Here is a 60,948-nt window from a genome sequence, read left to right as displayed (position 1 = left end):
TCTGATGGAAAAATCTCCAGTCCTACCAAGGTCCTGCAACCCAGTATTTGAACCTCTGCCTCCACAACTCGTAGAACTTGAGCAAATAAATCTTATGCTCCAATTTTCTTATCTACAAAATGGGGGATGTAGTATTAATACTCACAGGATTGCTCTGAACATTACATTAGATTATATAGCAAAGTACTGACCTCAGAGCTGGGCAGGTAGAGGTTCTTGAAAGGAATTGGTTACCTCCCTTCCCCTTGCCTGATGCCAGTAGTTCTCAAAACTGACTGCATTTTAGAATCATTTGGGAAGCTTTTTAAAAACAAAAAACGGTGCCTGAATGTCATCATAAACCAAATAAATCAGAATCTTCAGTGGGTAGAGCTGGGGCATAGATTTTTTTTCTTTCTTTGAATAAACCAATAAAAAATAGATGTTTTTAGAAAACACCAGGTGATTCTATTGTCTAGCTGAAAACCATTGCTTTCAGCAATGTGTAAACAAATATCTACTTGATTAAACCTAAGATAAACTCACCATAATATAAAAAGCCTTCAAAAAGTATCCCGTCTGACCAACCTTTTCATAGACTTGGAACTTTAAACAATTACAGACCATAGAGAGTCCATAAGTAGTTACTGAATATTCTTAGGTACTGAAAGACGTTCCCATATGGAGCACTATAGATAAGCTCAGGAAAGAACAGGCTAAGATACTACTTACATTTTGTAGTTTATAGTGATAACTGTTTTCCTCTTGCTGTGGGCTGAACTGTGACTCCCTCAGAATTCCTATGCTAAAGTTCGAACCCCCAGTACCTTAGAAGGTGACCAAGGTTGGAGATATAAGGTCTTTGCAGAGGTAATTTAAAATGAGGTGAGGGTAGATCCTAATCCTTACAAGGTGTACTTATAAGAAGAGCAAATCGGCTGGGCGCAGTTGTTCACGCCTGTAATCCCAGCACTTTGGGAGGCCGAGGTGGGTGGATCACCTGAAGTCAGGAGTTCCAAGACCAGCCTGACCAACATGGAGAAACCCTGTCTCTACTTAAAATACAAAATTAGCCAGGCGTGGTGGCAGGCACCTGTAATCCCAGCTACTCAGGAGGCTGAGGCAGGCGAATCACTTCAACCCAGGAGGTGGAGGTTGTGGTGAGCCGAGATTACACCATTGCACTCTAGCCTGGGCAACAAGAGCGAAAACTCTGTCTCAACAACAACAAAAAAGCAAATTGAACACCAACATATACAGAGGGAAGACGATGCGGAGACACAGGGAGAAGATGGCCATCTGCAAGTCAAGAAGAGAGGCATGGAAAAGATCCTTCCCTCACAGCCCTCAGAAGGAACCCCAACCGTGGCTGGGCGCAGTGGCTCCTGCCTGTATTCTCAGAACTTTGGGAGGCCAAGCAGGAGGACCGCTTGAGACCAGGAGTTGGAGACCAACCTGGGCAACAGAGCGAGACCTCTGTAACTACAAAAACTAAAAAAAAAAAAAAACAAAAACAAAAGAAAAGGAACCAACCCTGCCAACACATTGATTTCAGATATTTAGTGTCCAGAACTGTGAGAAAAATACATTTCTGTTGTTTAAGCCACGCAGTCTGTGGTACTTTTTGACAGCACAGTCCTAGCATAATATGCCAATGTTAGAGCTAAAGCGTGACGTATGCATTTGGTGAGTGGGTGGGAGAAATAGGCCTCTGCGTCCACTTTATTAAGAAATGCACTGGAGGAGATAGATTTTCTTTTCTTTTCTTTTTTTGAGATGAAGTTTTGCTCTTGTTGCCCAGGCCGGACTGCAATGGCACGATCTCGGCTCACCACAACCTCTGCCTCGCAGGATCAAGCGATTCTCCTGCCTCAGCCTCCAGAGTAGCTGGGATTATAGGCACGCACCACCATGCCCAGCTAATGTATTTGTAGTAGAGATGGGGTTTTTCCATGTTAGTCAGGCTGGTCTCGAACTCCCCACCTCTGATGATCCAGCGGCCTTGGCCTCCCAAAGTGCTGGGATTACACTCGTGAGCCACTGCACACGGCCTCTTCACTCCTTTCAAGTCTCCAGGAGAACATGACCTGGCCAAGTAGCCTCAGCCAAGGAGTCCAATAAGACTGTTGATCTCTGTTCATTAGAGCCAATGCTCCAATTCCAAAATCTAAAGAGAGAACCTAACTGGTCCAGCACATTTCTTCTTAAAAGGTCAGCTACTCTACTGGAAGATGCAACATGTCGCCCATTTCCCTTGTAGTCGACAGCCATCCATCCACAGAAGGTGTGGCTGAGGCTGTCCTGCATAAGCCAGCCCCAGGGCACATGAATGCAGCTGTCCTAGACCAGACAGCCCACCTGCTGACCACAGATACCTGAGCAAGTCCAGCTGAGATCAGCCAAACCTGCTCCAGTTCAGAACCATCTAGGTGAGCAGACCCACCCAGCTGACCCACAGACCTCTGAAGTAAAGAATTGCTTCACTTTTTAAGCCACTAAATTTTGGTGGGTGTGTACTTCTTGATACAGTTAGCAAGTGGCAGAGAATCTGCGATTTGACAGTGACCATCTGACTTCAATGACAGTGAATGCTCTCAAATCCAGTGCACACTGTAGCTTGGCTAATGCAATGCATTCTTTCTTAGAAGGCATGTATGTAACATCTTTATTAGAATTTGGGACTGGTCAGAATGGATTAAAAACCCAGCTTACTTATTCTGGGTAGGTTAATCTCTCCAAACCTTAGCTTCCTCTTATGTTAACTGCAAACAATACCCACTACCTCACAGACAGACCAGGAGGGTATAATGGGATAACATATCTAATGGTCAGAGTTTAATGAGCTGTGACCTTTCCTAGACTATGGAAAGTCTGCAATGGGTCTGAGAGTTCTTAAGGACCAAAGGCATTTCCTTCCCAGTGTTGATGTCCATGTAACTGACAACTTTAGGAATGGTATCTCTTCTCAGAGACATTGAGTTTTTGTAGCTTGTAACCCTTAGTTAATTCTACACGAAATTTTTCCTTAATTATAAGCATTTGTTTAGACCAGTATTTCTCAGTCTGCAGCTGCATGTCAAATGCAGACTCATGGCCTCATCCCAGACCCACTGAATTAGACTCTCTCAGGAGTGGGGAAGAATCTTTTTTTTTTTTTAATAGAGACGGGATTTCTCCATGTTGGTCAGGCTTGTCTCGAACTCCTGACCTCAGATGATCCATCCACCTCCGCCTCCCAAAGTGCTGGGGTTACAGGCGTGAGCCATCACGCCCGGCCAAAGAGCTAAGGATGAATCCAGTTCACGTAGATCTGGCAAATTATGCTACCCTGAGAATCTATTTTTAAAGAAAGTTTTCCATAATTTTCAAGATCATTGAAGTTTAAGGACTGCTACTTAGACTTCTCTGCTGAGACTGAAACACAGTGAATCACTGCATTTTCGTATTCTAGCATTGTTTCCTAGCGGGGTGTTCCCTAGGGTGATTTGTATCCTAAGGTTTTTTTTTTTTTTTTTTTTTTTTTTGAGACAAGAGTTTCGCTCTTGTTGCCCAGGCTGGAGTGCAATCGTGTGATTTTGGCTCACCGCAACCTTTGCCTCCCGGGTTCAAGCTATTCTCCTGCCTCAGCCTCCCAAGTAGCTGGGATTACAGGCATGCACCACCAGGCCTGGCTAATTTTGTATTTTTAGTAGAGACAGGGTTTCTCCATGTTGGTCGGGCTGGTCTCCAACTCCTGGCCTCAGGTGATCTGCCCACCTCAGCCTCCCAAAGTGCTAGGATTACAGGTGTGAGCCACGGCGCCCAGCCATAGTATCCTAAGGTTTTAAGTCAAAAAATATATACTGCCACTTTTTCCTCAGAAGTCGTGCTGTTATAGCCACTACGTTTGCTGGAAATAGAGTTACACACCAATGAATGAATCTGGTTGAATGAATCAACCCAGATGATACTATGATTAAAATATAAAGTGTATCGATGTGTTACTCTTTGAATAAATACTGGAAAATCAGTTTCCTCTCTGTTTTCCTTGTTTTGCATCTATAGTCCTGTAGTCCTATGCTAGAAGTAGGAAGAGGTAAACAGTGGAATGGGAAGGAATTTTACAAGTACCAAGAAATATTGACTTGTTTTTTACTGTTATTATCAATAACATTATTTTCACAGAGTAAGCGCTAAGAGAAACAGGAAATGCCTTGACCCCAAACTGACTCTGAAAGTTTGTTCAGCCTGAACTAGTTTTAGTAGGAACATTTTTGTTCACCTTCTGAAGTAGCCATTAGAGAAAACTGTGGGAACACTTCACTAGGGCTAAATTCTTAAGTTCACCTAACTATAGTCAAAAGTTTAAAGTGTCTTAGTTTGATGTCTTTTTGGCTGGTCTGTTTCATGGTATCATGTTTTTAAAAAGACTTTTTCACAAAAAAGTAGAAAAAGGAAAAATAATAACAGAAAGGAACTACTACAAAAGTGCTGTTGGAAGCCTGTTCCTCTTCAGATGCCACCAGTGCTTAGAACTTTTTATCCAAAGCTCTTCATTTCCTACCAATATATATTTTTTTACTGTTCCAAAGGTAGAAGAGGCTCTGACTAGCAAAAGTGCTGTGCTTTTTAAAACCTGCTGAACAACTTCTAAGAGTACTGAAGTTTTGCCATACCAGTTTGAGTATGACAAACTGCAAAACATGCATAAAAAATCTAGACTCTTCTAATTGTGCCAATCCATGGTTTAAAAAAAAAAAAACTTACTTCTGGAGCCACGCAGCTGTTAAAATCCATCATATTTACAATTTTTATAAATGAATTTATTTAAATAAAAACAAGTTACTCTGTGAGCTTGATCTCTAAGCAGATTTATGTGGGCTGGCACAATCTGCTCTGCTAAACATATATTCATATTGCTTAAGTCTGCAACCAGGTTTTTTTTTTTTTTTTTGAGTGGTGATGATAACAGTCTTACTTTGTACAAGGATACCAAGTAATTCGAAGCAATTCAGCAAAGGACATTGTTCTCAGCACTGTGTTTTCTTGGACAGAATTGCCCTGTGGGCATGACTCTAAACTGGGAGAATTCTGGGCTGCTGGCATTGGGCAGTGAACCAGGGAGACAGCTCATAGAGAGGAGGAGGTGACTCTAAACTAGTGCTTAAAGAAGAGGAGGAGGAAGAGGAAGAAAGCAAGGGAGGAAATGGGGGTAGAATGTGGAGTTACAGTCAACAGCTCCATGTCCCTAAAGGGGTCTCTTCTCACCTTTCACTTTGAGACTTCTTTTTATTTTTATTTTTTTGAGACAGAGTCTCACTCTGTCACCTGGGCTGGAGTCCAGTGATGCGATCTCAGCTCACTGCAACCTCTTCCTCTGGGTTTAAGCAATTTTCCTGCCTCAGCCTTCCAGAGCAGCTGGGACTACAGGTGCATGCGGCTATGCCTGGCTGATTTTTTCTTTTTTTTTTTTTTTTGCATTTTGGTAGAGATGGGGTTTCACTGTGTTGCCCAGGCTGGTCTCGAGATCCTGAGCTCAGGCAATTCGCCCGCCTCGGATTGCAGGCATGAGCCACCACGCCCGGCCCACTTTGAGACATTTTTATGCTCCTGTTTTTTGCTTGGCTAGTAGACTATAAGTTCCTGGAAGACAGGAATGTTGCCTAACTCAGCTGTACATCCCCCACAGTGCCTGGTATATACCGGCACACACAAAAACTAGTCATTAAATGTGTAGACAAAAGAATGAATTTCTCTATTTGAAGCATTTCCAGACCTCTTCCTCCATCTGAAGAGGTTCCCAGTGAGGGCAGTACTGCCCCTTGGGGGCGTATTGAAATTTTGTGGGGGTAGTTTTTGTTTTGCAATTCTATTGTTGAGTATTTGCATTGTGAAAACTGTTATTTTAAAATTTTTCTTGATATTAGTGCATACAGTATTTTATTATAAACGACTTTCTCTTTTTTCACCTTTATTAGAACGTCACATTAGTTTCTTAAAATTATTTGTAGAGGTATTTGCATTAGGAATTTAGCTCCAGAAGAGTAAAGCAGTGTTATATGTTTTCTTGTCAATACAGGGCATTGAATGTGGCAGGGTTGAACACCTTTACTTACAAGATTATTAAGCCTCATCATGCATACGTTTTAGGATTCTAAGATGAAACCTACAAATAAAAATAACATTATAGAACACTGATTTTTACAATTGGATTACATGGCAAGGGCGAGGTGGCTCACGCCTATAATCCCAGCACTTTGGGAAGCCGAGGCCGGCAGATCACTTGAGGTCAGGAGTTCGAGACCAGCCTGGTCAACATAGTGAAACATTCTCTCTACTAAAAATACAAGAAATAGCCCCGCGTGGTGGCGGGCGCCTATAATCCCAGCTACTTGGGAGGCTGAGGCAGGAGAATGGCTTGAACACGGGAGGCGGAGGTTGCAGTGAGCCGAGATCACGCCTCCATTGCACTCCAGCCTGGGCGACAGCGTGAGACTCCGTCTCAAAAAAAAAAACAAAAAAAAAAATCAGACTTCCACTTGAAGCAACTCCATCTTTTAGGATTAATGTGGCTCAGCGGAGCTCTGCTGTCAAAGCACAAAGCGTCCCCGACTGGGATGGGGGCGGGGAGTGAAAGTCAAGGCGCCCAGGAGCGCTCGAGCGTCCAGGGACCGGCGTGTGGAGCAGCTGGAGGGTGGGTCGCTGCTCTCCGCTTTGGTTCTGTTCCTCCGCGTTCTGACGGCGGTGTGGGCTGAAAGGAAAGGGAGGTGGGGAGGGGCGGCTACGCCAGGCGGTGTTCCCGAAAGCCCGGGCCCTCGCTAGCCCCGCTGAGGGGCTGGTTCCCTGGAAGCCGTCGGGATGTGAAGCCCTCGACTCGGAAAGAAACCTCCGGAAGACGGAGTAGCTGTTCGCGGGGAGGAGGGCGTCTGAGGGGCAGAGTGGCTCCGCCTAGCTCAGCGGTTCCGAGTGCAGTTGAACTGAACTTTTGGTGTCTGCGGGTGGAGCTGCGGCCCGCGGAGGAGAGGCGTACAAAGCGAGAAGAGGTGGAGTTACCGCTGACACGGGGCGCGGCGACTTCTGACGAGGCGCGCGGCTCGGGGCTGGACTTGTAACTGCCTGAGGGCGGGGCTTCCACCCAAAGGGGCGGGGCCTGGGTCGTGTAGCCCTAGGGGATGGGCGTGTGATGACAAGGAGGGTTTCAGTGGAAGGCAACATGCTTACCTCTCACAATCCAGCAGTGACATTAGGAAGGCGGAGCGCAAGGAAGGCGGTCTGCCTTCTGTGCAGACCTGAGAGAAGACCAGGCTTCCGTCGACAGCGGGCGGAGCGGTAGCCGGCAAGGGGCGGGGCCATTTAGAGCCCTGGGAAGGCGGAGCTTCTCCTGACAGGGGGCGGAGCTTCTGCAGCCCGGGGCGGGGCCTCGTTGACAAGGGGGCGGGGCGGCTCCTACCTCCCGCGGTGCGCCAATCCCCGGGGTAGGGGTCGGGGTCGGACCCCAGTGGAACAGCAGGGTCTGGGACTGGGGAGGCTGGCGCCGCACGGGGTGGGGGCGCGCGGAGGACGCGCGCGCGGGAGGGCCCTGCCTCGACCGGCTTTCTTCCCTCCCCCTCCGCGCCCGGACGGCCGCTGGGGCGCGCGCCTCTCCTCGCACCCCCACCCTGGGTCCCTACGCTCCGCGGGCCACAGAGCTGCTGAGGCCCCTTTGCGGGTCCGCCGAGCGGTTCCGGGTTTAGGGTTCACAGGTCAGAGTTGACTCCCTGAAAAGTGCAGCCGGTTTGAAATGCAAGATGGCGGCGGCGTGGCGCTGAGAGGCGCGGCGGCCCCTGCAGGTAGTGGCGCGAGCCGGCTCCGCGACCAGCGGGCCCGGAGACTCCGGGCTGCGGGTGGGAACCGGAGTTCAGAGTCCGCGGCCGGCACGGGAAAGGCGAGTGGCGCGGGGCCTGGCGGGGGGAGGGCGGCCTCAAAGCAGAGACCCCCGGGGCTGAGCCCGCTCACGGCGGCGGGTGGCGGGGCGGACCCGGCGCGGGGCGTCTGAGGGGGAGGGACGGGGCCTGCCTCGCGGCTAGGCAGTCGCCGCAGAGGGACTGACCGACAGCTTCCCTCACTCTTTCTGAATGTCTCCGCCGCCGAAAGATCTTGGGGGCGGGGGTTTCTCTGGAGGGAAAATTTTAGCCCTCTGCCTTGGTGAGGACTGAGGAACTTGGGATTGTTGAGGGGAGTGAAGACTGCGTATTCCCAGCGGAGGGCGCCGCCGGAGGGAGCACCCCAGTGATGTTGGGAGTCCTAGGGGAGGTCAGGAGCGCTGTCCTCCGGGGGCGTGTGGCGGCCTCGTGGGGACTCAGTCTCCCTGAGAGTAAGGAGAGATTGTCTTGCTGGAGCTGAGCGCACTGACTGAGGTTGGAGCCCCAGCAAACCCTTGGGGGAAGTCTGTACCTCCAGTTCAAGGAAGACTGTGCTCACCCCTTTCGGGGCCAGGCCGTGCCCCAACTTTGGGAAAGGCTGGGAGTTGAGCCCTTAAGAACCCAATTACGATTGTGAGGAAGCCCTGGGATTTAGGGAGAAGTTAATTAAAGAGGATGGTAGGGGCGTGGGGGTGTGGGGAGGCTGACCCAGGGGAATCCTCCAAGCCTTAGGGCTCACAGTGAACGATCTACTAATTCCTCAAGAGAAATAAAGGGCTGGGCAGGAGGTGTGAGAGGAACGAGGTCTAAGGGCAGGAAAGAAGAGCGCTGGCAGATGCCTTTTCCTTATGTTTTTACACCAAAGTTGGAGGTAAAGGGACTTGGCAATTCTTTGAGTACCTTTCCTGTCTTTCTTTTCCCTCTGTGGGTAACTGTAAGGAAAGAGCATAGCCTCTGAGAAGGAAAATATTCCATTTGATATCCTAAAGTTAGGTTAGTGAAGGATCCAGCAGCTGAGAAGGCGTCAATGAGACAGCAGGCAGGGAAATTAGTACAGGGACTAGAGATGAGAAAAGAGGATACAGGGAAGATATCGGACAGAGCAGCAATTCCACAGCTCTTTTCTGTCAACTCAGCCCAGCTATTAAAAAAAATTCGAAGAGCTAATTTTTGAGAGAAAAATGTAAGAAAAGGCTGAGAGAGTTGTGATGTGATTAGGCTGGGATTCCATGTAACTTAAAAGAAGCAATTCTCTTGGAGGTCAATGTGATAGCAGAGAAAGGAAAAATCACAAAACTGGAAAATATACAGCGGTTCACGGTTAGGGAAGAAGAAGCAGTTTCCCCCCAGGGAACAGTGAATATTTGGTTTGGGGTGTGTGTGTGTATTCATATGTAAGAGCTCTTTAGGTTTGTTAGTATTGGTCGTTTTGTCTCAATCTTTGTCTGAAAGCTTTAATTTGTGTTATATGGTGCTACATTAATTATCTTTGTTTCTGAAAAATTATTCTGAAAAAATCATTTGTTTTTCTGTCGGGAGTGAAGATGAGCAGGAGTTGGTTTTAACAGGGAAATTGGCCCTAGGATACCCATCGATTATTTTAATTTCTAAAGTAGCAATTCTGACCCCTGATTTTAAGCGAAAGAAATGTGAGTACTGACAATGACAATAATGCAGTAACAGGACATAAAAGAAAAAAGGCTTTCATGAATTTTTTTTCGCTTTTAGTTTTTCTCTCCTTTCCCAAAGTAGTTTAGGGCTAAGCAGACTAATTTTATACAAAGTAAAAGTACAATCGTGGCCCTTTTCGATATAAAAGGATAGCATTTCAGTTATCAATGAATCTTTTTTGTTGAAGTACCTCTTCAGATGCCTTATTTAACTGTCAGGATTAAAATGAGAATTAAAGAGTAATACTTGGGTAACTGATGACAGTGATGATTCATAGAGATTTATTAAACTATTCTTGTATTTTCAAAAGAGCTTTAACATCTTCAGTGGAAATGTTTTAAAGACACAGTTCAAGTATAAACTAGTTTAGAACTTCACATTTGGAACATTTTATGCATGTGTGCTGTTCTTTGGTTTCCTCAGTGTGCATGTAGCTCTAGTTTTATATTCAATTCTGAACAGATTAGGCTGGGTGAACCAGAGAGGCATTAATGCCAGATGGTTTGAAAATATGCTAAAACCGAAAACATAAATGTGTCTGTGCGAGTGAACACTCATTAGTAGATTTCTTTCCTTTATAGCTAAGCTTATTATTTCACTGGATTTGGGGGGTAGTTCATGCATGATGTAGCAATTATTTCACCTTTAATGATAATTGTATTGTAAGTTCTTTTTCTTTTCAATAAATGGGGACAAAGTTTTGCAGTTATTTTATTAATGAAATTAATAGTATAGGAGAGGTAGTTCATTTTGAAGATTTTTCTCCCTTTTGTATTATTATATTTTACATTAAGATGGAAAGGTTATATTATGATGTATTACATTTCTTTCTCATGCTAATTGAGCATAAAATGTGATATTTGAGACGTAGTTTGCTGTTAAAGTAATACTTAAATAAAAATGCTTTTAAAATTATTAAAATGATCACAAATGTAGCTGATGAAATAACCCTTTTATTTGTTTTGCAGCATTGTGGATTTGGGCTCAAAATACTCTACTTAAATTAACAATGTTGAAAGTTCAGTACCTAGTTTTTAATCTAATATCAGTCAATGCAATTATTCAGGGAGATTTTTCGAATGATCTATTGTACTGGCCAGTAATACACATTTTTAAACCATTGTAAACATTTATTTATGTTGTGATAAGCACATTTACTGTTAAGGCTAAATTTTTTGAATTAAAAATCCTTTTAAATAATCCTACCTAATTTCAAAAGTAAATTATATTTCTGTTTTTAAAACTATGATACTATCTTTAGAATAAGAGCCAATATTTCTATACTACTACTGATAAATTTTATTGTATCCTTGTTGCTTTGATACATTTGTAGTCATAAATAACTAGATTTGCATGACTGAAGTTGCTGACTTAGATTATTAATCAGAATATACATTTGAGTTTACATTTTGGAGATCCACATTTTATACAGGATCTTCTTAAATATTAATATTTAAATTTTTATGTAGTTGCCAGGTTTCGCTCTTAAAAGATACTTAATCTTGGCATGTTATGCTATCAGTTTCCAATTTAAAAGGTAAAACTGTATACCTTTGGTCTAAAAAAATGTGATAACATACTTTGGAAAAGAAGTATATATGAGCAGTTTAAGAATGATGTTTATTCTACGGTTATATTTCTAGTTTAAAAAAAAAAGAATGATGTTTATTCAATTGAATAAATCCTTTTTTTTTTTTTTTTTTTTAAGACAAGGTCTCATTCTGTTGCCAAGGCTGGAGTGCAGTGGCATGATCATGGCTCACTGTACCCTTAAACTCCGGGGTTCAAGCGATCCTCTCTCCTCAGCTTCTTGAGTAACTAGGACTACAGTCATGTGTCACCCACACCTGGCTAATTTTTAAATTTTTTTCTAGAGATGGGGTCTTGCTATGTTGGCCTACCTGGTCTCAAACTCCTGGCCTTAAGCTGTCCTCCTGCCTTGGCCTCCCAAAATGCTGGGATTACAGGCGTGAGCCACTGCACTCAGCCAAATAAATCATTTTTAATGCAGGATTTTAATTTTCAGTTCTTAGTTTTAGATTAAAAAAAGATAATATTATCAGAATTTATCTTAACAAAATTAAAATATTAAAGTCATAGCCATATCATTAATTATTTTAAATAAAATAACTCTTTGATCACATTTTGGTGATTTCCTATTTCTCAAGATTTCTAACTTCATTTTTCCCCTTCCTAAAAATCTTTCTTTTCCTTTTTTGTTTTTTAGTGAGAAATGAAAGAAGATAGGAGGTTCTGATATTTCTAAGCACTTAACTCATAATTGTGTTTTTCTTCTACGTTTATTCTCTTTTACCATCCAATATTGTTAAAAAGAAGTTTATTAAAACTTTGCTAGACCTGGCTATACTGGGGAGGACGAGAAGGGGGGAGATCATGAGAAGAGAACAATTTCTCCTTGTTACTATGATAAAATTGTTTATATCACGTTTGCTAGTTCTGTGAAGTAACCCTTAAATATGTCATACGATAATGATTCGTTTTGGAGCTAAGGTCAGAAAAAGCGTGTGGGGGAGAGGTTAAATTTGATTGATTAATATCTGCCTGTTGAGGCCAACTTGTTCCAGCATGATTTAACATGCTCAAAGGTATAAAATGGCAAATAAATTTTATTGGTTGGTTGGTACCCAGCTTCTTAAAGTATTTTATCATTTGTCAACAGTTAGCAAATTTTAAACAAAGATTTCTTTGCTAACATTCATTGTGTTCTAAGTACCAAGAAATACTCCAAAAACTTTACGTGTGTTACCTATTTCAGTCCTCACAACAACCCTGTTAAGTAAATAGTATCCTATTAATATTACTAGCACCATTTATAGATGACAGGGCTGAGGCACAGATAGGCTAAGCCATTTGTCTAAAGCCATGCAGCTAGTAAGTGGCAGTGCTGGATTTGAACCAGTCTGTTTCAAAGCCCAAACTCTTGGTCTTTTTTTATAATCCGTCTACTACCAGAACAACTTGTTCTGTTTTATTATATAATGTTCATAGCTGAGATGAGCTCTTTAATTTTTGAAATTCACTCATACTAAATTAAGAAAAATACTTTGAATTAGATAGAAATGTTCTAAAGTAATCCCAGTATCAGAACTTAAATAACATCAGGCAACTAGGATTTTCATTCAAAAGCACTGATGAGCTCATTTTTGCTCCTCTGGTATCCTTGTGCCTTTACATGTCTTGGCAGCTCTTCTCAAGAGACTCATTCGGTAAAGCATCTTGCAATTACTGTTATGATTTTAAGAATGGATTGAAATAGGTTACCAGTTTCCTACGGTATTAATAATTCATTTTGGAAAATAACTTTCCCTCTTCGGCAGCTGCTTCCTATCTTCTCTTCTAGTCCACATCCTGTAGATTGATGACTAATGGGTGGCCGAACAACGAGATACCAGGAAATGAAATTGTAGAGTCCCAGGCTACAGAGATAACAAGATGCTCCACTGGGCCTACCAGGAAAATGCTCTTTTGTTTTTCATGAAAATAATGTACTTATTCAGCCTAAGTTTTAACTTAACCTAGAGGTATTTTACTAGAGGACTGGTGTATTTATTTCTTGATGTGAGAAGTTTCTTCATAAACTTGTATGTAATAGTAGCAGGAATAAAAAAGTAAGGTATTTGGGAAAATAATCTTCTTTAATATTCATTCATTATGGTTTACAGAGTATATTGCTTAAAGAATACAAAAAAAGGCCAGGCACTGTGGCTCATGCCTGTAATCCCAGCACTTTGGGAAGTCAAGCTGGGCAGATCACCTGAGGTCAGGAGATCGAGACCATCTTGGCCAACATGGTGAAACCCTGTCTCTTCTAAAAATACAAAAATTAGCTGGACATGGTGGCACATGCCTGTAATTCCAGCTACTTGGGAGGTTGAGGCAGGAGAATTGCTTGAACCAGGGAGTTGGAGGTTGCAGTGAGCTGAGATTGCACTGCACTCCAGCCTGGTGACAGAGCAAGATTCCATTTCAATAATAATAATAATAATACAATAAAAATGTTTCAACCCTTCAAAAGTATTATTTATGTATATGCTGGTAAGATAAGCAATTGTAGCTTTATTAAAGTTTTCTGATTCGTTTAATTGCTCTAGGTTATATACTACAACATACTTGGACAATAATTGAATTTTCAGAGAATTATTTTCTATTTATTTGATTGCACAATATCAATGCTTCACAGTGCACTGACTGTAAAGCCATTTGGTAGTTCAGGCAAAACGACATAGGTAAACACCAGTCATTCTGTTAGATAACCCCATGTTTAGGGATTGAGTACTACTAGTTTATTTTTAACTTGTTATTGGCTTGTGTTGTCAGCATGAATAATCCTCTCCATTCCAATTAATTAACATAATGAATTAGGATACAAATATCACTAGGTTTATGTACAAACACATAAACATATACAACTATTCTGATATTGTAGTTTAAATTGTCTTCATAATCTTTGTGTACTCATTTAAAAGAACTCCCAATTTCTACATCTCAATTTTCACATTACAGACTGCATATATTCATATTTTGAAATCTTATTGAAAATGGTCTAACAGTTATTTGGTTGTTCTGTATAATATAAATATTTATTTCTTTCTTTATTTTAGAGACGGAGTTTCACCATGATAGCCAGACTGGTCTTGAACTCCTGACCTCAGGTCATCTCCACTGGCCTCCCAAAGTGCTGGGATTACAGGCGTGAGCCACCGCGCCTGGCCGAATGTAATTTTTTAATGTATAGTTTTTGTGTTTCCTACCAATATCAGGATTGGCATTTAGATGGTTCTTTTAAAGTTTTGATAAAGGAATAAACTTTTTTTTTCAAAATTACATTTATTTATTGAAAGCTAAGGCATAAATTTAAAAAATTTCCTGACTAAGGCTAAATTATATCTAGAATAATAAAATCTTACTTTTTTGTAGGAGAAGACAGACAGCTGCTTTGGACCTATTGGTAATGATGGCCTGAGCTAAACATCTAACTAGAAGGGATACCCTTCCATTTCAAAGAACAGAATGCTAAGGAAGCTGTGGCAAGTATGTGTTTCATTGTTTTGGTATGGTAAAACTCAGATACTGAATGTACTCACTTTAGATCCCATGATACTATATTTGGCTAAAGTTTTTAAAAGCTTTCCTTAAAAAGCAGCAGACATATGCTTAACACTTTTTTAAATGTACTTTCAAATTTTAAGAGCTATAACTATAGGACTGCTTTAATTTCAAAGGAGACAGTATCACACTTCATAATAAATCTTATATGGTATATTTATAATTGATTTTAAAATTAATATTTGATGAAATCTATTGTGTGTCAGGCACTATACTGGGTGCTATGATAACAGAGGTAAACAAGACAAATGCACCTTTCCTATGGGAAAGTTGATTTAGAAATTTTGCTATATTTTTGCCTATATCCAGAAAAATGCTTCAAAACATACAAGAACAAATCCTGAAACTATGTTTTCAGTATGTAGGCTACTAATAATAGTTAATTATAAAAGTTAGGATATTAATTATTAGTTAAATACTCTTACTTATATTAACCATACCAAAACTTAAATATTTGAATATAGATCCTTTTGTAGTTCATAAGTGTGATGATTGGGTTTTCATGCTCATGTGTGAAATGTGCCTTTCTCAAACCTTGTTATGACACTGGCACATTACCTATCTGATGTAAAAAAAGGAAATAAATATTTGAATATATTTGTATATAATTGCTTTTATATTTTTATCTGATTAATTAATTGGCTTTTGTAAGAAGCATTTATCCAATTATTACTTTAAATGATTACAGAAAATACTAAGAAAGATTTCATAAACATTAATGTGCTGGTTCACTTTCATTTTTAAAAAATTGATAAAAGTTCTTGTAAGTTGATGTTACCAATAGTGATTGCTATTATCTTTCAAAGTATTTTGGAAAATCAAATCATTATATCCTCAGTGAAGTAGGTAACAGTTACCTTACCTTTATAAATAGGGAGGATAATGACCAGATGAATGGTTTTTCAGTCTTCAAAGATAATCTCACTTGGAACTGAGAATCACATTCTTGTGTTAGACTGGCTGTAAAAGACTTAACACACCTTCTTGAGAAAAGTAGGGAAAAACTATTTGCAGCAGAAAATTACCTTTGGATCACATTTACAAACTATTCACAAGAGATTTCATGATAGTGCTAGTTTATTTTTATTTATTTATTTTTTGAGACACTGTCTCGCTCTGTCACCCAAGCTGGAGTACAGTGGCACGATCTCGGCTCACTGCAACCTGTGCCTCCAGGTTTCAAGCAATTCTCCTGCCTCAGCCTCCCGAGTAGCTGGGACTATATGCACATACAACTACATCCAGCTAATATTTGTATTTTGAGTAGAGATGGGGTTTCACCATGTTGGCCAGGCTGGTCTTGAACTCCTGACCTCGTGATCCACCTCCCTCCGACTCCCAAAGTGTTGGAATTTCAGGTGTGAGCCACTGCACCCAGCTCATAGTGCTAGTTTATATATCAGTTTCAAAGTGTTATGTACCTACCTACCTAGCTGCCAGCTGTGGGGAGAAATCTAGGATGTTAGTGTCTTAGGGAGAGTCCTTTCTAAAAGACACTTCACTCCTCAAATCTGTGGTCAGAGCTTGCCAGAAGAAATCTGTCTAGCTTGGATTCTTCTTTTAATCTTTAGTGTCATTAAGGTCTGCTTTCTCAGATGGAAAAAAAAACAGGTAGAGAGGATAGGGTTTCTTACCTTTCAGCCTTAATTAGCATTAGCAAAGGTATCCTCTGAAATTTGATTATCTTTGACCACAATGTCTTAGATGCTTTCACTTTTATCCTTTTCATTCCTGTCTGTATATTCACTTTAATATCTGATTTTCAATTGTCTTGAGACTATTTTTCAGACAGTTTGCTTGAGATTTCTCTCTCAGGTAATGATTCTAAGTTACCAGCAATCTTTAATAACATTTGCTGTGGATATAAATTTGTGTTGTCCAATTCCTAATTTAATTTTTTAAGAACTCGATGTTTTTAAATATTTCTTTTCTTTTTTTTTTTTTTTGGAGACAGAGTTTCACTCTTGTTACCCAGGCTGGAGTGCAATGGCGCGATCTCGGCTCACTGCAACCTCCGCCTCCTGGGTTCAGGCAATTCTCCTGCCTCAGTCTCCTGAGTAGCTGGGATTACAGGCACGTGCCACCATGCCCAGCTAATTTTTTGCATTTTTAGTAGAGACGGGGTTTCACTATGTTGACCAGGATGGTCTCAATCTCTTGACCTCGTGATCCACCCGCCTCGGCCTCCCAAAGTGCTAGGATTACAGGCGTGAGCCACTGCGCCCGTCAGATACCTTTTGTTTTAATCTGACCTCATTCTTTGTTTGTACTGCTTAGGCATTCGGTGATTTTTGTGGATTTGTAACTTTTAGTTTAATACAGACATGTAAATGTAAGTATTTTCAGCTGGCTAAACAGAACTCTTGACTCAAAGAGAGAAAAGTGAAACTAAATAGAATACAGAGTCCTAAACATTCTCACTATATATATATGCAGATTCTAAGGGATTCTCAGTGTGTATATTTTTGCTACCTAAGAACAGTTTTATTTAGTTGATGCTACATCGAAATTAATATGATCCCTAAAAACTATAGTGTCTTCTAAATGTTCTTTTTTTTTTTTTTTGAGATGGAGTTTTGCTCTTGTCGCCCTGGCTGGAGTGCAGTGGCACCATCTTGGCTCACTGCAGCCTCCTCCTTCAGGGTTTAAGTGATTGTTCTGTCTCAACCTCCTGATTAGCTGGGATTACAGGCGCCCGCCACCACACCTAGCTAATTTTTGTACTTTTAGTAGAGACAGGGTTTTACCATGTTGGCCAGGCTGATCTCGAACCCCTGACCTCAGGTGATCCACCCTCCTCAGCCTCTCAAAGTGCTGGAATTACAGGTGTGAGCCAACACACTTGGCCCTGAATGCTCTTATTTGATCCAGAGTTGGTGTGAAAAACAAAGTTTGTGGCTGGGCACAAACATTTTGGGAGGCTGAGGCAGGTGGATGATGAGGTCAGGAGTTCAAGACCAGCCTGGCCAAGATGGTGAAACCCTGTATCTACTAAAAAAATACAAAAATTAGCTGGACATGGTGTTGCGCACCGGTAATCCCAACTGCTCAGAAGGCTGAGGCAGAGAATTGCTTGAACCCAGGAGGCAGAGGTAGAGAATTGCTTGAACCTGGGAGGCGGAGGTTGCAATAAGCCAAGTTTGTGCCACTGCACTCCAGCCTGGATGACAGAGTGAGACTCCATCTTAAAAAAAAAAAACACAAAGTTTGTTTTTCTTCACATAAAATCTTACCAAATAATATGCTTTTGTGGCTAACTAGGCCAACATATTGTTATCTGTTAATCATTTAATTTGAAGTCCAAGACAGCCAAAAAAAAAAAAAAAAAAAACCAGAAGCTTGCAAATTCCTTGCAGTTATGGCTCTGCTAAATTATAAAACATTTTAGACTTTTTTTAAGTAGTAGTAAGCATAGAATTTGAAACAATCCATTAACTTCTTATAGTTGTATTACATTGAGGACTTATTTTTAGTCTTTTTAAAAATGTAGTAGAACATTAAAGTATAGTTTTCTTATAAAACAGAGAAGTAATGATTATAAGTGCAAATGTGCATTTACTGTATTTATAATAACTATATCCTTTTCTCCTGAATTTCACTGCCCAAATCATTCTTTGAATGCTTTATCTCCCTTGTTTGACTTTTTTTTTTTTTTTTTTTTTAACACAGAGTCTTGCTCTGTCGCCCAGGCTGGAGTGCAGTGGTGCCATCTTGGCTCACTGCAGCCTCTGCCTCCTGGGTTCAAGCAATTCTCCTGCCTCAGCCTCCTAGCTGGGACTACAGGTGCGCACCACCATGCCCAGCTAATTTTTGTATTTTTAGTAGAGTTGAGGTTTCATCATGTTGGCCAGGATGGTCTCAATTTCCTGACCTCAATTGATCTGCCCACCTCAGCCTCCCAATCTGTTGAGATTACAGGTGTGAGTCACCACATCCAGCCTAAAGATATATATTTTTTTTTTTTTTTTGAGACGGAGTTTCACTCTTGTTACCCAGGCTGGAGTGCAATGGCGCGATCTCGGCTCAATGCAACCTCCGCCTCCTGGGTTCAGGCAATTCTCCTGCCTCAGCCTCCTGAGTAGCTGGGATTACAGGCACGCACCACGGGGCCCAGCTAATTTTTTGTATTTTTAGTAGAGATGGGGTTTCACCATGTTGACCAGGATGGTCTCGATCTCTTGACCTTGTGATCCGCCCGCCTCGGCCTCCCAAAGTGCTGGGATTACAGGCGTGAGCCACCGCACCCGGCGCCTAAAGATATTTTTTTAGCAAACATTATTGGGGTCCTAATAAGTATTTTGTTGTACCCTGGGAATATAGTGGATACTAAATAGATGTTTTTTCTGATCATAAAAGGAGAACTTGAGTAAGAACTCTCAAACTTTTTAGATTGTGATAAAACATACTTTGCTTTCATTAAATGCTTTTCTGTAGAGAAATTTGAATTCTAAAATTGTAAAAATTGTAATTGTTTTGATGAATTCAGAATCATAAGTTGATTGAATAGTATCCTACCCTCAGGAGAAGATCCGGTATACAGATAGATCCAAGGAAACTGGCTAGTCTAGATCTACACCCTGGAGATTGTGTGTGGATGGTCTTGAGGGCTCTTAGAGACAGCCTGACTTCTCAGAGCTCCAAAAACTATACCTGAATGCTACATACTAAGGGATTCCTGCTGCCCTGGAAAATCCTTTTTTTTTTTTTACTTTGTTATTTCTTTCCTCCCTCCCTTTCTCCCTCCTTGCTTCCCTTCTTGTCTTCTCTTTCTTCCTTCCTTCTTCCCTGTTTTTCTCTCTTCCTCCCTTCCTCCCTTCCTTCCTTTTCTTTTTTTTAAAAACAAATTTGCATGTCATCCTTGCCCAGGGGCCATGATAATCTTCTCAGTATGGTTCCAATTTTAGTATATGTGCTCTGGAAGCCAGGATTGGAAAGTCCTTTATGTAGCCATGTTTTTTGCCTTAATAATAGAAAAGAAACTTTGTTTCCAGCTTGACCATAGAAATACTAGTCATAAATTGACCATAGAAATATTTCAGTCTATTTGCAATTTTAAGGTCTTGAAACTATTGTTTGTAGTACCTTATAATAAAACAATATAATAACAATATTAAAGAAAATTTATAGGCTGGGTGGGGTAGCTCATCCCTGTAAAACACTTAAGGAGGCAGAGGCAGGAGGATTGCTTGAGCCCACAAATTTAAGACCAGCCTGGGCAATGTAACGGGACTCTCTTCTCCACAAAAAGGAAAAAAAAACAGCAAAATAAAAAGAAAACTTGTGACTATCACACATAAAAATGTCACCCATAATCTCGTGAAATTTTCACTTTTTACATATTTAGTCTTTGTTCACATGCATACATATTTCCTCACAGTTGTTATAATTGATATGCAAATTTTCTGAGTTTTAAAAAATTTAATAGTAAATGGGTAGTTTTTCATATGCCTTAATTACTCTTAAGATTATCACTTTTAATGGCAGTAGATTAATTAGTCAGTTTTCTAAAAACACTTCTCTACTGAAAAGTTAACTGAAAGCTGTTTTGAAAAGTATTATATTTACAGTGCTGGATGCATTTACAGAATATTTTTTTCTTTTATTGGCAGACTTAATTTTAATTGTTTTAATTGCAGAGTCACTTAGCTACTGAGTTGTGCAACTGACCTTTAACCTCTTTTTATAGGTAAATAGTACAAGCTTCCCCAAATTGATTTTGAGCCCTGTTTTTAGTTGACCTTCAAATAGAGGATGTGATGCCTTCAGCTAATAGTGATTTCTATACAGCAATTTTCCTGTTCCAGTCCCCTTGCACTTTAATGACAAAGGGAGATGAATAGGAACAACATCCTAGAAATTCTTACTCTGTATTTTTACTCCTACTTTTTCATCCAATTTTCATGCCTTTTCAGCTGATTAATTGCTTAAAAAAAAAAAGGTGAGCTTTTAATATTAAATGGTATTTCTTTTTTTCCGGAAAGAAATTTTCAGGGACTGAAAATAGCATAATTAGGCACCTACTTTGTATCAAAGTAAGTGAAGGAGGCGTTTTTACTTCCTCTGATGTGGATACTACTATTTCTATTTCCCCGAGGGAAGCCTTCTCTGCTGCTTTTCTAGAAGCCTCCTGCAGTATACTCATATGCTTCCTGATACTTCCTCTCTTACTGCCCTGATCATAGTTATTCTGAGTAATTGTTTACTGTTTGTTTTCCTTGCTTCACTGCTAATACCTGAAACACCAGAGACTGTCTGTCTTGGTCACCATTGTATCATTACTGCCTAACACTGTGCCTTTCACGTGGTTGACATTCAGCAAATAGTTGTTGAATGAATTTGTTAAATTGAAGAATCTTGGTTTCATAGGTGTGAAAATTGACGTTGAATTGAGTAGCTTTTCACGGAACCTATTAATTGACAAAGGTGACTGCAAAACTTGTGGTTTTACCCTATCCACAATGCCTTTATGAATTAATTACTCTGGGCCTGGGATTCTTCTTCCATAAAAATGGGGCAATTGTACTAAGATCCTTGTTTCCTTCAAACTTATGACTTTATAATAAGAACTCCGAGGATACCTTTGTTTGCTCCTTGGTCTGTTTTTAGACTATACACATGCAGAATTGAGCTTTTGGACCAAATCTTGAAACTCTTTTGGGACTTCTCAGTCTCTTTTTGGAAACATGTTAAATAATAGACTGACCTTACTTTGTTAGCAAAACCATGGAGGACCTGATGGTAGATTATAGTGAGCAAATCATCTTTTATTTTCTTTCTTTCTTTCTTTTTTTTTTTTTTGAGGTAGAGTCTCTCTGTTGCCCAGGCTGAGTGCAATGGCTCAATCTTGGCTCACTGCAACCTCCACCTCCTGCGTTCAAGTGATTCTCCTGCCTCAGCCTCCTGAGTAGCTGGGATTACAGACTCTTGCCACCATACCTGGCTACTTTTTATATTTTTAGTAGAGGTGGGGTTTCACCATGTTGGCCAGGCTGGTCTTGAACTCTTGATGTCAAGTGATCTGCCCTTCTCGGCCTCCCACAGTGCTGAGATTGCAGGCACAAGCCACTGCACCAAGCCAGTATGTTTAAGTTTTAAGGCAAAGGCTTTTACACACATCTGAGAACTCTTCAAAGGTGGAAGTGGGGATTATAAGCATAGAATTTGGAATTCCAGTACAATGGAATTTGGTCAGAGAGTAGTTTAGCCTCTGCCTCCTCCAACCAGATAGCTCTTCTTTTATCTGTTTTGCACTGGGATCTCTCACAGCATTTTGTTTGAAGAAAGGGCTCCCTTGCTTAAAACAAAAAGTTTGAAAACCACCACTTTAAGGAAAAAAGAGTTTCAGAAGAAAACCCTCTTGCCTTCCAACTATTAGTATACCCCAATTAAATATAGTCTCTCTCAGATTCTAGGAAAGTAACAGTCACAAAATAGCTTACTCCTCTGCCTTTCAACAGTTCCCTTTACTGTCCAAATATACGAGTACTGCTCATTTATTACTTTTCCACTTATTACTATGTTTTTATAAATAGTATTTTACCATGTTGCCCAGTCTTGAACTCGTAGACTCAAGGAATCTTCCTGCCTTAGTTTCCTGAATAGCTGAATTACAGATGTGTACCACCATGTCTGGACCACTTATTTAGAGCTATTTAGGGAATTCCCTGTTTCTAATGACAAAAAATGATCAAACATCTGTGTTGATACTTGAAAAAAATAATGATAACCCCTATTTGATTAAAAGATAGTAGCTTAGTTTATAACATTTAGTTAAGAAAAGTTTTAAATTTCAGTGATTTCTTTATAATAGAAATCAACGGTGTTTTAAAGAAAAAAATAGGCCGGGTGCGGTGGCTCACGCCTATAATCCCAGCACTTTGGGAGGCCGAGGTGGGTGGATCACGAGGTCAAGAGATCGAGACCATCCTGGTCAACAAGGTGAAACCCCGTCTCTACTAAAAATACAAAAATTAGCTGGGCATGTTGGCGTGCGCCTGTAGTCCCAGCTACTCAGGAGGCTGAGGCAGGAGAATCGCTTGAACTCAGGAGGCGGAGGGTGCGGTGAGCCAAGATCGCGCCATTGCACTCTATTCTGGGTAACAAGAGCGAAACTCCGTCTCAAAAAGAAAGAAAAAAATAATGATACCTTTGAGAGTAGGATTTGGATTTTTAATACCACTATTATTCTTTTTTGTTGTTTTGTTTTGAGATAGAGTCTCACTCTGTCATCCAGGCTGGAGTGTGGTGGCATGATCTCTGCTCACTGCAACCTCTGCCTCCCTAGTTCAAGCGATTCTTCTGCCTCAGCCTCCCGAGAAGCTGGGATTACAGGCTCGGCCATCACGCCCAGCTAATTTTTTGTATTTTTACTAGAGACAGGATTTCACAATGGTGGCCAAGCTGGTTTCGAACTACTGACCTCAAGTGATCCGCTTGCCTCGGCCTCCCAAAGTACTAGGATTACAGATGTGATCCATCATGCCCGGCTGTCACTATTATTATTAAACTGATGCTCTTTATTTGGTAATATGAGAAATTAGGGAACAAAGGACATTAAGTCCAACTTTCCATCTGATACTTGGATGTGTATTTGAATAATTCCAGTGAGGAGGTTCTCACCATCCTTCAGAGTCAGGATATTCTCTCTTGGCACTGCTCCCTTTCCTAAAAAAGTCTCTGCATTTACTGACTAGATGTATTGTCTCATAGGGACCTGGTTTTACTTTATAACTTTTGAAGCACTCTCTTCTCCTCCATTCAGCTAGGATGCTAGTAATGTGGAGAATACATTAAATCACTTACCCGTTTTATTCATTTTCATTTGGATTAGACTTCAGAAACAAACTTTACTTTAGCATAAAACTTTATAGACTGGGCTCTGTGGCTCACACCTGTAATCCCAGCACTTTGGGAGGCTGAGGTGGGTGGATCACGAGATCAGGAGTTCGAGACCAGCCTGGCCAACATGGTGAAACCCCATCTCTACTAAAAATACAAATATTAGCCAGGCATGGTGGCAGGTGCCTGTAATCCTAGCTAGTCAGGAGGCTGAGACAGGGGAATCACTTGAACCCAGGAGGTGGAGATTGCAGTGAGCCAAGATAATGTCACTGCACTCTAACCTGGGTGACAGAGCAAGACTCCATCTAAAAAAGCCTTTATTTTATAAATTTTAGGTATAAAATTTATTTAAATATATTTGTATGATCCTAATTCATGTTTTCTTTCTTTTTTTTTTTTTTTTTTGAGATGGAGTTTCACTCTTGTTACCCAGGCTGGAGTGCGATGGCGCGATCTCGGCTCACCGCAACCTCCGTCTCCTGGGTTCAAGCAATTCTCCTGCCTCAGCCTCCTGAGTAGCTAGGACTACAGGCGTGTGCCACCATGCCCAGCTAATTTTTGTATTTTTAGTAGAGACGGGATTTCACCATGTTGACCAGGATGGTCACGATCTCTTTACCTCGTGATCCACCCGTCTCAGCCTCCCAAAGTGCTGGGATTATAGGCGTGAGCCACCGCGCCCAGCCCCTAATTCATGTTTTCTTGATGATTCAAAGTTATTATTGTGAATTTCAGCTACTTTTCTCTATGGTGATGCCTGCAGGCCTTATTGAGTTTTGTAGGACTATTTTCCTGTTCATTCTTGTCAACTTAATAAACATTTAGTGATAACCTTCCTGAATTCAGGCTTCTTGTATGCAGTTGGGAATGCAGACATTAATGAGATGTCAGCCAAAATAGCTCAGCTGGGAGAGTGTTAGGCTGAAGATACAAAGGTCCTTGGCTCAATCCAGAGTTTTGAAGACTTGACTTTATCTCAAAAAAAGCTGTGTCTCAGTCTCTTTGTGTTCCTATAAAGGAATACCCAGAGCTAGGTAATTTAGAAAGATAAAGGGTTTATTTGGTTCACAGTTCTGTAGACTGTACAAGAAGCATGGCACCAGCCTCTGCTTCTGGAGACAGCCTCAGGCTGCTTCCACTCATGACAGAAGATGATGGGGAATGCATGTGTGCAGAGATTACATGGCAAGAGAGGAAGCAAGAGAAGTAGGGAGGTGCCAGACTCTTCCTAACAAGCAGCTTTTGCAGGAACTGATAGAGTGAGAACGCACTCATTTCTACATGGACACCACCAAAGTGTTGCAAGGGATCCGACCCCATGACCCAGATACCTCCCATTAGGCTCTACCTCCAACATTGGGGATCAGATTTCAACATGAGATTTAGAGGGATCAAACATCCAAATTATAGCAAGCTGTTATTTAAAAAAAAAAAGAGAGACACAATATTTATAGTAAGGAGACCACAGGTATGGATGGTGGTGCAGGGACAGAAATGTAACACCGTGGTAAGTACTAGACTAGAAAATAAAAGAAAATAAACAAAGGAGGAAATGGAACCAAATGGAAGGGAGAAGGTGATGTCTAGTAGGGGGTCTCCAACTCCGGCACCATGGACCAGTACCAATCCATGACCTGTTAGGAACTGGGTGACACAGCAGGAGGTGCGAGGTGGGCAAGCAAGCATTACCGTCTGAGCTCTGCCTTCTGTCAGAGCAGCAGCAGCATTAGATTCTCATAGGAGCACAACCCTATTGTGACTGCACATATGAGGGCTCTAGGTTGCATACTCCCTGTGAGAATCTAATGCCTGATGATCTGAGGTGGAACAGTTTCAGCCCAAAACCATCTTATCCCCCGTACCTCAGTACATGGAGAAATTGTCTTCCATGAAACCGGTCCCTGGTGCCAAAAAGGTTGGTGACTGCTGACCTAGAGGGTAGACAGATCAACACATCAAATGTCCTAACCTAAGGAAGGGCCTGAGCAAGAGTCTGAAAGTGCATTGAATGTCTGTGGAATGGCAGTCATTTCTGGTGTACCTAAAGCATAAGGAAATAGGAGGAAGGAGAAGGCTGGCAAGAAAGGAGGCAGGAAAGTGAGGTTAGACCAGGTTATGAAAGGAATTACATGTCCTGCAAGGAGTTTGAACTTTATTATTTCAGCATTGGGGACCTATATCAGGAGATTGATGTGATTAGATGTGCTTTATAACTTCTGGTAGTATTGTGGCAAGTGCTAAGAATAATGTTTCTGATAGGCTGGGCTTGGTGACTCATGCCTGTAATCCCAGCCTTTTTGGAGGCTGAAGCAGACAGATCACCTGAGATCAGGAGTTTGAGACCAGCATGGCCAATGTGGTGAAACCTCGTCTCTTCTAAAAATTCAAAAAGTAGCCGGGTATGGTGGTGTGTGCCTGTAATTCCAGCTACTCAGGAGCCTGAGGTAAGAGAATCACTTGAACCCGGGAGGTAGAAGTTGCAGTGATCGTGCCACTGCTCTCCAACCTGGGTTGCAGAGCGAGACTCTGTCTCAAAAAAAAAGTATTTCTGAAATTTTGATCATTCATCCTCTATCTTTGCTATTTTTGCTATACTTGAAGCATGGTTTTGGCTGATGAGATAGATCAGTAGGAATAAGAGGATGTAACTAATGGATTAAATTTCTTTCTTTCTCTCTCTTTTTTTTTTTTTTGAGATGGGATCTTACTCTGTTGCCCAAGCTGGAATGTAGTGGCGCAATCTTGGCTTATTGTAATCTCTGCCTCCCAGGTTCAAGTGATTCTCCTACCTCAGCCTCCCAAGAAGCTGGGACTACAGGCACCTGCCACCACGCTTGGCTAATTTTTGTATTTTTAGTAGAGATAGAGTTTCACCATGTTGGCCAGGCTAAATTTCTTGTACGCTTATTGGCCATAATAGTATCTGTGAATGTTTTTTATAGTGTTAAAGTTCCTCCCTTGTTAATGTTGCCACTTCACATTAATAGTGTGCTTACCAAAGCAGGCCCTTTCTCCCTTGTCTTTTAATATATAGCTGGCAAGAAATTCAAATAAATAATCTTGTGTCTGACTCAAGGTAAAATACTTAACCTTCAATGAGTTGGCTTGAAAACAGCTATTTTGATCCTAAGAGGACATTTTTCCTAATTCTTACCTTATTCTAGATCTTTATAACTGAGCTATCCAGCAACTTCATATAAGTGAACTGTAACTATAATTTGTTTAAAAGATCATAGTTACTCATTGTAAAACATTTTTAAATTTATTTTAATGTAGGTGATTGGAGTTGTGCTTCAAAAATTTCAGCAATTCAGCAGTATTTTATCTGCCAACAATAAGCTCTTTACTTGATTGCACCATGAGAAAGCTGCTAATGAGACTTGTTGAGCACAAAAATGGACTTGAAGAGCCAAAAGCCATTGTTTTCAAATGAAGAACACTGAACAGTTTTAAGCCTCAATGCTTTTTAATCACCACTGATCTCCTCATAACATCAGAATGGCAAGCAGACGAAAATCAACAACACCTTGCATGGTCCTTGCCAGTGAACAAGATCCAGACCTTGAGTTGATATCAGATTTGGATGAAGGTCCTCCTGTACTTACACCTATAGAAAACACCAGAGCAGAGAGTATTTCAAGTGATGAAGAAGTTCATGAATCTGTGGATTCTGACAATCAGCAAAATAAAAAAGTTGAAGGCGGATATGAATGTAAATATTGTACTTTTCAAACTCCAGATCTAAATATGTTTACTTTTCATGTGGATTCAGAACATCCCAATGTAGTGCTAAATTCATCCTATGTTTGTGTCGAATGCAATTTTCTTACCAAAAGGTATGATGCACTTTCTGAGCATAATCTGAAATACCACCCAGGAGAAGAGAATTTTAAGTTGACTATGGTCAAACGTAATAACCAGACAATCTTTGAACAAACAATAAATGATCTGACTTTTGATGGTAGTTTTGTTAAAGAGGAGAATGCAGAGCAAGTGGAATCTACAGAAGTTTCTTCTTCAGGAATATCTATCAGTAAAACTCCTATCATGAAAATGATGAAAAATAAAGTGGAAAACAAACGGATTGCAGTTCATCATAACTCAGTTGAGGATGTTCCTGAAGAGAAAGAAAGTGAAATCAAACCAGACCGTGAAGAAATTGTAGAAAATCCAAGTTCTTCAGCTTCTGAATCTAATACAAGTACTTCCACTGTAAACAGAATACATCCAAGTACTGCCAGCACAGTAGTGACACCAGCAGCAGTTCTTCCTGGATTAGCACAGGTGATAACTGCTGTATCTGCCCAGCAGAATTCTAATTTGATTCCCAAAGTCTTAATCCCTGTTAATAGCATTCCCACCTACAATGCTGCATTGGACAACAACCCCCTTTTACTTAACACCTACAACAAATTCCCTTATCCAACAATGTCAGAAATTACGGTTCTTTCTGCTCAAGCAAAATATACAGAGGAACAGATCAAGATATGGTTTTCAGCCCAACGTTTAAAACATGGTGTTAGTTGGACTCCCGAGGAAGTAGAGGAGGCAAGAAGGAAACAATTCAATGGAACAGTGCATACTGTACCTCAGACCATAACTGTTATTCCTACACAAATTTCTACAGGGAGTAATGGTTTACCATCTATTTTACAGACATGCCAAATAGTTGGTCAGCCTGGTCTGGTCCTTACTCAAGTGGCTGGAACAAACACCTTACCAGTTACAGCACCTATAGCCTTGACAGTGGCAGGGGTTCCAAGTCAAACTAATGTACAGAAAAGTCAAGCACCTGCTGCTCAGCCTACTGCAGAAACAAAGCCAGCAACAGCAGCAGTTCCAACTTCTCAAAGTATCAAACATGAAACTGCATTGATAAACCCTGATTCTTTTGGCATTCGGGCAAAAAAGACAAAAGAGCAACTGGCAGAATTAAAAGTCAGCTACCTTAAAAATCAGTTTCCCCATGATTCAGAAATTATCAGACTTATGAAAATAACAGGACTGACGAAAGGAGAGATTAAAAAATGGTTTAGTGACACAAGGTACAACCAGAGAAATTCAAAGAGTAATCAGTGCTTACATCTCAACAATGATTCCTCTGCCACCATTATTATAGACTCCAGTGATGAAACCACGGAATCCCCTACTGTTGTTACTGCACAGCCTAAGCAATCCTGGAATCCTTTTCCTGACTTTACTCCCCAAAAGTTTAAAGAGAAAACTGCAGAGCAGCTTCGTGTCCTTCAGGCAAGTTTTCTCAACAGCTCTGTACTTACAGATGAAGAATTAAATAGGTTAAGGGCACAAACCAAACTTACCAGAAGAGAAATCGATGCTTGGTTTACAGAGAAGAAGAAATCAAAAGCTTTAAAGGAAGATAAAATGGAAATAGATGAAAGTAATGCAGGTAGTTCCAAAGAAGAAGGTGGAGAAACTTCTCCTGGAGATGAATCTGGTGCACCTAAGTCAGGGAGTACAGGCAAGATATGTAAAAAAACACCTGAGCAGCTGCACATGCTTAAGAGTGCATTTGTCCGGACACAGTGGCCATCACCAGAAGAATATGACAAGTTGGCCAAAGAAAGTGGGCTTGCTAGAACAGACATAGTTAGTTGGTTTGGGGACACACGTTATGCTTGGAAGAATGGAAACTTGAAATGGTATTACTACTATCAGAGCGCCAATTCAAGTGGTATGAATGGTCTGTCTTCTCTTCGGAAAAGAGGGAGAGGGAGACCCAAAGGACGGGGAAGAGGAAGACCGCGTGGGCGACCTAGAGGAAGCAAAAGAATTAACAACTGGGACAGGGGACCATCACTCATAAAATTTAAAACTGGAACTGCAATACTTAAGGATTATTACCTGAAGCACAAGTTTCTTAATGAGCAAGATCTTGATGAACTTGTTAACAAATCACATATGGGATATGAGCAGGTCAGAGAGTGGTTTGCAGAAAGACAGAGAAGATCAGAATTAGGTATAGAATTATTTGAGGAAAATGAGGAGGAAGATGAAGTTATTGATGACCAGGAAGAGGATGAAGAAGAGACAGATGATAGTGACACTTGGGAACCCCCTCGACATGTGAAACGGAAGCTTTCTAAATCAGATGACTGAAATGTAAGTTATGCAAATTTTTAATCTGCATATATGTTTATCAACCACATGCATTTTGAACAGTCACCTTGTTGTAACAATCATCTTCACTTTTGATAGTTTTTTCTGAAGTAGTTTTTCTTTTCCCTAATAAGAAGACTAGGTACCACTAGTATAGCCAGGACATAAATGATTATCATGTGTAGTTTAATTAGTAGTAGTATATTATGTAGAGTTTAATGCTGTCTTAATTGTTGTTTTTCATATGAATTGGACTTTTTTTTTTTTTACTTTGTTTTGAAGGAAAGTTACCCAATCTCTATGAAGGGAGACTGGTGGGCAGGGGGGAATTCCCAAACAAATACTAAAGATAACCAAAACATATTTATTGCAATGCCCCCTTCACTAAAGTCATTTGTTGCCCATTTAAGGAGAGAATTAAAAAATGAAAACTGAAAAGAAGGGGAAAACTACAGCAAAGGAAAGACTTACCACAGGGTTGAGGATTGCGCAGTTTTCGGAAACTAGGTGAAAATGGGTATCTTTATTTCTTCATTGTGTTGCTCCCAAAACTTTAGATTTTTAACTAGAGTTTAAAATGCTTTATGTTTTTATGAAATTACTCAGTATCCTTTTAGTAATTTATAAAATTACTCAATATCTTTTTCCATTAAAAGTCAAAGATCTGTTCTAGGCCATATGTAAATTAAAGTTTGGTTAGGTGGCATCTGTCTTTGAAAATTGTGATATAAATTATTTCTGTCTTAGAGATCAAAAGGTAAATAACAGATTTGATATGAACCCAGTGGCTTAAAATACCTTTTCATTCTTTGGTATAAAACATACCTACCAGCACTAACATTGTATTTGTTTTAAAGTATATCTCTGTAGTCTTAAAAATGCAAATAAATATGGCTTAAATTTGAAAGGTTTTGGCATGTTCCTTAAATCTTAGTTCTTTTATAAATTGGATTAATTACAAATCAGATACCTGCTTGGAGTTAGGAGTTGAATTCTTAATACTTCTGGAATTTAATAACATAGTTTTATTCTTCTCTAGTCTCTATTTTGGAGTGTTCCAGGATAAAAGTACATTGTTTTGAAAACAATGCAGTTGTCATGAAATGTTTATGTATGTCTGTCAGTAGTCCAAATAACATCTTGCTATCAGAAATGACTGCAGTATTCTCAAACAGTAAGGAAGGAAATGAGATGTAAATCCTCATTATTGTGTTACATGTGAGCATGCTTACTTATTTCCTTGGCTTTTTGCATCAGTATCTCATCCCCTACTTCTGTGCTGTCTGATTCTGTGCAGTTTTTCCTTAATTCCCTCATGTCTTCTCTCTGGTTTTATTTATTTTAACAATTATTTATAGAGAGCTTAATGTGTACCAAGCACTATTCTTACTGCTTGGCAATCCTTTTTCAGGTTTTCTCCTTGTTAATATTTTTAAACAGATGAAACTAAAATTTTACCTATTTTAATAAGCAGTATAAATATCATTCCAGGTTATACTGTTTAATGTAATCATTTTAAGTTATAAGAAGCTAAACTAGTTTTGTACAGCTTTATCCTGAAGTGCAGCCCTCCATTGCTTAATGTCAGAAATCTTCAGAGCAGGCTTTCTTCTGACCCAGATACATAAAATATTTTTAACAGGCATTTTTTTATTGCTAAACACAAGAATGTGCACTCAGCCAAGATTAAATCAACAAATTTGTTGCTGCAGTGAATGTTGTTGTAACCTCTGCAATGATTTTTTTGGGATTTGCAGTCTTCTAAAAATAATGTGAATTTTTTGGTACAGTTTAGTTTGACCTTTAAGTTTGTGTAGATAATTCTTATATATTGACTGAAATGGATACTAATTCTGGTCAGAAAATTCATCTAAAGCTACAGTTTTCAAAAAAATTGTATAATGTATGCTATACATGCACTGTATTAGTCCGTTTTCACACTGCTATAAAGAACTACCTGAGACTGGGTAATTTATGAAGAAAAGAGGTTTAGTTGACTCTTCTGCCAGCTTAACAGGAAGCTTGACTGGGAGGCCTCAGGAAACTTACAGTTAATGGCAGAAGGCCAAGGGGAAGAAGGGGAAGCAAGCACATCTCACCATGAATGGAACAGGAGAGAGAAAGCAAAAGGGGGTGTTCCACACAACTTTCAAACAACCAGATCCTGTGAGAACCCACTCAATATCATGAGAACAGCCAGGGGAAAGTCCGCCCCCATAATTCAGTCACTTCCCACCAGACTCCCTCCCCTGACACTCCCTGATTAAAAGTTATGCGGCCAGGCATAGTGGCTCACACGTGTAATCCCAGCACTTTGGGAGACCAAGGCAGGTGGATCACGGGGTCAGGAGATCGAGACCGTCTTGTGGCCAACATGGTGAAACCCTGTCTCTACTAAAATACAAAAACTAGCCAGGCATAGTGGCATGCACCTCTAGTCCCAGCTACTCAGGAGGCTGAGGCAGAGGAATTGCTTGAACCTGGGAGGTGGAGGTTGCAGTGAGCCGACATCATACCACCACACTCCAGCCTGGTGTCAGAGTGAGACTCTTTCTCAAAAAGAAAAAATGTTATGTATGGGCTTATACAATTTCAAATGTAAAAACAGACTATTTACATATGTTGAAACAATAAGATTTTGTGGTATCACTCCCTTAATAATTATTATTCAAGATAAGATTTGGGTGGGGACACAGCCAAACCATATCATATACTTTTGTGGTAGTATAGAAGCATGCCTTGTTGAAATTTATAAAACATCAAGTTATTAACTTAGTAAAATAATTTTTCACTTAGAAGAAGATTCACCATAGCCTTCTCTAAATAGTTATTTTATTTAAATATTGTTCAATTTACCAAAAAAGTTACCAAAACTTTCCCAAAATAGTTATTGCAGAAAGTAAGGTATACATGTATATCTTTTAAACCTTGTATAGAAATAGAAAAAGTCATTTAAATATTGTTCAATTTACCAAAAAAGTTACCAAAACCTTCCCAAAGTAGTTATTATAGAAAGTGAGACACATATATATCTTTTGCACATATATATCTTTCTGTATAGAAATAGAAAACATGCAAGTCTTTAGATTTCATAGTCTGCTTATTACAGATACTGACAATGAAATATATACTCCCTGCTAATAAAATTTTAAATAAATTATTACATAAATGTGATAAATGTTTATAAGCAAACCTAGCATATGAAGAAATATATAGATAGATAGATGAGTTTCACACAAAGTCTAGTGTATTATATAAGACGTATGGCAGGTGACCTCAATATTAAGATGTATTTTTATGAATAATTGGTATTTTTGTTTCTAAAAGTAGTAAAAATTAAAATATGGTTTCCTTTAAATTTTCAGTTTTTTATGATGTTTTTTCCTTTATAGCTGCCTAAAACGTTGAAGGAGAATCAATTCTTCAACTCAAGATGTCTGATTTACTGTGAATTGGCCTAATCTTTGATGACATTGAAAACGTTTTGAGGCATACACACTCAAAAAACAGGATCCAATACCCAAAAGAAATGGAACTTAACGTTGTGCCAAAGTTAAACTACTGCAGTTGGTGGAAGTTCTGCAATGTAAATAGAACACTAATTAAAAACAACTTGTAAAAATTCAATTTAAATTTTAATACAGTACATTTTTATTCTAATATGATGGAGACATTCTTAATCTTAGACTTTCAGAGGGGGTTTAATGACCACTAGAGCTTGTCCTCATATTTCGTCCAGCTTAATACTATGTGTCTAGTAAGATGGGCTGTATTGCCTCTGTTCTTTGAGATGTGATTAAGCTTAGAACTTTGAGTGACCAAACATTTTACAGAGCAAAAATTGTTAGGAATGGGTTAAAAAAAAAAATCAACCCTGATTTATTACAATATCTTATTTATCAGACCTGGCACTAAGGTTAAAAGTTGTGCATGGGTTTATAAAGTTTCAAATGTAAAAACAGTCTATTTGTATATGTTGAAACAATAAGATTTTGTGGTATCACTGGCCCTTAATAATTGGATCTTTCTTTAAACACATTCATGGATACCACTGTTTCTACTGTTACTTATTCCATTAGAAGCTGATTTGCTTTTTATTAAACTGAAGGTAATTAATTCTGAAGAAGGAAAATAAACTGCCATGATAATTTGGATAGGGTGAAACTTTGAAATAAATACTGCACCAAAAATGTGGAAAAGAATCATATAGTAAATATATACTTAGTGTTTTCTTACAGTCACATGGAAATCAGAAATGTTTGTACAGGTGTCAGATCAGAATTTTTAAGAGGTATCTTTCAGTGAAATTCTACTTTTATAACAATTTCAGTGAATAGAGAAAAAATTCTGAACTGATCATGAGTTAAAAGTTAGCTTTTCACTTATGAGTCATGGGAGTGTTAACGGTTAACTCTTGCTGTATCAGGAGACTGAAAGTTCATACTGACTTACAAACTTTGTAAAGACTGGTGCTTTTCATTCATGTTGGGAAGAACCCTTTCTTTTGTGACCATAGGACCATTTTTCAAAATGCGCTTTCTTCATAGAAGAAATGTTCAGTTTAATTAGCTTTGGATTTTAACGTTTTTCTGAATGACCGGATGTAGTAGGCTTGGCCAGTTTATTTTCTCTAATTTAATGAATAATAAATATTAAGCTTTTGGTTAAATGTTTTTCAGCCATTGAAAATGTTATGAAAAAGCCTTGAATATGCATGCTGCTTTCATTTTTATAAACTTTTTATTTTTTAACTATAGCTTTATTAGTAATTCCAAAATGCTGCAATGTAGCTGATTTCCTCACTCAGACAGCTGGCTTTGTGGGTGGCTTTTTTCATACTACTGTTAACTTTTTAAAAAAAGAAGCAATGTAAAGACTGTAATGCACTAAGCTTTTTTTTTTTCTTTTACACGTTTAAAAACTTCTTAAAGCACTCTGTAATATAATGATTAAATTGCTCCCTTTTTTAAACCATTGCTAATGTGGTCTGAGTTTTGTTTGACAATAATTTTAATGTTCTCAAAATTTGAAATGTCAAATATTAGAAATGAAGCCTTTGAATATATTCATGTTTCCCTTGCAATATGTTAACTCTGTGTAGCTGTAAATAACTATTAATAAATTTCCCTCATCTCTTTTATAGGCTTGATAAAACTCTTCTCTGACATTCGCTAGCTTTTAAATATATTTATTTGACAGAGCAAAAGAACCCTCTTCTTCTGGTTGATTGTATCCTTGAATACAAAATAAAAGTTAGTAGTGATTAGTAGTTTACAGTGACTTTTTTCATTTTATTAACAAAGTCAATTTTTTAAAAATTGTAAAATATATGTCACATACTATTTACCATTATATCAGCTTTTAAGTGTAAATTCAATGGCATTAATTATGTTCATAATGCTGCACAACCTTCACCACTGTTTCCAAAAGTTTTTCATCAACCCAAACAGAAACTTGCAACCATTAAGCAATAACTCCCCATTGCCTCAGCCCCTGGTAACCTCTAGTCTACTTTTTGTCTCTATGAATTTGTGTATTCTTGATCTTTCTTTCTGTCATTCTTTCTTTTCTCTTGCTCTGTTGCTCAGGCTGGAGTGCAGTGGTGCGATCTCAGCTCACTGCAACCTCAGCCTCCTGAGTAGCTGGGATTACAGGCATACACCACCATACCCAGCTAGTTTTTGTATTTTTAATACAGATGAGGTTTCACCTTGTTGGCCAGCTGGTCTTGAACTCCTGACCTCAGGCGATCCACCCACCTTGGCCTCCCAAAGTGCTGGGATTACAGGCATGAGCCACCATGTCCAGCCTATTCTTGATATTTCAAAGAGGTAGAACCCTACAATATTTTTTGGTTTTGGCTTATTTCACTTACAGTGTTTTCAAGGTTCATCCGTGTTGTCACATATATCAAGACTTTGTTTATTTTCATGGATGAATTATGTTTTATTATATGTGTGTGTGTATACACATGCACTTCCCCCACACATTTTGTTTATCCATTTATCTGTTGATGGAAACTTGTTTTTTTCCCCACCTTTTGGCAATTGTAAATAATGCTGCAGTGAACATTGGCATACAAGTATCTGAGTACCCATTTTCAGTTCTTTTGAGTATATCTAGGAGTAATATTCCTGAATCATGTGGTATTCTGTGTTTAATTTGTTGAGGAACCACCAAACTCTTCCATAGTGCCAAAATGTTTTCTGAAGCATCTATACCATTTTACATTCCACTAGCAATATGTGGGCATTCCAGTTTCTCCACATTTTTGCCAACACTTTTCATTTTCAGCTTTAAAAAGTCATTATAAACCCAGCACAATGGTCTGTGTCTGTAATCCCAGCTACCAGGGAGGCTGAGGTAGGAGGATCATTTGAGCCTAGGTGTTTGAGGCCAGCGAGAGCAATATAGTGAGTCCCGCATCTCTAAAAATAAAAAAAAAATTATAGCCATCCTAGTAAGTACGAAGTAGTGTCTCATTGTGGTTTGATTTGCATTTTGCTAATGATGAGTGATATTGCCATTAGGAAAATTGGGTTGCCTTTTTCTTGTTGCATTTTAGTTCTTTATTCTGGATGTTACAGCTTTATCAGATACAGATGCTTCTTGACTTACAGTGGGGTTTGTCCTGATAAACCCATTGTAAGTTAAAATTTTTGTAAGTTGAAAATGCATTTGATGCCCTGATAAACTCATCATAAACTTGAACAATCATAAATTATTATTACTATTTTTTGAGACAGAGTCTCACTGTCATCCAGGCTGGAGTGCAGTGGCACCATCTCAACTCACTGCAACCTCTGCCTCCTGGGTTCAAGCGATTATACTGCCTCACTCCCCCAAGTAGCTGGGATTACAGGTGCCCACCACCATGCCCAGCTAATGTTTGTATTTTTAGTAGAGACAGGGTTTCACATGTTGGCCAGGCTGATTTCAAACTCCTGATCCGCCCACCTCAGACTCCCAAAGTGCTGGGATCACAGGCATGAGCCACTGTACCTGGCCAGAATCATAAATTACAAATCCACATGTTCCTCAGTTTACCATGGGGTTAGGTTACCATGGATTATGTGTTAGTAAGTCCATCATAAATTGGGGACTGTGTATTATAATTTGCAAATAAATTGATCCTCAGTATTGATTCTGTATATGCAAATTTGCTTATATATTAAAATGTATTTGTAACCCTAAAATCAATACTCATAGTACTTTCTTGGTCATTCGTGCAAATGTACAGAACAGCGAAAAAAAATTGAGTTGTTCAGTGCACATGTTCCCAGCAAAGTTCAACCAAAGAGATGGTTTGCCTTGTTTCAGGTCTCATGCTGTAGAAAAGCATCCTCTTTTCTCTCTCTCTCTCTCTCTCTCTCTCTCTCTCTCTCTCTCTCTCTCTCTCTCTCTCTCTCTCTCCTCTCTCTTTGTCCACAGGAATGAAAAGGCATCCTTTTTGTACTTTATTTAGTGCTTTGTTTTTCATATTTTTCTGCTTTCTGCAATTTAAAATGGTCCCAAGTGTAGTGCTGAAGCGCTATCAGTGTTTCAAAATATTAGAAGGCTGTCACGTTTCCTATGGAGAAAATAGGTGTTAGATAAGCTTCGTTCAGGCATGAGCTACAGTGCTGTTGGTCATGAGTTCAGTGTTAATGAATCAACATTATTAAATAAGGTGTCTTTAATCAGAAAAACACAAAATGTGGTGGTGTTTTGATTGATTGATAAATACATTGTGACCAGAGTCCCCCAGGACCCTAATCCTAGGAGCTTGTGTTCAAGATTTTCTAATTCAGAGTGACTTTATAGAATGTAGTAACTGAATAATGAGAATTGACTGTATTTTACCATTGTGTAGGCTGTTTTTCATTTCTTGATAATGTCCTTTGATGCACAAAATGTTTTAAGTTTTCTGAAGCCCAGTTTATCTATTTTTATTGTTGTTGCTTGTGCTTTTGTTGTCATATCTAAGAATCTATTACTAGGCCAGGCACAGTGGCTCACACCTGTAATCCCAACACTTTGGGAGGCCAAGGCAGGTGGATCACCTGCAGTCAGGAGTTAAAGACTAGCCTGGCCAACATGGCAAAACCCCGTCTCTACAAAAATTAAAAAATTAGCTGGGTGTAGTGGCATGCTCCCATAATCCCAGCTATTCAGTAGGCTAAGGCAGGAGAATAATTTGAACCCAGGAGTTGGAGGTTGCGGTGAGCTGAGATCTCATCACTGCACTCCTCCAGCCTGGGTGATAAACTAAGACTCTGTCTCAAAAAAAAGAAAAGAAAAGAAAAAATTCAAGGTCAGGAATAATTTTTTTCTAAGAGTTTTACAATTTTAGCACTAATATTTAGGTCATTCATCCATTTTGAGTTAAATTTTTTATATGGTGTGAGGCTCCAACTTCATTCTTTTGCATGTGGTAATCCAGTTGTCCCAGCACCATCTGTTGAGGCAATTATTCTTTCCCCCATTGAATAGACTTGGCACCCTTGTCAAGAACCAGTTGGCTATATATATGTCAAGGTTTATTTCTGGACTCTTAGTTCTATTCCATGGGTCGATATTTCTATCTTTATGCCAGTACCACACAGTTTTAATTACTGTAGCTCTGTGGTAAGCCCAGGCTGGAGAGGCTGTGTGTGGGATGTGTACAAACGAGGCAGAGAAAGCCATTCTGCATAGACAGAAGAAATTAGAGTACCTGAGGTGCTACAATATGGGGCAGGCAAAACAAGCCAGTGGCAGACATGGTTCTCCAAGTCTTCATGAAACTCTGCCATTTTGTTTTTGGGCGATAGTTAACAACATGTCAAATAAACTTGACTTTGAACTCATCTATTCACTACCCGGGACTTTGGACAAGTTACCTCTCAGATCCTATTAATATTTCCTTGGGTAAAAATGGGAATAATAATGTCTAAATTCAGAGAGATTATGAGAATAAATAAAAAATAATAGGGTGCCCATAGCGTGACCTCACTACAGATGCTCAGTAAATGTTGCTTCTTTCCCTCCCCTACTTGCAGATAGGACATGAACATCTGACTTAGAACTGAGAAGTGCTCCTCTACTCCTTCTGCCACTTCCTGGTTCCCTTTTCTTTCGTTTACCCATTCACCCATCATTCAACAGGATTTGGATTTCCATGAATCCAAAAAAAACTATATTTATCATCGTGTTCCTGGGCCAGTCCCTGTCTGGGAGCTGAGTTGACAAGAGTGAAAAAGACACCACCTCTAACCTCTAACAGTCCACAGAGTGCTAAATGCCACTGTGGATAGATAGAAGCATGGAAGAATTACAGGAAAGAAGGAGGGCTGCCTGGAGGAGGTGGTGGTTACCTGGTGATGAACTCAATCAGGCACCTCAATCAAAAATCAGATTTTTATAGATAAAATTCTACAGAAACATGTTTTAATCACAACTACACAATTTTAGGTACTTGCAGAATTCCAGTTTCCTAACACTGCCTAACACTTGGCATTTCCTTAGTGTATAAGGTGGATTTAACAGTTACAGAGCATATAATGCCCTTCTATTCCATTGGTTTACTTTTTAAAAATGACATTACCCTAGCACCTCTCTATCAAATGAAGCAGTGGTATATAACTCTGGGTTCCCCCAGTAGTGATAGGAGTCTGTCAACTGTTTTCATTATTACCAGTGGTCCAATGCTATTCATGTTTTACCTTTCCTCAGGCTTCCCAAGGTTGTAACAGCTGCTGCTTTGCTTTCAAGTGGAATTCTAATGTACAATGAGGCAATGCTGGTAGACTTAGGCTGCGTAGAAATTTGGACTGGCTTTTATATAGGATCTGGATTCTTTTTTTTTTTTTGAGACGAGCTTTCACTCTTCTTGCCCAGGCTGCAGTGCAATGGTGCGATCTTGGCTTACCGCAACCTCCACCTCTACAAGCATGCGCCACCAAGCCCAGCTAATTTTTTTTTTTTTGTATATTTAGCAGAGACGGGGTTTTTCCATGTTGGTCAGGCTGGTCTCGAACTTCCGACTACAGGTGATCCACCTGCCTTGGCCTCCCAAAGTGCTGGGATTACAGGCGTGAGCCACTGCGCCTGGCCTGGATTCTATTTTTTAAAGGAAAATGAAACAATTATTAGTTAATAAATGCAGTTTTATTTTATACACAAATCCTCCACAACTTTCAGGGAGAAATTGAAAGGGCCATTAGTGGTAAAAAGGCTGGAAACACCTGAGCCCAGGAATCCTGAGTCTAAAGGGCAAAGAACTACCTTTTATCTATAAGTGCCCTAACACTTCCTGACCCTTTCAGCAGAAAAATGTTTTTAAATGGATCTTGATGAATTAATTCATCAGTAACTAATGCCTGGTGGCTGTTCAGGTGGAGTCTCCCACCCCAGGCTGCTGGATAAAAGAGCTGGTTCTAGATTTTGACAATAATTAGCAGAGAAGTGGATTTAGAAATCTGGGAGACTTGATTAGATTCCCCTAGGGTGGGTTTATAGAGAAAATGTTGGGTTGGAGAAAGAACACTGACCCTGGTCAACATGAGAGAATTCCTCTCTACAGAAAATACAAAAAATTAGCTTGGGCATGGTGGCCCGTGGGAGGCTGAAGTGGGAGGATCACTTGAGCCCAGGAGGTTGAGGATGCAGTGAGCCGACATCGGGCCTCTGCACTCCAGCCTGGGAGACAGAGCGAGACCCTGTGTCAGAAATAAATAAATAAATAAAATAATTTTTTTTTTTTTAAAAAAAGAAAGAACCTTTCTTCAGCACTGCCTGGGAATAAAGAAAGAAAGAAAGAAAGAAAACTCTGGCAGACAAATAAATGGTGGAAGAGGAATTGGTGAGAGTGAAGAGGAATAGGAAAAAAATAGGGGAAAACCTTTATGTTTATTACCTACTGAGTAATATGGCACAATATTGTGCTGTACAATATTGGCCAGTATTTTGTCAACAATCTCTACTTTCTAGAGTCAAAAAGTATCTTAAAAGTATAAGAACTGTAGTAAATGTTAGTCTTAGAATTTTGAGGTCCAATGAATGCTCCCTGATCAAGGCTCCTCTGGTATATTTCTGTGTCTTCTCTTTCATAAATGCGTGAATGACTCTGGTCTTTGTTTATTGGTGGTAGTGTCTCTTCACCGGAAGCACGGAGAGTACGAACTCATTTCTGAATTTCCCAACTTTCAGCCACGTAATGACTGAAACTGAACAAGTTACTTAACCTCTCCAAGCTCCAGTATCTTCAAAATGGGATTTGCAAAATGGGAATCACTGTGCCTTTCATAAGGTGGTTGTTAGCCGAAAGGAGAAAATGTGCTTAACACAGTGCCAGGAATGCACAGTGGTTAAAACTTGGTACGTGCACCGGGCGCAGTGGCTCATGCCTGTAATTTCAGCACTTTGGGAGAACGAGGTGGGCAGATCGCTTGAGACTAGGAGTTTGAGACCAGCCTGGGCAACGTAGTGGAAACCCTGTCTCTACAAAAAATACAAAAATTAGCTAGGCGTGGTGGCGTGCGCCTGTAGCCCCAGCTACTCAGGGCGCTGAAGTGGGAGGATGGCTTGAGCCTGGGAGTTCGAAGCTTCAGTAAGCCATGATAGCGCCACTGTGCTCCAGCCTGGGCAACAGAGTGAGACTCTGTCTCAAAAAAATTTTAATTTTAATTTTTTTTTTTTTTGAGACGGAGTTTCACTCTTGTTTTCCAGGCTGGAGTGCAATGGTGTGATCTCGGCTCACCGCAACCTCCGCCTCCCAGGTTCAAGCGATTCTCCTGCCTCAGCCTCCCGAGGAGCCGTTATTATACAGGCTTGCACCACCATGCCCGGCTAATTTTGTATTTTTAGTAGAGTCGGGGTTTCGCCATGTTGGTCAGGCTTGTCTCGAACTTCCGACCTCAGGTGATCCGCCCGCCTCGGCCTCGCAAGGTGCTGGGATTACAGGCGTGAGCCACCGCGCCCGGCCTTTTAATTTTTAAAAAGGTACCTGCGAGTTTTAAACAGCTACTCTGGGACCAGCGTGCTTTTTGATGCGTCCCGGTAAGGACCATTCTGTCCATCTCCAGACACGGAGAAGTCAAACCCTCCATCCTCGGGTTCGGTCAGTTAGTGGGTCAGATAATCATCTCACTCAGCTCAACCACTGGACTCCCAGACCTCAGCGGCCACGTCCCGCGTCGCCCTCAAAGACTACAAGTCCCAGCATGCTGCGCTCTGGGCCATAAATACCCGCTCCTTCCGGCAGACCCCGCCTCCTCTTTGCCCCCGCCGCGCGATGGATCCCGGTTGCTGGTTGTTCGGCGGCGAGTTCGAGGACTCGGTGTTCGAGGAGAGGCCGGAGCGGCGGTCAGGACAGCCAACGTTCTACTGCGCCAAGCGCTGCGAGCCGCAGGTGGGAAGCTGGGGCCTCTTCTCCTCATCCCGGAGCCTAGGCATCGCTCTCCGCGGGGCCCCGGCCTCGGCACCTCCGCCCGCGCGAACGCAAACCCTGGCGGGTTCCAACGCCCGCCGCCGCCTCCATCGTCTCTCCCCCTTCACGGAGGAAGCGGCCTTCCCAGGCCCCAACTCCGGTCCACGCGCTAGAATCCCCGCGTTGTCAGCGGCTTGACTCCCACCTGGCATTTGGCAGGCCTGGCCACGGCCGGCTGGTCTCACACCCCTGCCCTGAAATCTCCCGGTACCTCCCGTTTTTCTTCACTGCCCCTGCAGCCTGGCAGTTAGGCCCCCTAAAACAGTGACGTCCGGCAAACCTGCTTGCCCCTCCGTGTTCAGCTGGCTCCTCCTGCCCCTACCAACCCCCCGCTGATGGTCAATGACCTTCAGTTATATCCGTTTTTCAAGGCACATCTTAAATATCACCTCCTCCAGGAAGTCTTTTCTGATTTCCTCTTCCAGCCAAATATTTTCGTCTTTGGCTCCCTTCCCTTCATTTAGCTTCTATTTAAAGCACTTGTCAGTATTCGCATAAAGTCTTGAGACCCGGAGTGCTAAACCTAACAGTTTTTGTTCATAATAAGGACTCCGCGAATATTCTTGAATTAGTAGAGTATTGCTTCCTATTTTGTGAGTGTAAATAGCTCATCAGTAAAAAGGGGTATTTATGGAAAACGGAAGTGTTCCGGGCACTGTGGTGGGCTCCTTTGCATATGTTGTCTCATTAGTTCCTCACAATTGTACTGACAAGATGCCAGGCACTCAATAATTACTGAATTGTGTTTTTGTTTATTTCAGTTACATTTTCTCCTTATCACATGTGATCTTTCAAAGTTACCTCAGCCCTTGATCAGGTAGACTCAAAACAGAGGGTGGGCTTGGAAATCACGTGGCAGAGCATTAAAAAACTCTGGTTATGTGATAGGACTCTTGAATTCCAATATTGGCTTTAGAAGGTGTCAGCTCCTTATTTGTCCCTTCAGAAAAATAATACATACTGGCTCACAGAGTTATTGTGAGAGTGAAATGAGATAATGTATATCAAAATACTTTGTCAGATCTGATGTGCTGTACAGGTGCATAGAATTCTAAAGTCAAGTGAGTGTGAGAGTGTGTGTATGTGAGAGAGAGACAGAGAGAGAGAGAGAGAGAGGGGTGGAGATGGAGATGGAGATGGAGTTTGGCTCTTGTTGCCCAAGCTGGAGTGCAGCGGCGCGATCTCGGCTCACTGCAACCTCTGCCTCCCAGGTTCTTGCGATTCTCCTGCCTGTGCCTCCCAACTAGCTGGAATTGTAGACATGTGCCACCATGCCTGGCTAATTTTGTATTTTTAGTAGAGACAGGGTTTCTGTACTGTTGTTGTTGGCTGGTCTCGAACTCCTGATCTCAAGTGATCTGCCTGTCTCAGCCTCCCAAAGTTCTGGGATTATAGGCGTGAGCCACCGTGCCTGGCCTTATTGTACATTATTTATTCAATAGTCAAGCAGTCTCAGTCTCACTTTCCTTTTTATTCATAGCATTTAAATCAGTAGAAACGCAAAGTATCCCAGATGGACATTTCCTCAGACTTCTTTCCTGCAGGTTTTTGGTATTTTATTGCATTGGAGCCTCCTTTTAGCCTTAATTTCTGTCTCCTTTGCTGAAATTCTAATTTTTTGCCATTATGACATTTTCATAATAGCACCATAATTCTTCTTTCCTATGTCCTTTTTCTACAGGAAAGCATATCTCATTTTAAAGACCAGTGTGGGCTGGGTGTGGTGGTTCACCCCTGTAATCCTAGCACTTTGGAGGCCAAGGCGGGTGGATTACCAGGTCAGGAGTTCAAAACCAGCCTGGCCAACATGGCGAAAACTGTCTCTACTAGAAATGCAAATTAGCCAGGTGTGGTGGCACACGCCTATAATCCCAGCTACTTGGGAGGCTGAGGCAGGAAAATCGCTTCAACCTGGGAGGCGGAGGTTGCAGTGAGCTGAGATTGTGCCATTGCACTGCAGCCTGGGCAACAAGAACAAGACTCTATCTGAAAAAAAAAAAAAAGAAAGCATTTTAAAGAACCAATGTGGGCTGGGAGCAGTGGCTCACACCTGTAATCCCAGCACTTTGTGAGTCCAAAGTGGGCTGAGGCTGGAGGATCTCTTGAGCGCAGGAGTTTGAGACCAACCTGGCCAACATGGTGAAACCTTGTCTCTATAAAAATTACAAAAATTAGCCAGGAGTGATGACATGCACCTGTAATACCAGCTACTTGGGAGGTTTGAGGCATGAGAATTGCTTGAACCCAGGAGGTGGAGGTTGAGTGAGCCGAGATCACACCACTGCCCTCCAGCCTGGGCCGAGATCACACCACTCACCCTCCAGGGTGAGACTCTGTCTCAAAAAAATTATACCAAAATAAAGAACTAGTATGAATTATGCTAGATAAATGCAGGTTCCCAGGCACTACAGCCCTATGTATTGACAATGCTGTAGATAAAACCATACGCTTGTGTGCTGCTTTTCTAGAGAGGTATCATATTATTGGTATGCTTATTACCTGTGATAATTTCTTTGAATTATTATTAAATTTAGTTTTAGTTGAGACAGGTTCTCACTCTGCTGCTCTGGCTGGAGTGCTGTGACCTGAACACGGCTCACTGTAGTCTCCATCTCGCAGACTCAAGCAGTTCTCCCACCTCAGCTCCCCAAGTACCAAGTACACCACATCCCACATCCGGCTTCTTTTGTTTTTCTTTCTTTTCTTTTCTTTTTTCTTTTTTTTTTTTTTGTAGAAAAAGGTCTCCCTCTGTTGCTTAGGCTGGTCTCAAATTTCTGGACTCAAGCAATCCTCTTGCCTCTGCCTCCCAAAGTGCTGGGATTACAGGTGTGAGCCACCACACCTGGCTTTTTTTTTTTTTAAACACAGGGTCTTGCTCTGTCTTCCAGGTTGGAGTGCGGTGGCATGATGGTGGCTCACTGCACCCTCAGTCTCCTGGGCTCAAGCAATCCTCCCAGCTCAGCTGCCTGAACAGCTGGGACTACAGGGCATGTCACCATGCCCAGCTAATTTTTTTTTTTTTGAGACAGTCTTGCTCTGTCACCCATGCTGGGGTACAGTGAGGTGATCTCTGCTCACTGCCACCTCCACCTCCTGGGTTCAAGCAATTCTCTTGCCTCAGCCTCCCAAGTAGCTGGCATTACAGGCATGTACCATCATACCTGGCTACTTTTGTATTTTTAGTAGAGACGGGGTTTTGCCATGTTGCCCAGGCTGGTCTTAAACTCCTGGGGTTAAGCTATCCACTGGCCTGGGCCTCCTAAAGTGATGGGATTACAGGCTTGAGACACTGCAGCTGGCCTGCCCAGCTGATTTTTTAATATTATGTGGAACTAGGGTCTCTCACTATGTTGCCTAGACTGGTCTCAGACTCCTGGCATCAAGCAGTCTTCCCACCTGGGCCTCCCAAAGTGCTAGGATTACAGGTGTAAGCCCCTGCACCTGACCAGCTTGTGATCATTTTAATAAAAATGGAGCCATAATTAAAATGTTCATTCTTTGTCAGTGTGTTTCTCCCGCGTCTCATTTTGAAGAAGTCTTTTTTTGAGGTTTAATCAGTTATATTGGAAATTGCTTCTGAATATGAGGTGGAAAGCATAGCTTCACTCTGTAATAGACTGTTTTCATGATTTCAAGTGGTTTTATGAAGAAACGGAAAGCAGTGATGATGTTGAAGTGCTTACTCTCAAGAAATTCAAAGGAGACCTGGCCTACAGACGGCGAGAGTATCAGGTAGAATTCAACATACAGAAGATGGTGGGGATTGAAGGGGGCTCTTGTTTTATCAATGATAGCACATATAAGTAACAGTGTGCCAAGGGAGTGTGGTGTTTATGAAGGTAAATTTAATCTTTCGTGTTGTGTATTTATGATCTGAGGCTCCCAAGTTTCTGTTCTTTTCTGCTTGGCTCTGTATGATTTGTTTTGTTTCCTGTAACTCCAACAAAAGGATCTCTTTGGGGTCCTCGTAGGTTTATTCCCCAAGGTTCTGTATCTCCTCATTACTTAGGATCCTCCAGCACAGATAGCTCACAGTGACACAGGAGCAAATCACCCCAAGATGTGTAAGAAAAAGGAAGAACTAACAACTAGATGCTAGGTTGCGTTACATGTGTATCTCATTTCATTTTCATGAGAATCCTGTTTTTATTTTGCTGATGAAAAGGTTATAAAGCAAGTTAGTGGCAAAACCTGAATTCAAGGTATATTTGGTCCCAGAATGTTCTTTCTACTATACTGTTGATACTTTCCATGGTAGTAGTGGTTACATTCTCTAGCCATTCCTTGTCTACATTTTAGGGAAATAGGATTGACTAGATGTATTAGTCCATTTTCATACTGCTGTGAAGAAATGCCCAAGACTAGATAATTTATTTAAAAAAAAAAAAAAAGAGGTTTAATGGACTCACAGTTCCACGTGGCTATGGAAGCCTCACAATCATGGCAGAAGGTGAAGGAGGAGCAAAGTCACATGGCGGCAGGCAAATCAAGCGTGTCCAGGGAAACTGTCTTCTATAAAACCATCAGATCTCATGAGACTTACTCATTGCCATGAGAACAGCATGGGAAAAACCCGCCCCCATGATTCAGTTACCTCCCACCAGGTTCCTCCCGTGACACATACGGGTTATGGGAGCTGCAATTCAAGGTGAGATTTGGGTGAGGACACAGCCAAACCGTATCACTAGAATACTGAAATCGTCTTTAATTCGTTTAAATATTCATTTAATTCATTGGTCAGTTATAACATTACTTTCCACCTAGGAAAAAAATCATCCCTATTCTGAATACTTTTTTCTATTTTCCACCTTTTCTTTATTTAACAAATAATTTCCAGAAAGCACTGTGTGAGTATTCCAGTATCTCTGAAAAACTGTCATCAACCAATTTTGCCATGAAAAGGGATGTCCAGGAAGGGCAGGCTCGGTGTCTGGCTCACCTGGGTAGGCATATGGAAGCGCTGGAGATTGCTGCAAATTTGGTGAGTGGTTTTATTGCTTATTTTCACACATATTCCTATACCAAGCATGGTCGAATGGTTTATTTTCTGAAAACAAAACAAACTTCTTGCTAGTAGCAAAATCTTGGGTTTGGATAAGCAGAAGAAAATTGTCAGGAGTGTGAGAGCTTTATTATGATGAACAACTTGGAGCCTACACATAATCATTTTCTTGTAATTTTTTCTTTCTTTCTTTTTTTTTTTTTTTTTTTTTTTGAGATGGGGGCTTGCTCTGTTGCCCAGGCTGGAGTGCAGTGGTGTGATCTCTGCTCACTGCAACCTCCACCTCCCAGATTCAAGCGATTCTCCTGCCTCAGCCTCCCAAGTAACTGAGACTACAGGCACGTGCCACCATGCCTAGCTAATTTTTGTATTTTTAGTAGAGATGGGGTTTCGCCATGTTGGCCAGTCTGATCTCGAACTCCTGACCCTATGATCCACTTGCCTTGGCCTCCCAAAGTGCTAGGATTACAGGCGTGAGCCACTGCGCCCAGCCTCTTGTAATATTTTTCTTACATTATGCTCAAAATTCTTTATTGCCTGAAGATCTCCTTTGCAGAGGTTTTTCTCTTATTAGGAGTAACATTCAGCATGGAAGGATTATGAGTGATCTGTTTTCCCTGTTAGATTGTTTTTAGACTTCATTCTCCAAAATTTCTACAACAAACATCTATTACTTTAGAAAGCACAAAAAAGGTTCCCCGCCAAATGACTAAATACTCATACCAAGCCACACTTAGTAGTCCTTTTTAAGTGGAATTTGCAGAATTTTTTTTCCTTTTTCTTTTTTATTTTTCCCAGTCAACGAAAGGGACACTTTATTGAGACCCCAGAGCCATGGCGCCTGGAAAGGAGGCTGCCCTTCAGGGAAGGAGGAGCCTTCTTCGACTTGGAGCACAGGTTGTTGGTGTGGCCATGCTTCGTCTTGTGGTAGCTGACAGCACGGGGTTGCAGGCAAGCACAGCACTTGCGGCAGATCATCTTGTCGCTGTTGTATTTCTGGGCAAGCTGGCAGAGGGAGGGCTCAGTAATGCCACCTTGCAGGCGCAGCACTGGGTGCAGGGTGGGCTCTCTGGATGTTGTCTGAGAGAGTGCGGCCATCCTCCAGCTGTTTGCCTGCAAATAACAGACACTACTGGTCAGGTGGGGTGCCCTCCTTGTCTTGAATTTTGGCATTGACATTCTCAGCGGGGTCCCTGGGCTCAACCTCAGCGGTGATGGTCTTGCCTGTGAGGTCTTCACAAAGATCTGCATCTCTATGTCTGCAGCTCGGCCGCCTTGCTGGAGAAAAAGAGGGAATTTTTTTTCTTTAAAAAATTTATTGCTTTTTTCCACACATCCTGAAGCATATTTTTTTTTAAGGGATAAAGAAAGGCAGTTCTTTCCAATTCTAGTTTCTATTTGCTTTTGTTTCTAGGTTAAGGCATTGTTTTTTTGTATTGATTTTTGTGTAAATTTTATATGGGAATGAGTCTAAATGGACTAGTTTTTTTCCTCGGAGGGAATGAATTAGACACTGTGGCACTGATTTTGAGCTCTGTGGAGGTACAGCCCAGCGGTCAGCCTCAAGTACACACGCAATTGAGCTGTCATCCGCCATCTCATTAACAGAAATCCCTAACCTTTGCCTGCCCAGGGCTTCACTGCATGGGACCTCAGCCTCTTGCCATTTGAGGAAACTTTGGCAGTAATTGTCCTAAGGACATGGAAAACAGCTGTGTTTTGTTCTTTGTTTTCTGTTCTCTTACTAATTAGGGGTTAATGCTTAAGCTGAAAGATACATTGACTTGTTAAGGGTTTGCGGCAGTTCACTTGATGGGATTTAATTGTGTTCATTTCTAGTCTCCCCCGTCTGCAAATTAACAGTGCTCTTGGCCCTTCGGGTGCCTTTCTCCAGCCTTCAGGACTGTTCTGCTCTCTCCGCAGTGTCTCTTGCACCTCACTTGTCTTGTGCTTTGTTTTCTTTGCCTTGATCATTGAAGGGAGTGGCAGCTGGATTCCTGGCAGGGGCTGGGTCATCTCTGGTTCCTTCTAGCTTAGGGAATCTGTTTCTGTGGCTCTGAGAAGGATCTGTTGCCAGTCAGCTGATGCCAGGTCTCCGGGGCTGGGGATGGTTACTAGGCAGGAGAAACACCAGTCAGAAAACCCTGCACTTTCAGAACTCAGGCGTCCCGGCAACCTGGTGGGCAGGACTGTCGGGTGGAAAGTGTGCTCATGGGGCTCACCCCTTTCTGTGGGCCTCGTACATGATCTCAGCGGACGCTGCCTGTCTGCCCGGCATTCTCATCTCCTGGTAAGCTGTGCTTTGTTTTGTTTTTTAAATTTCTTCTGTACTTGAGGACCCTTGCCTTTGTTATCAGCTCTGGCCCATATCTGGTTTTTTTGTGACAGTGGTTACTGTCTTTTCACATTCTGCAGGGAGACCGGTGTAACATTGAACAAAATAGATGGCAAGTCCCAGGGTGCCCATCAAGATACAAACATTTTCTGTTCACAACTTCTGCTGAAATTCATTCATCTCTTTTCTTCATGATTTTTGGATAAAATTTATAATAGTACTTATTTCATCTTTTTTCTTTTTCTTTTTTTGAATGAATTAAACCAAATATTTCTTAAATAATTAGAATGTTTTCTTATAGTGGTTGGTATGCTTATGTGATAACTGTGGTAGGAAAATGGCTTTCCAGTAGCAAATGACTCCTGTTCATTTATCCATGTGGCACTCAACAGACACTTCAGTCCTATTTTCCTGGTTCTGGGTTCGCTGCTAGGGAGACAAATAAACAATATATTGAGTATGCAGTGCTCATCTAGTGCCTGGTGGGTTTAGCCAGCACACATACATATATCAGCTCTTTTTTTTTTTTTGCGATGGAGTCTCAATCTGTTGCCCAGGCTGGAATACAGTTGTGTGATTTTGGATTACAGGCACCTACCACCATACCCAGCTAATTTTTTTTTTTTTTTTTTTTTTTTTGAGGGAGTCTTGTGCTGTCGCCTAGGCTGGAGTGCAGTGATGCCATCTCGGCTCACTGCAACCTCTGCCTCCTGGGTTCAAGCGATTCTTCTGTCTCAGCCTCCTGAGTAGCTGGGACTACAAGCTCCTGCCACCACGCCCAGCTAATGTTTTGTATTTTAGTAGAGACAGGATTTTACCATATTGCCCAGGCTGGTCTCTACCTCCTGAGCTCAGGCAATCCACCTACCTCAGCTTCCCAAAGTACTGGGATTATAGGCGTGAGCCACTGCACCTGACCTTTTTTGTATTTTTAATAGAGATGGGGTTTCACCACGTTGGCCAGACTGGTCTCGAACTCCTGACCTCAAGTGATCCACCCACCTTGGCCTCTCAAAGTGCTGGGATTATAGGCATGAGCCACCTTGCCCGGCCATATCAGCTCTTCTTAAGTACCTTTTATTCCTTGAGTTTTAGTAGAATTGACTGTAGCTCTCCTTCTTACCAGCTATATGATGCCTGGCAAGTTGTCTAACCTGTCTTAACCCAGTTGCCTTATCTACAACATGGGGAAAATTATTGAATCTATTTTAAAGAATTGTCAGGATTAAATGAGAAAAACACTTAGAATAGTGCCTGGCACTGGGTAAGCACTCAGCAAATGGTAACTGTCATCATCATGTTATTGTTACAGAAGGAGTTGTAGTATTCTGGAAAAGTCACTCAAACTCATTTAAATAGAATTTAATTTCCAAAAAGGAGTGTACTAATCCAGCTCTCAAAACCCTACCATCAGCCAGGTGTGGTAGCTCACGCCTGTATTCCCAGCACTTTGGGAGGCCGAGGTGGGCGGAGATCAGGAGTTCGAGACCAATCTGGCCAACATGGTGAAACCCCATCCATGCTAAAAATTTTAAAAATTCTCTGGGTGTGGTGGTGGGTGCCTATAGTCCCAGCTACTTGGGAGGCTGAGGCAGGAGGATTGCTTGAACCTGGGAGACGGAGGTTACAGTGAGTCGAGATCATGCCACTGCACTCCAGCCTGGGTGACAGAGTGAGACTTCATCTCAACAACAACAAAAAATCCTACCATCAGAATCATAGTTTGTGAGTAACAGCCTCCACCCTAACACACACTTGCTTTCTCAATGTGAAAATGTTTTTGAGGCTGATGCCTCAGGTTCATGCCTGTAATTCCAGCACTTTAGGAGGCCGAGGTGAGTGGATCACCTGAGGTCAGGAGTTCAAGACCAGCCTGGCCAACATGGCAAAACCCCATCTCTACTAAAGATGCAAAAATTAGCCAAGTGTGGTGGCGGGTGCCTGTCATCCCAACTACTCTGGAGGCTGAGGCAAGAGGATCGCTTGAACCTGGGAGGCAGAGGTTGCCGTGAGCCGAGATCGAGCCATGTCACTCCAGCCTGCCAGCCTGGGCGAGGAGAGTGAAACTCCGTCTCAAAAAGAGAAACAAAGAAAATGTTTTTGAACAATATAAAGCCCTATAGACTGGTTACAGAAGAAGTGTAGCATTTGTTACAGATGTTGCAGTAACATGTACAACATGTATAGACTACATGTTGTTTTCCTTATAGATAAAAGACATGATTTGGCTTTAGAAAAGTCAGTACTCAGCCATGATTTCACATCTGTGATGGTGGAGGAGCTGTGCTCTGCACTAGGAATTTGCATTGAACAAAATCTCTTTTGGAGCTTAATGGTCTGTTGGGAAAGACATGGTAAACAGTAGTAACAATAAAACGAGATGTGTTCTGTCTTTGGGAAGGTACAGTGTCACCAAGTCAGTTGCATGGGACTTTATCTCCTATCTTTTCACTCAGTATGGGAATATTTAGAGCTGCCCACAGGCCTTCACTTGCTGGTCTGCAGTTTCCCAGGTCGTACACCGGGTTTTGCTCCTGTTTCATGCTCCGTGTGGTTCTGTTAGGGAGCCTGATCTGGACTCTCACAGGCCAGGCTTTCCTTAGACCTCACATCAGCTTGAAGGTAATTTGAGTCTGCTATCTGTTGTCCCCAAACTTTAACTTAGAAAAAGCAGGCCTGTTTTTACTAACCCAGAGGACATTTGCCATATGGCAGGTTAGGCAAGAGATGGTGACTCTGGTTAAGGAGACTCAAAAAGGATTTTCTGATCAAAAGGAAATTAAGCAACCCCTTTTGGCCAGAAATAATTGACCTTGGTAATGGTTACCAGGGAAGGCATTTGGATTCCATTAGAATGTGTCATGAAGCATGAAGAGCTTCAGGGCTATCCTGTTTAAAATGTTGAAGCCAAATAAAATTTGGAAGTGGAGTTTCTTCAAATCCCCAAGGAAATTACCATTTGGATTTTTAGAAAGCCTTGAATATTACAATGGAATCATTAGGCCAGGATCTAAGAAAATTGGCCTGGGTCTTTCAGATATCTGGCTGAAGACAGTAAAGAGTATAATAAAAATTGGAAATAAACGAATATTTATGTTTTTGATGCTGAACATTTGGCAGGCCATCATCATATGAATTGTTAAGTTATGACACTAGGATGTTCGGGAATGGCTGGTAACTTTCGCTAAATAGCATATATTTCTCTAGGTTTATGGTTTCAAACGTGAGATCTGTTGAAATATATTTAGGTCACTCATATACCTACTGAAAGATACTTCTAATTCATAACATATACAACTCGCGTTTTTAGGCATTCTCATTTTATATGGAAAATACTTTGAAGTTTAAACTTTTTAACGTTTTTTTTTTTCTCCTTAGGAAAGTAAAGCAGCCAACACAGACCATTTAACCACGGTACTCTACCTCCAGTTTGCTATTTGTTCTTCAAGTTTGCAGAACTTGGAGAAAACAATTTTCTGCCTGCAGAAACTGATTTCTTTGCATCCTTTTAATCCTTGGAACTGGGGCAAATTGGCAGAAGCTTACCTGAGTCTGGGGCCAGCTCTTTCAGCAGCACTTGTGTCATCTCAGAAACAGCACAGTTTCACCTCAAGTGACAAAACGATCAAGTCCTCCGTTCCACACTTGGGAAAAGACTGTCTTTTGTGTTTTCCTGAAACCTTGCCTGAGAGCTCTTTATTTTCTATGGAAGCAAGTAGCAGTAGTAGCCAGAAAAATGAGAACGCTCTTGCAAATATCCAAAACTGTATGGCAGAAAAGGGAGAAGCAGTGCTGCTAGAGACTCACCTGAAAGCATGTGCCTCTTTTGTACGAACCAGGTAAGCGAAGGGAGCTTAAGCAACACGTGGTGATCAGCTCAGAGGAAAGCCTTTCTTTTCTTTTTTTTTTTTGTTATTTTTCTTTTTATATGGAACGCTTCACAAATTTGCGTGTCATCCTTGTGCAGGGGCCATGCTAATCTTCTCTGTATCATTCCAATTTTAGTATATGTGCTGCCGAAGCGAGCACAGGAAAGGCTTTATTTTCTAATTTTAAGCTTCTAAAAGTTCTAGGCTAGACATTTGGTATATAGTTTTGAATTTTTCCTATGGTTCTGTTGAACGTTTGTCATTCTAGTATGTAATAGTCGGAACAGAACTACATTTGTTTAAGTATACCACCCATGTTGGCTGGGGGTGGTAGCATATGCCTGCAATCCCAAACTTTGGCAGGTTGAGGCAGGTGGATCGCTTGAACTCAGGAATTTGAGACTAGCCTGAGCAACATAGTGAAATCCCATTTCTACAATTATTTTTTTTTTGAGATAGAGTTTCACTTGTTACCCAGGCTGGAGTGCAATGGCGCGATCTCAGCTCACTACACCCTCTGCCTCCTAGTTCAAGCAATTCTCCTGCCTCAGCCTCCTGAGTAGCTGGGATTATAGGCATGTGCCACCATGCCCAGATAATTTTGTATTTTTAGTAGAGATGGGGTTTCTCTATGTTGGTCAGGCTGGTCTCGAGCTCCCGACCTCAGGTGACCCGCCTGCCTCGGGCTCCCAAAGTGCTGGGATTACAGGCGTGAGCCACCATACCCAGCCGATAACAAGTACTTTTTATCCTTAAAGTATAAGACTTTGAGGGAAGGGTAGGGAGAATACACTTGACCAGTTCTATAAATGAGAGAAGCAGCAGACTCTCATGTTTCAAATGGTACCAAAGAATGTACAGATCTTTTTATTTTTTTTTGACTCAGGAGAATTCAAGGAATATTAACAGTGAGGCTTACTGAGAAGTGGTATCTATTTGGCAAATTTTATTTTATAACTTTTTTTTTTGAGATGGAGTTTTGCTCTTGTTGCCCAGGCTGGAATGCAGTGGCACAATCTCAGCTCACTGCAACTTCTGTCTCCAGGTTCAAGTGATTCTCCTGCCTCAGCCTCCCAAGTAGCTGGGATTATAGGTGTGCACCACCATACTCAGCTAATTTTTGTGTTTTTAGTAGAGATGGGGTTTTACCGTGTTGGCCAGGCTGGTCTCAAACTCATGACCTCAGGTGATCCACCCCCATCGGCCTCCCAACGTGCTGGGATTACAGGAGTGAGCCACCATGCTCAGCCCTATTTGGCAAATTGTAAAATGTATTCAGTGGATGCTTATTTAGCATTGACCGTGTCACTGTAATTCAGAGGCACATTGAATGACAACTGTGTGCCAGACATGTGCTTGGTGCTAGGATCACAATGATCGTTTTAAAAGCAGTCTCTTTCCTTACGCCGCTCACTGACTTAGGGAAATGGTGTGTCTAGCCAGTAACTGGCAGTACAGGTGCTAAATAGTCTATCAGTGCTGTGAACAGAATTCTAGGTGGACTTATGTCAGGGAGCTGTCAGCGTGCCCAAAAGCAGGAAGCCCTTACAGAAGGGATGATGCCTCTGCTGAATGGTCCTAGTAGGAACCCTTGTCAGTTGACCGCTGAGTGCTGGATGCTTTGTATACATTATTTCATTTTAATCCTCACGACTCTGGAATACCTATTGGGATCCCACTTTATGGACCAGGAAGCTATTAAAATCATTTCCAGAGTGTTGCAGCTGTGAAGTGCAGGGCCAGGATTTGGAGCTGGTCTCTGATTCCAGATCCTGTATTCTTCCAGGTTATCTTGCTCATGCCATATTACTATTCCCCATGTGGGAAGAGGCATGCTAGTTAAAGAGAAAGAAAGCACTGCCCAAAGGGGCAGAGGATCCATTCTACCACAGTGCTGTCACGTCGTCTGGAGGTAAGAGCAGCACTGGTGGTAAGGGCTCAAGGTAGGCTGTGGCCACAGTACCAGGGTGGCGGAGGAAGTAGGAAGCAGGATGTTAGCATCAGAAGTGGTTTTGAAGAGTTTAGTAAATTGCTGATACTAAGTGAATGAATGAGCCTGGACTCTTCCACTTGCCAGCTGTCTGACCTTCACACATTCCTCGAACTTTGGTTTCTAGTTGCTTAATCTTGACAGATGGACAAATGGGGAAAATGCCTGCTTCCTGGGATTGTATTTAAAGTACTTACTGTCCTACATGGTATGTAGTAGGCACTTGATAAATGTTAGCTATTAGTACTTTTCTTTTTATTGTTTTTTTGCTGGTTTTTTTTTTTTTTGGAGATGAAGTTTCGCAGGTCAGCCAGGCTGGAATGCAGTGGCGTGATCTCAGCTCATTGCAACCTCTGCCTCCTGGGTTCAAGCAATTCAATTCTCCCACCTCAGCCTCCCAAGTAGCTGGGATTACAGGCATCCACCATCACACCCAGCTAATTTTTGTATTTTTAGTAGAGATGGGGTTTCGCCATGTTGGCCAGGCTGGTCTCGAACTGCTGACCTCCAGTGATCCACCCGCCTCGGCTTCCCAAAGCGCTAGGATTACAGGTGTGAACCACCGCACCTGACCCTGTTTTTCTTGTTTTTATTGTTAGCACAAGATGTTTAATGTTACAAGGGTTTGGTCCTTGTGCCAAAGGCCTGAAGAGTATTTGCAGGTTTTAAATACAGGAGCATGTGATAAGACCTGTGATTGAGAGAGAGAGCTCTGGTGGCTGCGATGCTGGATTAGAAGGAGGAGCTAGGGACACCAGTGAAGAGGTTGTGGACTAATTAGTGGAAGGGGATGAGGGCCTGACCTAGGCTGATGCAGTGATAATAAAAAAAAAGAAATGGATGTCACTGCAGGATAGAATAGACAGGACATGGTGACCAGCGGAGTATGTGGGAAGGATGAGGGTGGGGAGAACGGAAGAGTCTCTGCAGTCTCTCGGGGGCACACAGGTGGATAGCGGTGCCTTTTGGCTGAGATAGGACACATGGGAGGATGAGCAGAGCTGATTTGGGTAAAAGGCAACAATTTTAGGATCGAAATACCAAGACTCAGGTGCCTGTTGGATATCCAGAGGGTGGAAAGCAAGTTACATCAAAGGGGTCACAAAGATGAATGCTTCCCGAGGCTGGGTAGGTGATGTCAGCAGGTCAGACTGAAGCAGATACATGGTCGTTTTACCCGTGAGTCGGGTCAGGCTCCTTTCTGAAACTCCCCACTGGCTTCCCATTGCACTTACATCAATACCACCTTTCTTTCCACGGCCTGTAAGGTCTGATTTGAATTGGCTCTGCCTTTTCTCCCCCACCTCATTTACTACACATTTTTCCCTCTGGCTGTCTTCCAGCCACAATGATCTTGATGATTTTCAAGCATACCCAGCTCGTTCCTGTGTCAGAGCCCCCTTCTCCCTGGCCAAGCCCTTTCCCCCAGATGTTCTCCCACTGGCTGCTTGTCAGGTAGCTCGTAGCTTGCCTGGTATCTCCGGGAAGCCTCCCTGCCTACACTGCCCCATCTGAAGAGGATACTGTGTCCACCCTGTCTTGGATTTTTTTCATAGCACTTGTCACTACCTGAAATACTTAGGTGTGGTCTCCCTCTTCCCATTCCACGGGGCTGCCAATGTGTTTTGCTCTCCAGTATCTCTCAATGCCTAGCGTAGTGTCGGGTACATTCCACAATATGGAGAGCCGAGTGCTTCTGGGCGTTGCAGTAGGTACCGGTGAGAGAAACAGAGGAAATCTGCATATTCAGTATTTATTAAAAAACAGAAGGAGCCAAAGGAGGAGAACAGGAGGAAATTAAGTGAGAGAGGATACCAGCTATGATCATGACGGGAATGTCAGTGGTAAGGTATCGCAAAGTAGTTGTCAGAGGGTCATCAAAGCTTTGGCCCTGCTTGGGGTAATTGAAGTGTGCTAGCGTATCTAATTAGTCCTTGCGGTCAAGTTGCTGTGGGGTCAGCGAGATGGAAGGGTCACGGAACACTGACTTCAAAGGAGCAAATCCGGTGCGCCTGTGCGAGAGGAGTCTCTGGGAGGCTCATTCATTTCACTCCAAATTACTTACCCTTTCAATCCGTTGACTTCCACGGGAAGCTCTTTTGAGGCTGGAAGCTCTTTTCAGGTGTTGCTCTCTAAAGATTTCTTTGAGCAGTTTTTCATCTTTATATTTTAGAAAAGATGGATCTCCAACGTAATGTTGGGCAATTTATTCGGAGTCGGAAGCTTTAGGGATTCAAATGATAGTTCTAGTAAGGGTGGGTACCTGCTTTTTAACCTAGTGGGACTCGCAGCCGACTGAATACTTGGGCTCTCTGAACGTTTCCTTGCTGCTTTCCTTTATCTGGAAGCGTTGGGACTTTTCCCCACACATTGGGACTTTTCGGTTTTTCAGGCTTCTGCTTCAGTTTACCCAACCTCAGCAAACATCGTTTGCTTTGGAGAGGAACTTAAGGACTCAGCAGGAAATTGAAGATAAAATGAAAGGGTTCAGCTTCACAGAAGACACTTTGCTGTTGATAGCTGAGGTGAGTGTCTCCCTTGGGTTTATGTGAAACAAGACATCATAGCTATTTTCCCTGGCTCTGATAACATTTTTGAGAAAGCAGGGCCAAATCTCATCTACTGAAGGACTTGTCTCCCTCCTTTGTGTGCCTTTTGATCACTCAGCAGTCACCAAGGCGGCCTCTTGATCGGCATTCCCCTGCAGCGCAGGACGCAGGGGCTGTGTTTCATGTACTTGTCAGTGCTTGTTAGCACCTGCCTGCCTGAACATCATCAATGCCCAATAATTGTTTGTTTCAGGGCTGAATAAATGAATGAATGCTCACATTTGTGCAGCAGTTCTTTTTTTTTTCCCCTCCATTCATCGTAACAGCTTGTAAAGATGAGTAGAGCTAGAATTGAGGCTCAGAGAGCTTGTGACTTGCCTGCGGTCAGATTTTCAGTGGCAGAGCTGGTCTAGAGCTCATGTTTGCCAGCTGCAAGTTCGTTTTCTTTCTGTTCTACCCTGTTACTGCTTTGACGGTTATATAGAAATTCAGAGGTCAATTTTTTGAAAACTAACATTTAAACCTTCATTGGCTTTTTTTTCTTTTTTTTTTTTTTGAGAGTCTTGCTCTGTCGCTCAGGTTGGAGTTCCATGGCACAATCTCGGCTCACTGCAACCTCTACCTCCCGGGTTCAAGTGATTCTCGTGTCTCAGCCTCCCGAGTACCTGGGATCACAGGCATGCGCCACCATGCCCAGCTAATTTTTGTATTTTTGATAGAGACAGGGTTTGCCATGTTCTTGAACTCCTGGCTTCAAGCAGTCTACCCACCTCGGCCTCCCATAGTGCTGGGATTGCAGGCGTGGGCCACCATGCCCGGCTTCTTCCCTTTACTTCTGAGAGGCTACACTAGTCTGTTTTTCTCCTGTGTTTCTTAACATTCCTCTGCCTCTTGGGACTCAGCTGGCTTCATGTGTAGCATAAGTGATGGCACTCTCTAAGGATTCCCTTGGGCTCTCTGTGTTCTACTTTTCTCCCACAGAAAAAGCATCACTCCACTCCTAGGGGCCATTGTCACCTCTGGGTTGATTACTCTCCAATCTTTATCTCTAGTCTCATCTCTGGAACATGTCTCACATCAGATGAATTGCCTACTGGGTGGTTAACCTGGGATAATTATTGATTACTCTTCTGTCACTTCAAATACAAAATGTCTAAAATGGAAATACTCATCAAAACACTTCCTGTAATACCAGCACTTTGTGAGGCTGAGGTGGGCGGATCACCTGAGGTCAGGAGTTCGAGACCAGCCTGGCCAACATACTGAAATCTTATCTCTACTAAAAGTACGAAAAGTTAGCTGGGCGTGGTAGCACATACCTGTAATCCGAGCTACCCAGGAGGCTGAGCAGGAGAGCTGCTTGAACCTGGGAGGCAGAGATTGCAGTGAGCCAAGATCATGCCACTGTACTCCAGCCTGGGCAACAGAGGGAGACTGTGTCTCAAAAACAAAACCAAAAAACTAAAAAACACTTCCAGTCAGTCTTTTAGTTTCCCCAAGTTCCAAATCCTCCAGGAAGCTTTCCCAGAATGCCCTGCTCTGTGGTAATTTCTCTTTCGTCTGAGCTCAGTTAGTGATTGCTTGAATAGATAGCTCTTTGGGCCCTAAAAAAACATAAGAATGTGTCTTATCTTTTCAACCAGATTTTAGGTTTCTTGTAAGTGATAGTATGTTTTGAGCATCTTTGTATTCTTCACCATGCTCGATAAATCTGTTGGTTAGGTGGAAGAGTAGTTTTCTTATTTTTTTTGAGATGAGTCTCGCTCTGTCGCCCAGGCTGGAGTGCAGTGGCGCTATCTCAGCTCACTACAACCACCTCCCGGGTTCAAGTGAAGAGTAGTTTTCTATCTGAACAATGCATGTGGTATACCTGTGGAGCTTTCTAAAAACCTGGAAAATGTCTGGGTCCTTCCTCGTTAGGGTTGTAATTAGGATTAAAATGTACATTTCGTTTTGTACTTTTGTTTATTTTTTGAAAGAGAAGGTCTCTCTCTGTCACCCAGGCTGGGGTGCAGTGGCATCATCTTAGTTCACTGCAGTCTGAAATTCCTAGGTTCAAGCAGTCCTTTCACCTCAGCCTCCCAAGTTCATAGGATTACAGGCACCCACCACCATGTCCAGCTAATTTTAAAAATTTTTGTACAGGCAGGGTCTCACTATGTTGCCCAGGCTGGTCTCGAACTCCTGGCCTCAAATTATCATCCCACCTTGACCTCCCGAAGCGCTAGGATTACAGGTGTGAGCCACCACGCCCGGCCTTTTTGTGCTCTTAATTTTAGTTAACTTGTGATAACATAACCCCATATTCTTTTTTTTTTTTTTTTTTTTTTTAAAGGGTGAATTTTTATGATTTGTAAGTTATATCTTTTTTTTGTTTGAAATGGAGTTTTGCTCTTTTTTGCCCAGGCTGGAGTGCAGTGGTGGGATGTTGGCTCACTGCAAACTCTGCCTTCTGGTATCAAGCATTCTCCTGCCTCCGCTTCCTGAGTAGCTGGGATTACAGGCACCTGCCACCAGGCCTGGCTAATTTTTGTACTTTTAGTAGAGACAGGGTTTCACCATGTTGCCCAGGCTAGTCTCAAACTCCTGACCTCTTGATCCGCCCGCCTCTGCCTCCCAAAGTGCTGGGATTACAGGCGTGAGCCATCGAGCTGGGCTAAATTATTATTATTATTATTTTTTTTTGAAAGAGAGAGAGAGAATAGGAAGGAGGAAAAAGGAAGAGATAGAGAGAGAGAGAATGGGGAGGAGGGAAAAGGAAAAGAAAGAGGGAGAGAGAATGGGAGTATTGCTTTCTTGCCCAGGCTAGAATGCAATTTAGTAATGGGTATTGAAAAGCTCTTTTATACTGATAATTATGCTTAATGATGTAGTCAGGAAGGAATAAGGGAAGAAGATAACAAACAAACAGCCAACCAATATTTAATTTAAACCTATGAAATGCTATGCGATTACTGAGGAGTGATTCACCTCCAACTATATAGTCACCTTTGGAATAGGTGTGTGGTGGTAATGTATGTTTTGTGTATTTGAAGTGGAGAGTTCTATAAATATTTATTAAGTTTACTTGTTCCGGGTCTGAGTTCAAGTTCTGAATATCCTTGTTAATTTTCTATCTCGTTGATCCATAGAATCGT

The 60,948-nt window shown here is 41.5% G+C and overlaps 2 protein-coding genes, 2 non-coding genes and 2 pseudogenes across 7 annotated transcripts in view; 3 read left to right on the top strand and 3 right to left on the bottom strand.

Moving 5' to 3' along the window:
• The first annotated feature begins 7,685 nt into the window (after positions 1 to 7,685).
• On the top strand, positions 7,686 to 34,887 carry ZHX1 (zinc fingers and homeoboxes 1). Of its 3 annotated transcripts, none has more exons than XM_012451593.3 (4): positions 7,686 to 7,787; positions 14,469 to 14,582; positions 26,775 to 29,621; positions 33,011 to 34,887. In XM_012451593.3, the coding sequence occupies exon 3, from the start codon at positions 26,997 to 26,999 to the stop codon at positions 29,616 to 29,618; it is 2,622 nt and encodes an 873-aa protein (XP_012307016.1). In that variant the 5' UTR covers positions 7,686 to 7,787; positions 14,469 to 14,582; positions 26,775 to 26,996; the 3' UTR covers positions 29,619 to 29,621; positions 33,011 to 34,887. The 3 variants fall into 3 exon arrangements, with proteins under 3 accessions (XP_012307016.1, XP_012307017.1, XP_064240634.1); XM_012451594.3 differs by having other exon boundaries at positions 7,717 to 7,882; XM_064384564.1 differs by lacking the exon at positions 7,686 to 7,787 and adding an exon at positions 14,083 to 14,267.
• Positions 15,122 to 15,225, top strand: LOC135278180 (small nucleolar RNA U13). Its single transcript, XR_010345732.1, has one exon. It is a non-coding gene; the product is annotated as a small nucleolar RNA U13 (small nucleolar RNA).
• On the bottom strand, positions 19,493 to 19,581 carry LOC135278137 (U6 spliceosomal RNA; annotated as a pseudogene).
• A 6,958-nt stretch (positions 34,888 to 41,845) lies between the features above and the next one.
• CUNH8orf76 (chromosome unknown C8orf76 homolog) overlaps positions 41,846 to 60,948 on the top strand; it is a 24,728-nt gene continuing 5,625 nt past the window's right edge. The window contains exons 1-5 of one of the 2 annotated variants that reach the window (XM_012451591.3): positions 41,846 to 41,988; positions 45,703 to 45,798; positions 46,904 to 47,047; positions 52,782 to 53,242; positions 57,655 to 57,787. In XM_012451591.3, the coding sequence (XP_012307014.2) occupies positions 41,872 to 41,988; positions 45,703 to 45,798; positions 46,904 to 47,047; positions 52,782 to 53,242; positions 57,655 to 57,787 (951 nt within the window). In that variant the 5' untranslated portion in view covers positions 41,846 to 41,871. Of the gene's footprint in view, positions 41,989 to 45,702; positions 45,799 to 46,903; positions 47,048 to 48,142; positions 49,359 to 52,781; positions 53,243 to 57,654; positions 57,788 to 60,948 lie in introns of those variants that run through there. The other variant, XM_012451592.3, reaches the window with a different exon arrangement.
• LOC105716789 (ubiquitin-ribosomal protein eL40 fusion protein-like) lies at positions 47,867 to 48,319 on the bottom strand (annotated as a pseudogene).
• LOC135278111 (U6 spliceosomal RNA) lies at positions 53,326 to 53,432 on the bottom strand. The gene has a single exon (XR_010345670.1). It is a non-coding gene; the product is annotated as a U6 spliceosomal RNA (small nuclear RNA).

Source organism: Aotus nancymaae, unplaced genomic scaffold, assembly GCF_030222135.1.
Source record: "Aotus nancymaae isolate 86718 unplaced genomic scaffold, 86718_ANA_hifiasm-v0.15.2.pri h1tg000036l, whole genome shotgun sequence".
In the NCBI taxonomy this organism is placed as follows: domain Eukaryota; kingdom Metazoa; phylum Chordata; class Mammalia; order Primates; family Aotidae; genus Aotus; species Aotus nancymaae.
This window is presented reverse-complemented; position numbering and strand designations above follow the sequence as displayed.

Coding starts and splice junctions, on each gene's coding strand:
- ZHX1 (XM_012451593.3), top strand. CDS start 26,997: ATGGCAAGCAGACGAAAATCAACAACACCTTGCATGGTCCTTGCCAGT.